Consider the following 58,328-nt stretch of genomic DNA (forward strand, 5'->3'; position numbering starts at 1 on the left):
ATCTGTTCCTAATAGCAGGCCTCAACCCCTGCTGGAACCTCCTAGCCTTTTCTCCTTCCTCACTGATCATTCCCAAAGCAAAACGAGACAACTCTGAGAAACGTGACTCATACTCCAGCACTGACATGGTTCCTTGGATGAGGTGCTCAAACTCCATCCTCTTGGCATGCTTAGCCACTTCCCCAAAATACTTGCCTAGGAAGATTCTCTCAAATTCCTCCCAGGTCATAACCTCAGTGTCATACACCCTTTTCATTGATTCCCACCAGAAATCAGCTTTGTCCACAAGCATATATGTTGCCAGACCTACCCTTCTTTCCTCAGGTATGTCCAATCCCACCAGAATTCTTCTCATCCTCCTCAACCAATGCTCAGCTGCTTCAGCACTGGGCTCTCCATTAAAAGATGGAGGTTGCATCACCATGAACCTCTTCATTGCTTCCATTTGGCTCATTACTGGCCTCTCAGTGCGGCTCCTCCTATGTGAGTGGCCTGAATCCTCATGGCCCTGGGTACCTCCTGCTCTCCTTGAACCCTGGCCTCTCATCAATTCAACAGTTTCTCTCAACTCTCTTCTTACTTCTCGGAGTTCTTCTCTAACTGTCTCCAACTCCTCATTCCTCTCTGATCTTCCTCCTCTGGTCCTTCCCGTCATTTCAAGTTTAACAAACCCTAATTCAATCACATTTCTAAGGTGAGCAAAAATAAATTTCACATATACACACTTAGCAACTTCAACAATTATCAAAACTTTCACTTTCATACACTCACAATACATAATTCAATTAATCATCAACTTGTTAATTAACACACACAAAAATCATAACATTACAACACACATAAACACCCACAAACATTGACTCCAAGGTATTATTGCAACCTTGGCTCTGATACCACGCTGTCACGACCCAAATTCTGGGCGACCCAAAATTTGACCCGTGACCCCAGGTCAAAGGTTTGACCCTAAGGGTTCCTCCTATTCCATGTTGGCAGTCAACCAAAACACTCTGGATTTTTTTTTTTTTTTTATACATCTCACTAGAATTCTCATGAATTACAATATCCCAAAACTACTCAAAACAACAAGATTAAATAAATATTCATTATAGTCCAAAATAAAAGTTCACAATTAACAACTTAATCAAATAAAGCTTCATAGCAAATCCATGAGTCATAATTGCTAAAACAAATCCCCAAAATCTAAAAAGGAACACAATAACAAATAAATGCCACGCTCTACTAGGCCGCTCCAGGAGCATCCTGAAGTCCTCCCTGTCCCACCTGTGGATCCTCAGGAGAGATATCTGCATCTAAAAAGGTGTAACAAGGAAGGGGTGAGCATTTCCACATTGCTCAGTAGGGTGCCTAACACCCAAGGGGTTAAAGGGATTACTAAGTTCAAAGAATACGAAAAGAACACTTCAACACCACAGGAACAATTCACACAGCGTCAATCAAACCACATAGTTTAATATATATAATTTTATACCCAATTTCACAATATTCAACAATTACATGAATGCACATGAACGTGTGACACACAGTCATACAATGCACTATTGTTCTCGGGTTTTCACCGAAGGATACGCGTCCGCACCCAAATACACTCCCCATTCGGAGTCTTCCCGGGGTAAACTTTTGGGTCTTTCACCCTAGGGATCTCTCTCCCTTCTTAATTCGCCTCACACGGGCTTCCACTTCTCATCTCTATTTCATTTTTTTCCATTTCATACACTTTTCACAATCTTCATGATTTTATTTATTTATTTATTTATTTCACATAACCATGATGCAATGAATGCCACAATTCCAATGTTCCTCAATAATTCAACAATCTCAACATTCCCCAATAATCCAATCAAACAATTTCACACATTACAATTTCTGATAATATCCCAAATAAATATTAAAAAAAAAATTGCATATCAACAATCTTGAGATTTTACCACACTTACAAAATTTTTCAACCATTATAATAATTTCTAATATCCAAAATTAACTAACTATTTACCCTAAAATTTTCAAAAATATTCGAACCAATGCCTAAAAATTCACAAATCATTATATTTAAAATTTAACCCAAATTTTGGAATTTTCCAACCCATCTAATAATTTTTAACCTTTCAAAACAATTCATTATCAATCAAAATCAATTTCCCGAAATTCCAAAAATTCCAAACAAATTCCAAATATTCTAGAAAAATTCACACAACATCCATAATTCCTAATTAACTCATAATGACAATATTTACAATTTTTTTTCAAGGGAAAAACATAAAAATTTGAGTTTTAGGGTTAGGGTCCCCTACCTCAGATCTGAAAATTTGGCCGTTAAAAACAAAATCAGCCACCGCAGGGTTGTTCGTCTAGTCGAATAGAGTACTTCCTCCAAATTTGGGCCGAAACGGAGATCGTTTGGCCGTCCAAACGTCCGATCAAAATTCCGGCGAGTGCCCTAATTTATGCACAGTGCCCTTTTCTGTTTCTCTCTCCTGCGTGCGTGCTACTGCCCCCTTTTTTTTTTACTAACCATCCAGCCACACAAGCCTAGCCCAAACTTCAAAAGCCCAACCCATTTTTTTCTTTCTTTTTATTAACAGCCCACTAGGCTTTTAAAAGCCACCAGCCACTTAAGCCCAACTCCATTAAATTTTTTTTCTTTTACAACCCATTACCTTAACAACCCATATTCAAAGCCCATTGAATATATTTATTTTATTTCTTTTGTTTATTCTAATTGTTTTATTTGATTTCCAATTTATTTTTTTTTTAACACATAAATTTTATTTATTAACACCAATTAAAAACTAATTTTCTCAATATTATTATTCATCAATTTAATTTAATTAATTAATTTATTTTTCTTAATTAATTCTAATTAATCTTAATTTATTTATTTTTCATTTTCGTTTTCGTTTTTCGTTCCCGGAAATTTCCAATTTCTAAAATCCTAAGAATTTTCTATCCTAAGGCTGACATGGCATAAAATTTCAACTCGTTTAATTGACCGACGCAATAAAACGAAATTCACCAATCCGAAATTGACACGTGTTCTTCAAACGCTTTTCTTTTTGACTTTTCAACCATCACATAAATTAAGACTTTTCAAACTAAAATTGCTAACGTGGCATAAAATACCCGGTCATTACAAAAGCTGAGGAAAAGAAGTATTACTAAGTAGTAACTTTTGGATAGTGATCATGAAAATTCTATGTAACTTAGTGATCTGAATGTGAACACGCACTTTTCTATCAGTGACAACAAATGAAGCCAAACATCCACAAGCATCCAACAACATATGAGATGGTGAAGGGTTCAAAAGATTTATTAAGAGGCAAGCAGCTTGTATCTTATTACAAACAAGAAGCTGAGGTGGTGCATGAGCACAAAGCAAAGAAGCAGAATTTGTAAGAGAAGCCTGACAACATATTTCATTCAGCTCGCTAGGCTACTTTCCTCACTCTTGCCAGGCAATTGTCCACAGGCCTTGGATGCGGTAGGTACATCAATTCGCACCCTGGATTAACCCTCTCAAGCCTGCAGATCAAGGAAAATCACTTGTATTAGTCATTAGAATGATCTAGCATATGCCCCTATTTTTCTACCAATTCTAGCAATTGGGAGTTGGAGATAACAATGTATGCTCACCGATAGTTGAGAAGAAAGTAGTGAAGGAAAATGGAAATTTCCAGCTTGGCAAGATCGTTTCCGGGGCAGAGCCTGCTGCCTGCTCCGAAGGGGAGGAAAGTTCCAGCCTTGGGTGTGAAATTCTGCACATGCAATTTGTAGACAACATTAGCATTCTAATCATTCATCCAAATGAGTTGCAGTGGAAAAAGCACATGGAAGGTTATTAAACTTACATCCCATCTTGAAGGATTGAACACCTCTGGATTGGGATATATTTCGGGATCATAGTGAACGGCCCTGAACCAAACCAGAACCTTCCATCCTTTGGGAAAAAGATAACCTGAAACCGATCAAGGATTTATTCTCAATTAGTGTACATAAGATTATGATTGTGATAGTGGTACTGCTCGTTAGTATCCTTCAAAATCTATGACATAGCTGACCTCCTATGTTGACATCTGCTTTCGCCTCTCGAAATACCATCAGTGAAAACGTTAGCCAACGAAGCGTTTCATCGATCACCTTCAAATTTTGAGAAGGAAATAACTACATCCTCAACATTGAGTTAAAGTAGTGGAAGCCAATTTGAATTTGAGATGTTCAAAGATCACGTACCTGGGAGAGATACTCCATTTTTCGAACTTCCCTAAGGGTCAAACCCTTCTGTGTAGGTGGCCTGTTCTTAACAATCTCCTCTTGCTCAGCCTGCAGTTTGGTCAAGTGCAATATTTTAGGAAGCCCATGGTGGAAAAATAGAAGGAACTAAACTCGAAACTCAGGCTTAATTAATATATAAGAACGATGTGATGATCTGAAATCAGGAACCTTGGCTCTTTGGAAGATTTCGGGGTGGCCTTGTAGCAAAAGAGTAGCCCACATGGTGACATGACCAGATGATTCATGGCCGGCGTTCAAATACATTATGAGAAGATCAATGATCTCCTCATCGGTCAATTTTCTACCGTTCTCATCTTCAACATGCAGCAGAGCATCCAACATGTCTTTCTCCCGTGCTGAAGAATTTTCTCTCTCCCTTTGCCTTCTCTCATCCACTGTTGCTTGGAGAGTAGCCACCAGATTTTTCCGAGCCTGAGAGCACCATACAAACCAACTAGTAATCATGCTAATAACCTGATTAATGATATGACAAGAAGAGAGAAGGAATGAGTATTATGACTGACCTTGAATGCTTTATGAAAAGCGAATCCGGGGATGTTGATAGCCAAAGCTCTAACTCCATAGTTCAGTATAGTATATTCCTTCTCCAAAGCTTCCATTACGTCCCCACTCTCGGCGCTAAGAAATATGTACATAATTATCTTAAAAGTAAGCTTTCGGACTCCGGTCAAGAACTCGATGTTTCCCATTTTAGACCATTTCTCCAAGTCAGATATTACGTTCTTTTCTATGTATGGGATATACAAGGACAATGCCTCATGACCATTCACAGGAGCTGATGTTAAGCGCCTGAGACGCTTGTGTTCTTCGTAGGAAATGCTAACGAACGACTTCTTCCCAATCAGCTCCTCAGTGGATGTAGGCCAGCCGGGTTTGAAGTTGTCGTCGTCTGTTAAGACTTTCCTGCATCCTTCGGGGCTTGTGACTAAGATACTGGGGTTTCCAAACATGAAGGTCTTGTAGATTCCGCCTTTTCCATATCTGGATCAGTGGTATTATGATCAATATCATAACTTCATGATAAGAGTATTGGAAATTTTCTCATCTTTTTGTCCATATATAATTTTCAAAAGAAAGAAAAGAGGGGGGACATGTCTAAATTAAATTATTATGCCCAATTATGAAGTCATTCTACGTGTGTATGTCAGCGAGAGGGAGAGATTTTCTGATTTTTGTTTTCCATAACTTTCAAAAGAACAAAGAACAGTGAGAGTATCAGCAAAGGAAAGAAATCAACCCTGGATAAGAGAGAGAGGGAGAGGGAGAGGGAGAGGGAGAGGGAGAGAGAGAGAGAGAACCTTTCAACAATGTTGGAGATAAAAGAATCAGGATTTTTTGTCTTAAAAGCTCTGAGAAAAGTCCACATATTCCCAATGAGAGGCCAACCAAGATCACCAGGAGGAAGATGATAACTCTTCCCCTTCAATCTCCCTTCATACACCCACTTATTTACTCTCAGCAAAACCCATCTCAAAGCCAAAGCACCAGCAAATATTGCTGTATACAGCACCCAACTGCTCGCCAACCCCATTGGAAACCTCCCCCTTTTTTTCCACACTCCTCACAAAAACCTTCACGCCCTTTATATAGGCTAATCCCAACACTCTGGGACAAAGAATTCAGCAGGGTATTTGTTAAGTTTTATGTCTCTGATATATTTCCTTGTATACAAACATACCAATAGAAGAAGCCAGAAAGTGTTTCTTTAATAATTTTGAATTATTTAATGAGATGAAAATAGAAAAATAGAAAAGATAAAAAGGATAATATCATTTAATTGAAATTCACATCAAATTTGGAATCTAAAACCCTCTATAAGGGAGGTGTAGTATTAATGGTAGGCTATTTGTTCATTCCAATTAAACTCCCATTTTTTCTAATTTTCATTAACTTTTCTGCCTGTTTTTTCCATATGTATGTACACTTACAAAAAAAACTTTTATGATCCACCATATAAAAGGAATACAAATTTAAGAAAAAAATATTAATATGGACCAAATATACCTCATATATTTAAAATCAAATATTATTAGTAGATTGTACAATTATTTTGTTTATTTAATAAAATATGAATTATTATAAATGGAAATATCTTATATTAAAATTTAATTCATTTTAGTAAATTAATTAATTAGATTATTATTAGAATCTTTTAGTAACCATTTTAGATACATGTATATATAGTAAAAAAATCAAAGCATAATGAACAAATGTAATGTAATAATGACACACACACATATATCTATTTTATGGGTGTTAGATACATTGATGAAAATGTCGTTTAAATTCAATCAAACATCCACGACATACCATTGATGGTAAGGGGGTGTTTGGTAAAACTTAATAATTATTATTTAATAATTTAATTTGACCTTAAGTTAAATTATACTTAACTTATTGACTTAAAACTCATCACTTAATTCTTATTTTTAAGTAAAGGTTGTTTGATAAAATTAATTTTAAATTTATTTTAAATCATCAAGACATATTTATCCTCATAAATTATAATTAAAGTAAAAGAGGTTGAGTAACAATAGAAGTTGTGGAATAGTAAAAGAAATCGTTGAGATAATTGGGGGGTAAATAGGATAAAAATGTAAAATGAATATATGAATTTAAAAATAAATTAATTATTTTTCTTTATTACTTAAAGTTGATTTTGACTTTAAGTTATATCATTAAATTATTTTACCAAATATACTTAATTTGCTTAATGACTTAAATTAAGTTATTAAGTCACTTTTAGTTATTAAGTTGATTTACCAAACACCTATTAAAGCTTGAACTTGCTTCTTCTAGTCTTCGAATGGAAAATAGAGCCTTGTCAACTTGGGCAACTATGATCTTAGTCTATATATGTGACTACATATTATATATACTATATTTACTCTTAAATCTTTAATATATTTATAAAAAGTAAAATTTTAAAGTAAAATTTTAATAATCTAGTTAATTTTCATTATATTATTTTCAAATTCCATTTAATTTGTTATTGAAAATACAAAAATCATGAGTCTTGCATCATAATTAAATACAAAAAAAGTAAAAATTTGTAAATGAAATTATGAATATTTTTTAAAAGAATAATTATACACATGTTGTCCTTCAATACACAACAAAGTAAGTAGATGATGATTTTAATTTTAAGTATATTTTCACATTCTACATATTATTGTCAAATATCACAAATTATATCATACATATATCATTTTCTTTAATAAAACAATTTCAATGTATGTGTAAAGAAAAAAAATTAGTGGATTAAATTACCATCAAAGTCTTTAAAATTGTGACTCCTTAACTAAGTAAAATGGGCTTAATAAGTGATGTGTCATACACATCGAATATATGACAAGTAATTCAAAAGGTGACATGTAACAAAATTTGAAAGGTTACAAAATTAAATCATATAAAATAAAATCAAGTAATTAAAGTCAAAAGATAATTAGAAATAAACATTTTTTTTGTTCACAACCTACTAAACAAAGGAAACAAAATTTTCAATTGAAGTCAAAAGAGAATTTATAAATAAATATTCTTTTATTTGCAAATTTTATTGTTGACAAGTTGTTAAAATTAAGAAAGTAAATTTGAATTAAGATTCCCTAATTTTATCTATAAATAATGGTAACTTGATAAGGATTAAAAAAAATAATTTTATATGAGAAAAGAGGCTTCACAAAATATCCCTATTAAGTCTGAGAAATCTCGTAAGTACTACACATAGATCATTTATCATTCAAGAACAGGCCATTCTAAGCCCTTAATTAATCTTCAAATCCAAATCTAAGAAAACACTTTCATTGTTATTTTTTATATTGTGATTAAAGTCACTTAATAAAAGAAAAAATATTCTTTTGTAAAGAATATCATTACAAATATTATACCTCACAATTATTTTAGTATAAAATTTTTGTCTGCATATCTTTCCTATAACTATGCTTATTTTGTAGGACTTTTTGAGTTTTAATCCATTTTCATCGCAATGATATTTCTTATCAAAACTTTTTATTTTCTCAATGTATGCGCAAAATCCACCAATTGAGAATAATCTACCAAATGAATTCTAGGTTTTAAATGTCTTAAAGGTTAAAACTTTTTATCAAATTATTTGTTGTATGACTATTAAAAAATGAATTTCAAGTTTTAAAATATGGTTATGGACTTTGATGGCCTATATTAGTGGTTCAATCTTGGAAGACCAAAAAAATTTTAATCAATATTTATTATCCCTCAATCCTAGGTTCTCTCCATATTATTTTATCGTTGTTTTCTCAATTTATCAATCAAATCACAATTTCAATCTAATCACCTTTTCATTTGATTTGTGGCAACTTTATCTTTGGTTTTTCTTGTCACCCTTATCACATATTAAGGGTTTAGTATTTTACTTGTGATATAAAGATTTTCGATTAATGTCACGTATACAACTTCACATTCTATTATTTGTACCTTAATTTCATTTATCGATACCCTTATTTGATGAATTAAATCTTTACCAACTACAATCCAAATTTGGAGTTTAACAGGTATATATCACCATGATACTTTAGCATTTAACAATCCAATTCAAACATTTTTCTTATAAGTACAGAAGTAAAAAATTTTCAAACTGAAATTTTTTATTATAGGTTGTTTTTCCAAATATAATTATTTTGTCCCTCGGCACAAATGTTTCTTCAAAAATATTGGACCCATCAAGGATGGTTTCCTATTACCTGTGTCAATCAGATCTCATGAAGCTTAATCCAAAACTACGATCTTCTACTGTATAAACCTTAAACCAGAGATTCCAATACTCCGATTTATAGAAGAAATACAAACACCATGAAAGATTGGATAATCCTCGATGATCATGCATACTGGTATTATGTCAAAATTGCTAAGTACTTTGCAGTTTCAACAAAGACATAAAAAGCAGAAAGAAGAGGGTATGCAAGGAAAGAAACTCACTTCCTCTCTGAAGTTTTTCCTTGTGTAACAAGCATGGTCACCCACATGTCTGAGGTTTATTTTTATTCTAACCAGTAATCGCAAGAAGTGTATATGGCATTGCACAAACTAGACAGTAGGTATGTACTAGTCTAGCTCTACACTGTCATTGACCATGAGATTTATGCTTATATCATAAGCAGATTGGCATGAAACAGCTGTCTAAGCTAACCCTTGGGTTGTCCCAGTGCAGCTGGTAAGATCTTCGTCTCTGGTGATTGCACGTTGGAAATCGAGATCAGTTGAGACCTATACTTTTCTGATCCATCATCACAGTTTGCCCCTTTAACCAGATTCTCAGTATTCAGAGTTTTTGGTTCTGAAGGGAGAGCCTGATCTGGTACTGAATCAGAGATGGCAATAAGTGACTCCCGAGTCACATCCTCTGAGGTCGGCTTTCCATGTGCGTTTTTATCCATAAAATGGCAAGCTGCTTGTCCTGCAGGTATCACAAACATATTTGAATGGGTCAGTTTGACATGAAAGTAAGATGAAATTACTAACAGAAGAATTTCTGGTTGTGTACAAGTTGGTACAATGGCACTTGATAGTTAGTCCATATCTCAGAGTGCTTAAATTTCATTAATGTACAATTTTGTCAAATTGTTCACCAGTTTGTGTAGGATACTGAAGATAAAACACAATACTTCATCACATCAACTGCAGCTTCTTCAACAGACTGCTCCATGGAAAAATCAATTTCTGAACACTTTTTTATCTGATCGCAACAAGTTGGATAGATTGTCTCTTTCAGCATGCCAAACATCTTTCAGATCTTTCCAGCACTGATATCTATACTAACTTGGCTTTATAAAAGGCTCCCAAGGGAAGTTTTAAGCTACCAATTTGAGTCAAAAGCTTTTATGCTGTTAGCTAATTGACCAACAATGAATGTCAAACTAATTTAGACTCAAACCTTAACACCCTGTCTCATAAGATGCTTTTGTTTGAGCTTATAAATGGGCTCAATGGATGGGGAAAATAATTTAGTGAAATTCAAACTAGTGACCTTTCAATGATCAAGGCTTTGATATCATATTAAACTACCAATTTATTCCAAAAGCTTATATTGACATATATCAAGCTAAGTTGCACTAAAGACCTAATAGGAAGAACCAAGTATATAGTAGGAAGGGTCCCCAATTTGCAGCCCAACATTGTAGCCAAAATATAGATATACATTTGACCAAACCCACCTCAGTAATCTCACTTTTTTTTTTCCATCTTTTAACCGTGAAACCACCTGAAGACTAAGAAGACTGCACTTGAGATATCTTAAATGGTTGACATCATCGCTGCAGAATTCAACAGTAACATCTGCATACAGCAAATGTGATGTAGTCTGCCCCTACCCTTTCCTTGACTTCACCTCAAAACACTCTAGAAAGCCTCCAGTTTATGCTCTAGTTACCAATCTACTGACCGCCTCCATCACAATAATGAAGAGGAACAAAAATAAAGAACCTCCTGCCATAGAAATTTAAAGCTCTCAATAAATCCAATAGGGCTCCTAGTGAGAAGAGTAGAAAATGTATCCGATGATACGCATGCTGTAATCCTTCCCACCCATTCTTCCTTAAATCCCATGCAAGATGAGTATATTAGGAACTTCCAATGAAAATGGCTGTGCACCTCCTCTCTATCTAATTTGCAGACAACCCTATCCTTTAGTCTTCACTCTCAAATCACGAAACAACCCTTAACAAAAGCATTCTGATACTCTGGCACCACTTTTGCTAACTCTGCATTGATGTTAAGCCAACACATCACTAAAGAGTTATAGGTCCCCTTAATAAGCTTATGGACCTGATCATTTAGATAATTCCCCACTCCTTTCAGCACCAACACTATGAAAATGAAATTCCAGCTCTTCTGAAAATCCAGTGGCATGAGGTATATCCATTGATCATATCCAATTCAACAACCTCTTGATTCTACTGCCAAAAAATAATCTTGTCAACACATCTGAACCCAGTCACTGTCCCCCTAAGCTCTTCTATGGCCACTAACACCTCCCTCTGGGATCCTGTATCCATCCAATCTATATTGACTGTCTATTTAGTGTGAAACACAACCCATCTTTCAAGCTCTACATCTGAATATGATTTCCAATAAAAATGAGTTATCCCAATTTTCATATCTTTCTCCCTAGTCCTCCAATTCCCAGCAACTATAGATCTCCTAATATCATTATCTCCACTTTGCATTGTGAGCCCATGAAACCGATTTGTCTCGTTGATCTCCTTCCTTTAACCATGAGGCCCTTGACTTCTACTTTCAACTTATTTCTTCTACCTTCAACTTATTTCTTCTACCTTCAACTTATTTCTTCCACCTCCACCAATCTTCTATATTCCTCAACTGACAATTTCCTCTTCTCGAAGTTCAAACTTATGAATTTTTCCAGAACTCTTGCTTTTCTAACTGTTACATTTCCCTGTTTTTCATCTTTTACCTCTTTAAGTCTTTCTTCAACACTTTCATCTGTTTAACCAGCTTAAAACTTGGAGAGGTATTGAAATTATTGTTTTTCCATGAATCTTTCATCCTACCCCTAAGACCCTCTACCTTCAACCACATGCTTTCAACATGAAAAGAGCATTTCCATTTCTCACTCTCCCACCATCTAACAAGCTGGTGGGCATAGTCCAATACAGGTCAAGGATGAACACATTGGGACATCAGGAAAATGTTCTCCATATCTTGAGACAAGAAAGAGGCCAATCCTGAACATTGCTTGAATTTCTTGACTCTGTGTCGGCATGTTTACCCCCCTCCAAAGGGTAAATCCATCATATTGGGGTTATATGTAAAATTTGAGCATCCTCTATTAGCAATGGATACCCTGATGCTGAAACTACTCATGTGGAAAGCAATCACATTGAAGTTTCCCAACAAGGCTACCATAAACCCCCTCTTGATGCAACGAGCTCCTCTACTTTCAATTTCTTTGATACCTTCTCATCCCACATTGTCATTGAGCCATCCATTGCTGATGTATCTGTTAAAAACTTCCAAGCCATAAACCAACACCACCAACCACTTATCATACCAACAAGATTGTTGTAGGTTTGAACTGTCAATTGTCTGGTTTATATTTTGTTCCTGGGCTTTGATATAGACCCTAAGCTCTAGTAACTGCTACCCCTACTATAATGCCAACACCTAATCAAGACATAGCCCTTCTATCACTATTTCAAGCACACAACCATTATTGCTACACTAAAACCATGACCACCACAGTACCCACTCTGCTACCATCAAAACCCAAATCATAACCTAAAACTATTATACAAAATGCAACAAAATCATTCAAACCAATGCTATCACAAAGTGCAAAGTACCTTAACGACTTGAGATCAGAGTTGGAAAAAACCCAAGGAGCCATACCTTTTAAAATTGAAAAGGTTAAAACATAGCGATATTGAACTCCATTAATTTATATCCTTTTTAATATAAGGCAAAGCATCATATATACATAGCACTGAAACCTTCAAGAATTGGGGAACTTTTGGCAAGAGACAGAAAACTAAGCACAATAGAAAACGTTAGGCACTGTTCTCTAAAATTCATTTATTGTTATCTATGCAGTTCAACTGGAATATTCAAACTTCTGCATTTGAAAGATAACATTTGTTTTAACTGTTTGACGTATTGGAAGGAGAAACTATGTCATTCTTATCTGTGTCCCATCTGAGCTATCTCAATGAGCATAAACACAGATAATGAGTTTTAGAGATACCATATGTTACAACACATAAAACCTTTTTATCAGGATTCGAGTTTTCTTACTCATATTTATTTTTACTTTCATTACATCAGGAGCTACTGGAAGAAGAGGAAAAGTTCACTCCTCACAGATCTTTTAGTACATCAAATGAATGATGCATACATATCCCATGATCACTGAGCTACATGGTAGACATGAATTTATAAGGGCACTAGATCAGGGCTCCACTAAGCCAGTGATGATTCCAAAGTGTAATTTCCCTCCTTTTTGCATTTGAATTACAAGTGCCTGGAATCAAGGGCTTGGGTCGAAACCCAGTACTTTGTAATGAAATTGAATTTGGCAGGTCACACATATAATTTATGCCCTTTCAATCCATGTAAACCACAAGGTAAGATAATCATGAACTGAATCCCACTATGTAATTCTTGTCATACATCTGAAAAACAAAACAAAAAAATCCATATTCGATTATGTATACAGCATTCTAGTCAGAGAAATTCAACATGCTGAGGCAAAGCATTTAATACCAATAGCAAATCAAACTTGGCCAAGCCTAAACTTAAACTACTCTTCTGAAATTCAAACTCCAAAAATCCCTCATTCTCACTCACTTTGACAATATAAAGATTAAAATCTTGAACTTTTAACTACAAAAATGAAAATATGATAACAGTTTGCATAAAAAAAAATGACTGTTTTCGAAACCAGAAAATCAAACTTGATGCAAGCTTAATTTACAAATCATCATTAAAATAAAATTTCAGTTGTGAAATTTAAACATTCAAAAACCCTTGAATTTCCATTAAAAAAAAAAAAAGAAGGTAAAAGTAAAAATCTCTGTGATAAGAAAATGGAACCTGCACAACTTGCCCAAGCATCTAAAACATTCAATTCCTTCCACTCATTTCTAGAAAACTTCAAGACCCAGATCCTTCTTAACCACTAAAATTTAATCCAAACACCCAATACACTCAAATTAAAACACAACCCATCAAGACAACACAATCGTCAAGAAACATCCAAACAAAAATACATACTTCTATATTAAACAAAACCCAGAAGAGAGAAAAGCCAAGATGTGTACCTTATGGCCTGAAACTCCAAAAACAAAAGAGAAAAGCTTCGAAGATCCAGAGAGAAAGAAGGTTGAGGGAAGTGTTTTGGTGGGTTGACCTCGATATTTGGATATTCGTTGCTTGGATTTTTTTGCAAGTTGCAACTGCCTATCCGTTGCATCCTCCAATGCTGATTGGTGGAGATTGGGCCTTGTTTAAATTTTGAATATATTGGGCTCCACCCACTCCGAGAGAGATCCTTGTGTATGGTTTGCCCAGACCGAGGTTTTGGTGCATCGAGCCAAAATTTAGATACGTGGCAGCCTCTCATGGCCTCAGCTACTTTTCCTTGCGAGAATAGAGTTGGGGGAGACTTAGAAGCTTCTGGTCGCGGATGACTATCTTGAAGATCATGTATGTTTTCCTTCTTTAGGAAAAAGGACAAAAGGCTATTAATGAGTGCGAATATGAATCCACCTCGCATCTAGAAGGTAAAAGTAGGTCTTGGATAAGACACTATACCAACTCTTAAACTCATCATAGATTTTAAAGGAAATTCTCAAATTCCTATCTAATCCGTTTATATTTTTCCTAAACCCATTTATATTCTTCCTAAACTCGACCGATCAAGATGAATGTCCGAAAAATAAACCCATGTATTATTGTCATACCTAAATCCACCAAGTCAGATTATCCCAAAAACTTCAGCAAATAAAGAGGAATATATTTGGGAAGCTCATCATCAAGAAGCATTCAACTAGTTGAAATTATTTCTGTACAATTCTTCAGTTTTGATACCTCCAGACTAGTAAAAGATATCTATTGTAGAACGTTCCCATGATGATATAGAAAAAGGAAGAGCAAATGGTTTACCATCAGAGTCAGCTTCTTACAACAGTAGAAAGGAAATAACCTCCCATGGAAAAACTTTGCTTGGCCCTTGCCTTTTTAGTCATAAAACTCAAGCAGTATATGTTGCCCATTACTATTTTCAGTAGTAGCTAAAAAAATAAAACACAAAAATATGATATCTAATATTGTCCAAAGCTAAGTTAGGAAATAAGAATCGGATTTACAAAAATATATAATATAAAATTGAGAGTTTGTTTGGTAATGATTTTTAAAAATAATTTTTTATTTTTTAAAATAAAAAAAAATGGAAAAACATAATTAGCAACTAGATAGTAGTGGCTATGCGCAAATTCAATTTTTTCCTTAATTATAGAGATGGTAGGCAGCTAATCATTTAGGTCTCTAGCTTGGTCAGGTCCTTGATCACATGGAAAACCATGGTGATCCTTCATGTTTGAACTCTAGTTAGTTCTTTCTCACATGATTTGACCTACTTTTGAGCCTTAGTAATGGAGGATAGGAGTTGAAACCTCCTTGCTACCATAGAAGACTTTTGTTATTCAAAGTTCCTATATTCTCCTTTGAGAGTCTAAAGTCTTTGGCTTGCCTGATTCACCCATCTTGGAATTCCAATCCTTTCTTGACCATTTTTTGAGCTTCCAAGAATGATTAGATAAACGAAGGAAAGATGATAGTAGTAATATGAATTTAACGTTATTCTGAGGGGATGCCAATTTGTGTCGAATAAATATACCCAATAAAGAAATGAAATCCTTGTCCTAAGTGTCTAAGAGCTCTCAAGGAGACGGCACAGACCATTCAAAACATTAGACTTATGGGTGAGGAATTTCTTCTGAAGTCCAAGTCGGTTCACTAAGGGGAACAAAAAAGATAAGGGCTGGAAATTAAAGATGAGTGACCCAAGTACTTGGAGAGCTAGATCTCTAAAGAGGTCATCAAAACTTGGAGAGCAAATTATATGTTAGTAAACATAGATAGAATTCATAAAAAGTACTAATTGGATAGTCTTTAAGCCATGAAGCTCTTAGAAAGGGGTTTCTTAAGAGTTGGAGACAGGGAAGAAGTTTTGGTTGCCAACTAGCCTCTAGGTAGGGAAGGGAAGCAGATATTTAATAATGGGACTTGAGAAATTAGGTAATCCTAGAGGGGTGGGTATACCTGCCTGATCTGGATGGTACTCTCTAACCATTTTTTAATCTTCAACCAATAGGTTTTAGCTTCATCTTTTTGGCCTAAGGAAAGGTTCAAAGTTAGGGTAGACACAGCATCCTACAGTATACTGATAATGTAAGGCATGGTTAGTAAGGGCAAGAGAAAGAAAAGATGATGTGAATGGCATCTAAGCATACTGGTAATCTCTTAGGAAAAAGGCATGCCTTCCACTATAATTGATATTGTCTTCATTAATTTGACAAGGTGGATTGAGTGTGTCGACCACAACCAAAAAAAAGGGTGGTAGGAAAGGAGGGATTCATTTTTGAAGTGGGTTTGGAATAGCTCTGGCTTATATGGGGTTTTATCCATATAAATTGGCTATCCTCTGGAAATGGAAGAGTTAGACCTATGAAGGGGAAGGCAAAGGGTAAAGAGAGGTGAATCTGTGCAAAGAAGTGTGGTCCTAAAGCAAACCCACCTTTGGAAATTATGTGATGCAAGAGGGGCTAGCTAGCATGGGGCCAAAATTAGGAGACATGTTTCAAGGAGCATAAATTGGGAAATTACCCACATGGGGTTGTGGGAGAAATTAAATTTAAAATTTATTAGGGTGGGTTACTTGCCCTTATTCTTTGTAATTTCATATACTATATCTAAAAGAACAAATGTCTTTTTCCCATGATAAATTCACTTTAATTATATTAAATTAGGCTAAATATAGTATAAGAAATATAGTACATGATATGGGGTTGTGAGAGAAATTAAATTTAAAATTTATTAAGGTGGGTTATCTTGTAATTTCATTTGTTTTTTTAGGATTGTTTTAAGAAATACTTATATAAAAATATAGAATGATTAAAAATAAAATGTTAGATATAAAAATTACTTTTAAAATTTTAAAAATATTTAAAGTTTTCAAACATACGTTTATTCTACAAAATTCAAAGAACAGTTTTCAAAAACCATTTCTCATAATTGTTTTTGAAAACCATTACCAAACAAATCCTCAGCTTGCTGGAAATTCAAAAATAAAAATAGGAAAAGAAAAAGAAAAAGAGAAACTGCAGAGTTGAGGTGGGCTTTGGGCTCACAAGTTTGGAGAAGTGGAAGTGGAATAGGAGAAAACTTATTTTGGGCTGGCCCAAGCTCAAGTCTCCATTGAAAGCCCAAATCAAGCCACTGACTATGATAGTATGAGGTCTAATTTTGAAAAATTAAATCATTAATTTTTATTTTTTTATTTTTTTTGTCCTCTTGAAAATTATAAATTTAAGAAATCAATTATAAAAGTCTTTTGGGATAATATTTTTATTTTTAAAACCTAAAATAAGAGGGAATAGTCACTCAAACATTGGACCCCATCACATGCCAATGAAAGTAAATGTCATGAAGAAAATAATTAATCAATTTTCAATATAAATTATTTAACTATTTAATTTTGAACATAAGGAAACAAATTCTTATCAGAATACCAAGATTTGAGGTATTGGACACATGCTGTTTATGAATATTTCATATTTATTTGTGTAATGGGTCCCCATATATCTTTTTTTTTTTTTTTTTTTTGGGCTTAATGTTGGGTTCATGCATATGCCCATTTTTTCCAATTATTTTTTTATTGTCATTATATGTTTAAAATTCCTTCTCTTTTTCTCCCATTTCTACATGTGCCTAATTTATAAATCTATATTTAAATCCCAGCTGCAAGCCTGCAAGAAGGTGGGAAACAGCCCTACCTTCCCCATATATCATTAGAAGTTGCATTCCAACCAAACAAAATAAATAAATAAATAATCACATCCAAAGAAAATAAAAGATTTTATTTTAAAAAAAATTATTTTTATTGAAGAAATTTTTTACTTCTAAAACTTGTTTGGGATAAATTTTTAGTATAAGCACTTTACTCATGGGATAATTTTGGGATGATTATGATAAAAGAGCTTTTTAGTTTATAATACTTTTATTAATTAAAAATATTTTTATGAATAATTAATTAATATTTAGATATAATTAAAAATGGGTCTTAAATAATGTTTTTTTTTAATTTATTACCTAATAAAGTAATCATTTTTCAGACAGATTACCTACCGATAGTTGGTCCCATAATCAACTTAAATAATCAATGATCGATTTTTGGTTGTCAGGAAATATTAAAGAAAGAAAAAAAACACTAAAGCTATGTTTGATTTTCAAATATATTTGAAAGAAAATACGAAAGAAAGAAAATAGAGAAAAAAAAATAAAAATAAAAAGAAAAAATAGATTTAAAGTAAATAAATTATTTTATATTATTTTAAATATATATAAATTTATTATTAATTTTAATTATATTTAACTTTATTTCATATTCTTCGTAATAAAACCAAATATAGAAAAATCATTTACTTAATTTGTTTTTATTTCCTTAAAACCAAATATAATATAAGGAAAATAACCTTCTCAGATTCGATTTTACTATAAAAAATAAAAAAGAAAATGAAATACAATTAAAATTAATAAAAAAAATTAATTATTGAATCTTTATATAGAAAAGTTAAATAAGTGATAAATTAGGATATAAAAATAATTTATTAATTTTAAATATATTTTTAGTTTTTCTCACTTTTTTTTTTGGGAAAATTATGTTTTGGGGTAGATGGAGGCCCAAATTAACAAAAGGTCCATATAACTCTTCAAATTGAGTTGAAGGATATAAAATAGTAATGGACAAATATACCCTTCAAAAACATATATAAAATATTTTATAAAATTAAGTTAAATAATTTTTTTTCAATAATTTTTTTTTCAAAAATACTAAATTAAATAAAAGTAGTTTTCAAAAATATAAAATTAAATAATTTTTTTTTTCAAAAATATTAAATTAAATAAAAGCATTTAAAAAAAATATTTTTTTAAAATATTAAATTAAATAAAATTATTTTTCAAAAATATTAAATTAAATAAAAGTATTTTAAAAAAATATTAAATTAAATATTTTTAAAAAAAATGTTAAATTAAATATTTAAAAAAAATAAATTAAATAAAATTATTTTTCAAAAATATTAAATTAAATAAAAGTATTTTTAAAAAATATTAAATTACATAAAAGTATTTATAAAAAATATTAAATTAAATAAAAAATATTTTTTAAATATTTTTTTCCTCAAAATCAGCAAAGGGCATTTTTGGAAATACTGAAGGATAATATCCTTCAACTCAATTCCCATACTTTCATTAGGTCTTGGGCTCAATTTAAAGGGTTATATGGACCTTTTGTTAATTTGGGGCTCATCTAACCCCAAAACATAATTCTCCCTTTTTTTTTCTTTTCGTTTTCTTTCCCTTGTATATTTTATTAAAAAAATTCTTGATATTTGCCATTTTTAATTTAAATTTTTTTTGAATGATAATAAAAAATGTTATAAAGTTTTTAAATTCAAGAAAAAACTTTAAAATATAAAAATATTATTAATAAAAAATTAAAATAAAAGTTATAGTGGCCAAAGTTTGGCTGCTCAAGAAAAGCCTAAAGATTTGCATGAAAGTGCTTTAACTTATTTAATTATTTATTTTTGTTTTCAATCTCCGAAAGGGAAAAAGGTACTAAAAAAAGACCCAAAAAGAAAAGAGGGTAAAAAACAAATGGAGAAGAAAATGAGATACAGCTAAGCAGCAGAAGCGAGTATGAAAGCTGATGGGAATTGATAATGACATCTTAGAAGATATTTAAATGAATGGATTGATATGTTGGAAATAATAAATAAATAAATAAATAAAAGGGTTGCTTTCAGATGTACAACCTTTGCAAAAATACAATTTTGATACTACTTTGAAAGTTCAGAAACTAAAGTTTGGAAAACACAGCAAGACTGTCTTCAAGTCTTTCATCACCCACATTTCAATCTCAGATGCTCCACTTTTTTTCAACTTGCACTTTGACATTAAAGCTTTATCCTACTTTTTTTCTAAGAAAATTAAAACTTATGTTTGGTTCCCAAAAAAAAATGCTAAGAAAATTATTTTTTTATATTTAGTTTTAGTGTAATTAAAAAATTATATATTTTTAAATGATTTAACCTATATATAGAACAATTAAATTCGTAAAAAAAGTTTAAAGTAATATATAAAAATAATTTATTAATTTTAAAATAATTATTTGTTTTCCTTCACTTTTTATTTCCTTCTACGTTTCCTTTTTATTTTATTTCTCTCATATTTTTTTTCAAACTTTTCGAGAACCAAACAGAACTTATAAAAAATTAATTTTAGATTTTTTTTAGGCTATGTTTGGTTATAGAAAATTTAAGAGAAAATATAAAGTGAAGAAAAATAATAATTTAAAATTAATAAATTATTTTTATATATTAGTTTAAAATCATTTGACTTATTTTAACTCTTTAAAATAATAATTAAACCATTTAAAGTTTTATAAGTTTCTGATTAATTTTAATTATATTTTATTTTCTTTAATATTTTTTTATAGTATGATCAAATTGAAGAAAATTGTTTTCCTTAATATTATTTTTCTTTTTTCAGTAGTTTGAGAAAAAAATGTTTTGAAATGAAAATTAACTTGTAAAGACAGTAAGAGATTGATAGATATATAAGAAAGAATAAAAAACATTCAATAAAATAAAAAAGTTGAATGTGAACATAAGAAGTAGGATGTTTCGAAAACTAAGAATTGTATCTAATTTCTATCTTTTATAACTTTCTATAGTATTTATTCTATATAATAATGATTTTCTTGCATCCGTAAATATATTGATAAAACCTTAGTACGTGTCTAATCATCCTTTTTATTTCTCGATTTAGACCAATGGAACAAACAAATTTAAATAAAACAATAACTTAAAACACATCAAATTTGATAACCACAAATTCAATCAAAATGAATTTCAATCTCTTCAAAGCTTCGTAACTCAAATCACTTAATATAATCAGACAATAGAGGAAGGCGACCCATTCACTTAATGCCACTAATACAAGCATAATTTGAAACTCCATGTCCCCAAATTCAATCAAAGCTTATCAATAAAAATCTAAAAATAGTGGCGGCTGTCATGTAGAGGGGACATGGGGCTGACAAATTTGAAAATGAGATAATCAACAGTACTTATTTCCATACAACATTAAAAAAAAATAAAAAATAAATAAATAGGGAGTAAAATAAAGAGAGTGATAAGTGATACACATGTGAAGCGTGAATTAAATGAATAAGAGCAATGGCTTTTCAAGTTGGACTCAAAGTCTAACCTACCGATTTGAAAAAAGAAGTGGTTTGGTGGTTAAAAGACAAAAGCAACCACATCAACTTTCACACGATGTCCATTGCAGTCCACCACTTTTGAATGCGACTTCTACCTTTAGCTTTATATGGTGTTAAAAAAGAAAAAATCCAATGAGATTCTCAGTTTTTCCTTCATGTAAAGTTAGTGGCTCTTATTTGAGACTCCCAATTAGCTCTAGTGTTTTTCAATGACAATGACTCACAACCACCTCACACTCACACTTGTTTTGTTATTCCATTAGGCTCCGAGTTGTTAATTACCAACTCCTTTCACTCGACAAATTTTGAGACTCATATCACACCGACTTTCTCCGACCTATATTTCCTAACCTATATCAGTCCTAGAGTATGTTTAACAGGAAGTGTTTTTAGTTTAAAAAACGTTTTTTTTTAAAAAAAATAAATTAAATATTTAAGGGAATTTAGAAAATATTTTTAAAAATCTAAAAAATCACTAATAAGATTAAAAAAATTCAAATGTATTGGTGATTTTCCTAAAAGTACTGTCAAATGTACTCTTAATCGTTAGTATTTTTATTAAAAACATTTTATAAAACAATACGGTAGAAAATAAAAGAAGAATTACCTTTAGGCTCTGAGTTGTTAATTACCAACTCCTTTCACTCTTACAAACTTCGAGACTCATATCACACCGACTCTCCCCTACCTACATTTCCTAACCTATACCAGTCTTAGAGTATGTTTAACAAGTGCTTTTAGTTTAAAAAATATTTTTTAAAAAATAAATAAATATTTAAGGGAATTTAGAAAATATTTTTAAAAATCTAAAAAATGGCTAATAAAATTAAAAAAAAACACTTATTATGTAGAGATGATTTTCTTAAAAACACTTTTAAAAAAATATTTCAATTAAAAATACTTCAAATAAAATAACTGTAAAATGTACTATTAATCGCTAGTATTTTTATTAAAAACATTTTATAAAACAATACTAAAAAAAATAGAAGAAGAATTACCTTTAGGTAACTTTTTTTAAAATATTTTTTAATTATTTTCATTTGTTTTCTAAAAACTATTTTAAAAAACAATTATACTAATATGGAGTAATTATACATAGATTGATGAGTTTGATAAGGCATGTAAAAATAATATATTAACTTTAATATTATGTTTGGTTCCTATAAAATTTAAGAGAAAATATGAGACAAAGAAAATGGAGATATAAAATTTTAAAAAATAAACAATAAAAATAAAAAGTGAAGAAAATATATTATAAGATTTAATATTAATAAATTATTTTTATATGCTCTAATCTTATTGTATTTATTTTTTATTCTCTATCAAAATAAATAATCTGTATAAATTTTTAATTAATTTTATGTGATTTATTTTTTCACATTTTTCATGATAAACAAACATGAGAAATTTTTTTTTTCTATTTTTTCTTTTTAATTTTTTTTCCCTCATATTTTGCATGAAGTAAACATAGGGCAAGTAATTTTTAAAAATTTTAAAACCTCTCAAAAGCCCTAAATTTAGTAAGAAAAATATTTCTAAATATTGAGAAGCATTCCTCATCTTTGCAAATCACTCCAAATATGCATGAAAGTACTAATTTGAGCATAGAAGATTGAAGCTGAAGGACTAATTTTTCAAGTCATTCAACATCATGATTTTGGTGAATTTATATTTTAAGGCTGGTGTGAAAGAGAGGTTATGATTGGATGACATTTATAGCTATAATTTTTTTTCATCTTTAGATAATCACCAAACTTTATCTGAATTAATATTTCAAAAATGATAATAAATGAGGTGGAAATGAGGTGGATATTTTTTATAAAAAAAATATATGAATAATATAAAAAATTTACATAAAATGATTAAAAAAAAATTAGAATACTTCCCACTTGATAAAATTTTAATATAATAATGAACAAGATATGATAGTCATCATTTTAGATTTGGAAGCCACACAATATCTGCCACAAATTTTGAATAAGTTGTACAAGTTTGGGAACCAAATAATAATAATAATAATAATTGTCAAAGAATGATCAGAAATCTAGGGCTAAGCTAACACATGAAGAAGCAAGCTTATAAATTGTAATAAGTCAAAGCCAAAGGTTATCTAGATTCTTTTCTAGTCAAGACACCCAAATTTAAGGGTAAGAGAAATCATCATTGCTCCATTTGGATATCTTTCAAATCAAGTCATTTTCATTCCAACAAAAAAAATTTATCTAGGGATGGAGCCATCTAGGCTGTGCCCTCTTGAAAATTCTAAGGAAAAAAAACAAGAAAAAAAAAACCGAAAGAGGCCTCTCCATCGATCATGTCTAGTCTTGGACCTTGAAATATATATATATATATATATATATATATATATATATATATATATATATATATATTTTATCTCAAAATGGATTCTTACCTTACCAATGTTTTTATTTCTTTTTTATTTTATTTATAATCAATTAACCATTATTATAATTGAGTTTGAATAAAATATTGAGTATCAAATTAATACCTATTAAACTTCTTATCTTAATAATAATTGAATATATATTGATAAATAGGATTAAAACATAAAAAAATATAAATAAATAAAACTATGATATAAAGTCGTAAGATTCAAAGGTATATATAAAATACCACTTAATTTATTATACTTTTTTTTAAATAAAGAAAAAATTATCCTTTGGTTACAGCAATATGACACTAAGAATTTTAAAAAATAATTTTTTTTTAAAGAATGAAATATATCTAAACAACCAACTCAAATGAAATGTCTCTCCACCATGAGTAGGAAGCAATTGACACCAAGATTTTAAAACGACTAGGGTAGGCTTTTATTCCACTCTAAGGCTTATCAAGAATCATTTTTTTTTTTTAACTATTTGGTTAGACTTTTATGACATGTTTGGAAGTCCTTTTCCTTTCAAAATATTTTTCATTATTTCAACCATTATCCGATTCTTGCACTCTGTTACGCCATTTTGTTAACTGGTGTCATTAATATTTGAAAAATAAAAAATAAATTTGATGCGACTCACCAATGACTACTTTAGACTATAATTGGTTTAAATGACTTTTTTTTTATGAATTCTAAATTTCTTCTTAAAGTCCGAAGATAATGAAGAATTTGTGTATGTTGAAAATAGACTTGAGCTTGAAAAAGAAACGATGAGAAATTTTTACTTTAGAATTTCGTCTCATCATAAGGGAAATAATCAAATCATATGCTTCATTCTATTTCAATCCCACCTTCTTCATCTACGTGGAGTGGTCTTATTATTCCTAAAGGCACTAATGTAATCTTGAACTGAAATTCAAATTCAAATTTCTAATAATGGAGATTGATACAATTTCCCCATGATTTCAATGTGATTGAATATAAAAGTAATTAAGAGTATGTTTGAAAGTAATCTTGAAGAAAATTAAAAGCATTTTCTAATGTTTGGAAGTAATTCTTTACAAAAATTAGGTGTTAATTTATGAAGACATCCAATAAAATAAAGTCAGAATTATACAGAGAAGATTAACATGCCTCCTACACAAAAATGATAATCACAAATAAAAAAATAGCATTAAAGTATATCCACACCCCAAGTATGAGAGTTTATTTGACCTAATAAGAGATATTTGTTTATTTGGTTATACAATTTTATAGAATATTGTGTCTGCATGAGGGAGGTTAATTGAGATATCTTAAATTCGGATGGAAAAAAAAGTTCGTGATACTATACATCTGTATGGACTATTTTCAATTTTGCAAAAATGTTTTAAATTTAATGAAGTTTAGAGGTAAAACTGATAATATTTACACAGTTTGAAGTGATTCTTTCGAAAATTACCAAAAATATTATGAAAACATTTTTTTTTAGTTTATATTCAAATAGATGATTTTTAAAAAAAATATTTCTAGTAAAAATAAGATTTAAAAATAAAAATATTTTTTTAATCAAATTCACTTCCAAACTATTATAAATATTAAAAAATAAAAATAAATTAAATTGAAAAATATTTGTCATTAATCATCACCTATGATCTAGCAAATTAGTTAAAAAAAAGTGGGTGTTTCATAGGCTCTAAATTTAATAAGAATTAAATATCTTATTGAGGAAGAAGACTGAAAAATCTGTACCTTCAACACCTTATCAAAAACCTAACCCTAACAACTACCACAATAGAAGCAATAATAATAATAATAATAATAATAATAATAATAATAAATAAATAAATAAATAAATTAGAAATTCAAGTTTTGTGTACTATAACTATGACTGTGAGTACTATTGAAAAATGGTAGCATGTATATATTCAGTGAACCCTTAGTATAATTAAATAATTCTGAATGGAGAGGTATATATTCAGTGAACACTTGGTATAAATAATTAAATAATTAAATAATTAAATAATTAAATAATTCTGACACCAGCGAGGAGCCATGGTGGACCATGTGGCTGTGTGGGGGTTTGGGGTTATGGCAAGGTCTATATTTGTACACATCATAATTGGAGTATTAGTGGGACCCTGTCATGAGTGGTGAAGAGAAGATGAAAATATCTCATCCAACCCCCAATTTTTCAATACCCTTTCTGATTTAGTCTACCATTTTCTTTTTTCAAATTTTTGTTCAATAAACTCCGTTATTAAATTACTATAAATGTATACCTTAATTTTTTAAAAAAAATTAAGGCATTAAAATTTTTTTTATTATCTCCATTTTTGAAAATTTTAAATATTATTTTTAAGGATATATACGAGGTAAGTTTATATTTTTTTTATATAAAATTTATTATATTTTATATACAAATTGCTACTATTTACTATTTTTATATATATTTATAATAAATAAAAGAAGATATGAATTTTAAGTGACAAGGTATTAAAATAGAAGAGAATGGTTAAAAAAATGTGTAGAACATGTTTGATTTCTAGAAAGTTCTAAAGAAAGAAAAAAAATGATTTTCTTATATTTGATTTTAATATGAAAAATATATATATAAAAAAAGTCAAATGTAATTATAATTATTTAAAAATTTATGTATTTTAAAATTATTTAATTTTTACATATAAGAGAAAAAATAAGTGAGTTTGAAATAACATATAAAATAATTTATAGATTTTAATGGAAAAGTTGAATATTGAAGGTCCATGTTATTATAAAGTTAATTTCATTTCAAATTAAACAAACAAAAAGTTAATAAGGCTTGTAAGTGAAATGTAATTAAAGTGGTAATAGTTTGTTTCTCTTTGTGAGGCAAAAAATAATATTTAACTTAATGGTTGATTTGTTTCTCTTTGTAATTGAGGTCATGGTATCAAAACTTTATATTACTTTGTCAATGGAGTTGCCTTACGTATAGAACACAATTCAAATTCAATACGATTTTGTTAAACATGTCGTATTAAGAGGTTAATTATATTGAATTAAATAAGACTTAAATAGAACTTGATTTTTAAATGGGTGATCATATGTTGCTTGTTTGATAATTAAATCACATTTCATGAAATGATAATTCTTTATGTTATATTTGAATTAACTTATTCAATCATAGTGTCTTAATTTTGATACAAAACATGCACAACCTATGAATAATAATGAGAGGTCTTTTCGGATACTAATTTCGTCTCAATCTTAATGAGACATATTTGAAATTTAAATAAATGGATTAGGTGTAAACTTGAGATTTTTTTTTAAAAACCTAAGACGGGTTTAGGATTACCTTGCCTCACTTTGCCTGCAATAATAAGAGAATGAATAATAAATTCTCCAAAATGCTTATCATTGCAATAAATCAAGACAAAAGACAAATTGTGACATGAAAAATAATAACACGGCTTAGAATAAGTCATTGCAATAATATCTCCAGTGAGACATGTGCCACAATTCCCCTCCAAGGAGAAGAGCCTCGTTTCTTGAATAAATAGAATATTTTCCAGCAAATACGTACGAATTATGAAATTAATTTATAGATATATAGATATACATAGTCATAGATCTAGAGAGAGAGAGAGAGAGAGAGAGAGAGAGAGAGAGAGAGAGAGAGATGTACAAAAAGAGGAGGAAGTGAAAGAGAAAGAGCCAAATATATTATTCAAAAAACAATGCGTGTAAAGGTGAGGATGAGGGAAAAGAATACTAAGAGAGCAACGAAAGAAAAAGAGTCCCACAAAAGAAAAGTGAATAATTAAAAAAAAAGGAGTCCAATGTGAAGGAAGAGCATGCATGTTTCCAACATGTCAGTGTCAATACAGCCAAATCACAGCCATCATTGCTGTGTAATAGTTGAGTCATGACTCATTGATCTCTGTATCCAACAATTCCACGATTCTCTTTGCTTCCCCCTCTCCCCTCTCTCCTTTCATTTGTATTTTCCTCTCCATCCTTTTCCCGTGTGTGCCTGCGTCACCTTCCTTTTCTCTTTCTCTCTCTCTCTTGTCTCAGCCCTTCCTTCTTCCTTTGCCTCTTCTCTATATATACGCCTCCACTCCTCCCTCTCCTTGCATGCCTCCCTCTCTCTTTCTCTCTCCCTCTTCCTCCTCTCTTCACTCCTCTCCCTCTTCTTGCTCTTTGGTCACTAGCCAGCTATATAGTCTAATTCTTCAGAGAATATGGCATCAATGGCCTGCCTCAATATCTTTCAAAAGGTCAGTGAAATTCCTCCTTCCATAACTCTAGTCTGCTTCATGTTGCATATATATATATATCATATCAGGTCATTAAACCACGTAGAATTACTTAGAACAAGCAGCCCTCATGTAATTCTATGATGAATTAATTTGTTATTAGTATTTTTACATGTGGTTTTTTTGTTATATGAATTTATGAAGCAATTATTTAGTAGTGGGAAGCTATTGTTAATGAATAACAATACTATTACAGTGATGGGATTGGTGATAACATGGGTCCTATCCATGTCTTGAGACCGATCCAACGTTTCTGCAGTGGGACTTCATGATGTTTCCTTTGCCTTTTTGGTGGGTGGCGCATGTCCCCATATCATGTTTTCTCACATGATATCTCTGCATTTTGCTGAAAAATGGTCTTATATATGTATTTGAATCCACTTTCAGTCTTTATTTTATCTAATATGTTGAATCCTCTCTCTCTCTCTCTCTCTCTCTCTCTCTGAATAATTCCTGAAATATGTGACACTAGAAATATAATTTATTGTGATGATCTTTCGTCCGAACTTCATGACCTGTTAGAGGAAAAATGAAATGACAAGTATGAAAAGACATATATAAGATAAGACGTCCCCTCCACTTTGAGCAAAAGGGACGGCTTATCCGAAAAGCTAAATATGAGGACAGGCTCCATCATCGTTTTCTATCTTTTACTTGTCCATATCATAGGTAAAACCTACCCAAAAATAGACTAACTATTTTTATTTTTTTTGAATGGCTCCTATTGAGTTTCATAATCCCAATCAACATGGACTTATGGAAAAGAACTTTATTTTTAAATATGCCATGGTTTTGGATACACAACTTCAATTCTTTTTGGACTATTTTTGCAATTCTTTTTTTTTAATGGTGATTTTTTTAAAAATAGAAAGAAATATTTCAGTGCCGTACGATTTACCAGCTTATGAATTTTTGGGATCAATATTTTACTTCCATGTAGTAATAAAGTTGTACAACAGTTCAGAGAGGAAGGAATCATTCCTCATTTCTTACCCACAAAAAAAAAAAAAGAAAAAAAAAGGTAAAGATCCCTGAAATCTCAGTAATTTAAAGCAACTTGGGCTCCTTGATTCAGTGAGAATATGCCAAAAGTAACTCAGAGGCACCATGTGGTGTTTGCTTGGATTTGTAGCAGGTTCCATTCCTTTGTCCCACCTTTTTCTTTAAAGAATTCCCACAAATTCTGGATTTCATCTCCTTTTTTAATGGTCAGAAAATCAGAATTGCAGGCATGATCTTTGTCCCCTGTCCAGACCAAAAGGTTTGGGCTTGGATCCCACTTTGGATACCCAATTATTATTATTTTTTTAAAAGAATAAATATAAAATCCACCCAATAATTCTAATTATATAATTATCTTTAATTTCATTAAAGTTATACATAAGCCCGTATGACAGTGATCATAAAGTGCTTTTAACCTAAAATGTGTTTTTTTTTATAAAAAAAATAGATGTTTGACAAAATTTAAGAAATACTTTTAAAAATATAAAAAATAATTTATAGCATTTTTTTTGAAAAAACACTTGATAGAAGATTCCTCTAAAAATATTTTTGAAGAAAACACTTTCACTTAAAAACATTTCAAGTAAAATCTCTACTAAATCGGTTCTAAAAAGTGATTTTTGAGTTGAAACTAGATAAATATATGATATGTTACTAAGAATTTGTTTCACAGTGATTATAAAAAACTCTTTTAATTTTTTTAATATTTAAAATTTTTTATCATTAAAGGTTAAAAATATTTTTAAAAATCATCCCAAAATACACTCTAGTAATTTACTAGGAAGATTATTTTTTATACATTCAGGTAATATAAATGTTTGCTTTTATTAAAGTTCCTTCCATGGGGCCCTTAATTATTAAAAGCCATCACAAAAACATACTGCCTCTCCTTTTACAAGGGATGGCCTGCAAAAAATGTTTAAAAATTAGAAAGCATGGCATGCCATATTCTCTTGTCTTCTGAGTAGAAGGAAATATTGTGGATGTACAAATATTCCAAGGGTGGATTATAGTAAACCAAGTTGGATAAAAAATAGATATGCCATTATTTTAAGTCAATGTTTGAGTCATTCCTGACAAATCTTAAAATTTTCAGGGTAGGGGAAAGACAAGAAATGAACAAGAGGAATGTACCTTTGATGGTTCAGTTGATCGCCATGGCCATCCTGCTGTTCGAGCAAGAACTGGAAATTGGGTTACAGCAATTCTCATACTTGGTATGCACCTTCAAAAACTGTTTCTTAATTCTGATATATAATTTTAATCTAACGCTCTTCTGTAATTCTATGGTTGGTGTTATGTGAACATGCATTCCTCTCATTGTGCCCAACTTTTCTAATTGATTTTGTTTGATTGGAACAAAAAAATAATAATAATAGTGAATCAAGGGCTAGCAACACTGGCATTCTTTGGAGTTGGGGTGAACTTGGTGTTGTTCTTGACAAGGGTATTAGGCCAAGATAACGCAACTGCCGCGAATAATGTCAGCAAATGGACTGGAACTGTCTACATTTTCTCTCTTCTGGGTGCCTTTCTTAGCGACTCTTACTGGGGGAGGTACAAGACCTGTGCCATCTTTCAGGTCATCTTTGTCATTGTAAGTTTCTAAGTATAAAGACCATCAAGGAAAATGTATCGAGGATTGATTTATATAGTCTGTCTTCCTAGTTCTAACAAAGTATGTTGGATTGCAGGGCCTGGTGTTATTATCATTATCATCATACATTTTCTTGCTAAAGCCTAATGGTTGTGGGGATAAAGAATTTCCATGTGGATCTCATTCCACCTTTGAGATATCATTTTTCTATCTTTCCATCTACCTGATCGCGCTCGGGAATGGAGGATACCAACCTAACATTGCTACATTTGGGGCAGACCAGTTTGATGAAGATAACCCAAAGGAGAGTCACTCAAAGGTGGCCTTCTTCAGCTACTTCTACTTGGCCTTAAACTTGGGGTCTCTCTTTTCAAACACAATTTTGGGGTACTTTGAGGATGGAGGCAGGTGGGTGCTGGGCTTTTGGGCATCTTCTGCCTCGGCCATTCTTGCTTTGATCTTATTCCTTTTTGGGATCCCCCGGTATAGGCATTTCAAACCCAGTGGCAACCCCCTTTCAAGGTTTTGCCGTGTTGTAGTCGCAGCAACAAGGAAATGGAAAGTTGAAATGCCACCAGAAGGAGAGGATTTATACGAAGTGGATGGCGATGACTGTTCGGGAAATTGTCGCAGAAAGATGCTCCACACCCAGGGATTCAAGTAAGCTCATGTTATATGTCCTTCTATATATAGATCAAATTAGAAGTCCAACTTTTATATACAGCATTTCTCTTTTAAGTAGAGCACCATTTTCTCTAGCTATGTATTGTCTTAAGTTTAGAGAAACTCACTCTTTGTACTGGTGATGAAGTTCTAATCTAGACTATCTGAAGTTATATGATCACAACGGCTTGTGAATGGTAATGCGATCAGTCTGAACTTGTCCTACGCTTCAGAACATAACCCGATTTTTGGACCAATTTTCCAAATATTTGATTGTGATTGTCTCTAGCGACTAATAGAATAGTACTTCATGTGTTATCCTTCAATCTGAAAGTAAATTGGCATGAGGCAGACTACTAATGGGAATTTGTATTGGTCATGCCAGATTCTTAGATAAAGCAGCAGTTCTAACGGCAAAGGAGCGTGAACAGGAAGACAAGGAGAGTCGCAGTCCATGGCGTATCTGCACAGTGACACAAGTTGAAGAAGTGAAATGCATACTGAGACTCCTTCCAATTTGGCTATGCACCATTCTGTACTCTGTAGTTTTCACTCAAATGGCCTCTCTCTTTGTGGAGCAAGGCGCTGCCATGAAAACTACCCTCTTGGGCTTCCATATCCCTCCTGCAAGCATGTCTAGTTTTGACATTGTCAGCGTAGCAGCTTTCATTTTTATCTACAGGCGAGTTCTTGACCCCCTTGTAGCAAGGCTGAAAGGAACAAAGGCAAGAGGACTCACTGAGCTTCAGAGGATGGGAATAGGCCTCATTATTGCAATCATAGCCATGGTTGCAGCAGGAATTGTGGAGTGGTTTAGGCTAAAGTATGCGAAAAAAGACTGTCGTCAGTGTGAAAGTGAGAGTTCTTTGAGTATCTTCTGGCAGATTCCTCAGTATGTACTAATTGGAGCCTCAGAAGTTTTCATGTACGTCGGACAATTAGAATTCTTCAATGATCAGGCCCCAGATGGACTAAAGAGCTTTGGCAGTGCGCTTTGCATGACGTCCATATCGCTAGGAAACTATGTGAGCAGCTTGTTGGTGACAATTGTAATGAAATTCTCAACTAGAGATCAAATGCCTGGATGGATCCCTTCAAACCTTAACAAAGGCCATCTCGATCGATTTTACTTCCTCTTAGCAGCATTGACAATGGCTGATTTTGGGGTCTACATTATATGTGCTAAGTGGTACAAGTCCATCAAGTTAGAGGGGAAGTATGAAGACTCCAATAGCAAAGGCAGTGATGATGTTATGGTCTAAGGAGATAAAAGGAATTGAAGAGGAGGTAGACCATGAAGTATAAGAGATTAGTTGATAACTTGAGCGATGAAACTAGAGAATTGCTGTTTTCACTTCTCTGAGTTGAGCACAATGTACCTCTGAAGAATATCTAAGCTAGCTAAGCTTTGGATGTGGTTTGTGTATAAGGCTAGCTATGAATTGGAGCTACTCTAGTGAAATTTGCAGTCATTTATTTCTTTCAATTCTTCTTTTGATATGTAGTATTTATGTATATAAGATGGAAAGTACACTATCTATGTTTGAAGCATTACCGAATCATGAAGTAATTAAGGCCTATTAACCACATAAATGAGAATTGTTGTCTTGAGGTTTCAACTTTGGTGTGTATGCAGTATTTTGCTTAGCGTTAAAGAGTAACTAAGTCAACTTTTAATGATTGACAATGATTGGATTCTACACTTTTAGAGTTTAAAACATCAACAATATGAGATGCAACAATATTTAAATATTCACTTTGTACTTTCGGAGATATCTTCATAAAGTAGGCACATCATGTTGTATCGAGGCGATCTACACCTACCATGTACTTCTCAATCAGAGACTTTAGTGGTGAAGGATACTCCAATCTTCACAATAGCATTGAAAAACTCATCAATTTTTTCTTTTAATAATGGGAGACACTCATTGGAAGTTTTGAGAATCATTTCTTTAATGTTTTCTCCTATCATATGTGTTGTTTGACGATGTGTTCTAAATGATGTTTGGCGCTATGTATTAAGGATGATTTGTTTCATATCAAATGTATGAGTGAAATCAAGATGAGCCACACGAAATGTAATAGGGTATGGAGATTGTTGTTTGAAAATTAAACCTACAATGGCTAAAAGTGTCAATTCATCATATGTTGTATTTCTAATTGTGGTTTCTTGATCACGAGATTCAATCAAAACACCACTTGAGATGTTAGTAATACTTTCATCACCCAAATGGTAATGAGACAAAGGTAGTAGGATGACAAAGTGATCATTTTGTCATATAGTCTAGTTAAAGGGCATCAACTTCATAGTAGCAACAACATTTTCAAATCGATCCTTAGGAGAAGTCTCATCCCCTTCATTAACAAGTTGGTTGTCACCCTCCACTTAAGGCAAAATATTTGTTTTTATTAGTATCAATGAAAAAAAAATGGTTACCTCTCCACTACCAAGTTCCATTGGTTAAGTTGAGGTTGGAACATTGGTAAAAAAGACACCTGCATCAAGAGGATGAGAGTTAGCCTCATCATAGTACACAATGTTGGGTTTAGTCTTTCGGTGTTTAAAGTAACATTCACTTGTATATTCAAAATTGTCATCTGATATGTTGAGAGCCTTTGCATTGTCATTTTGCTTAAAAGCTTGAAAGTGATGACCATTACCATCATAAAAAATAGTTCCCTCATGCTCCAAGTGTGTGGAGGAATTAGCTTGATGGCCACCCACTGAACACTTAGAAGAAGCTCTTCAGTTATCAGGTATATCATCAAAGTTTCCCTCAACATTGTCCCTAACTTTCCTCTTAGTAGAAATATTTTAGTTGATCTTGCATGTTCTAGTCTCTAGAGACTGTGAGGGTATTTGTCGAGAAAAATCAAGAAGATGTTCTACATAAGCAATAGTGAGAGTCTCTTTCTCAGAATTGCACACTTTAATCCACTAATTTACATAAGCCTCAGTGATTAAGAACTTTTTAAGGTTATGACAACTTGGTATAATGACTCTAGAATGGGTACCAAACCTAGTGCATTACTCCCAATATCAATACACCTCCTTCAAAGTTCCAAAGTGAAAAACCTTTGGAAAACCCCCAAGACGTCTTGAGGATATCCAAACTGCTTGCAAAATTGGTGAAGATAATACAGTTGGATTGCCCAATAGTTGCAATGTCGCGAAGATAAATAGCCAGAGCGAAGACTTATGAGATAAGAAATTCTTATATCAATAATTAATACAATCATCATCATCAATCAAGTCCATGCGATCTTTTTGCCATGGTGCTTGATGGTTTAAGTTTACGCCCTTGCTATACATTATCAAATCTCACGCTTATGAGTTTTAACACCTAGTAGAAAACTCGTTGGACTAATGAGTCATTTGTGGGGGATGGTCTCAAGAAGGAGAAATGAATTGGGTATCAAAATATTCACTTAACCATCCATATAAATAGTGAATGGGGAAGATAGATGCATTAATCACAAGCTTTGAAGAACAAACGATTTCATTCAGGCCATTGTAAATGCTTGCTAATACCAGAACAATAAGGCTAAACATCTAACTTTGAGCCATTCTACTAGCTACTTTGAAAACTCTAGGGCAAATCAAAGTAACACCCTTCCTAAGGAGAATGAACTTACATAACCAACATGCAAAGAAAGCAACCAAATAAGTTTTCCCTACATCTTCCTCAGCCACACCAAGGTCAGCAAACACCTTCATTTCCAATTGAGTATGAGGTTATATGGGGTCAATATTACCAGAAGGATTATGAGTTTCCTTGGGCCTCTGCATCTTATTCCTTGCACTATTCTTCGAGGGTTTCACATACTTTATGAAACCCTTGTACCAAAGTTACACACAGGAGGCTATTTTGATTGAAGACTCTCTTTATCTAGGAGCAAATTTGATGATATGCAAGGAATAAGTGTTGACAACTTGATGAGAGTGAGGACTTCATTATATCATAAGATAGCTCTTTTATAACTCAATACCATTTCATCATAAAAAGACCCGATAATGGGTAGCCCAACAATATGATATAGATCCCAAAGAGAAATGGAGACATCTCCAATGGAAGTATGCAAGGTGTGAAAGGTAGGACACCAACGCTCACAAAAGACTTTGATAACAAAAGCATGACGATCATAACCCAATAGAGATGCAAAAATAGCTTCATAAAGCTTGTATCTCTTAAGAAACTTTCTATGTCGACCTAACACATCCTCCACCTATTCACAATAACCTTCGATAAAGAAAGATTCCCTAAGCACCTTGAAGGAAACTCCCTATTCAACCTCTCCATCATGTACACGAGAGCTTAACAATTTGAATTCATTTTGAACTTCAATGGTAGTTGGGTGAGAAGAATTCAACAACAAGACATTGGAAACAAGTTTCACCTTGTTGAATTTTGAATTATTGATATTCGTAAGCTCGCAAGATCCTACTAGAGACCAAGAAGAGATGTGTAACAGATCCTTTGTCACTGGCATTGACAGGGTTTGAAGGTCGATAAGAGATTTTTGTACTAGCTGGGTAGTTTCCTCCTTAAAGTCTTCACTATCCTTCTCAAGAATAGTCACGGTTTTCTTCTTGAAGCACTTGAAGAATACCTTTGTAAAAAGAAAAAAAAAATGATGAATAGGAGAAGAAAAATGTGGGTCTAATTTTAATTAAAAAGTTGGACACCACTATACATCCAATTCATACCAATTTGCATGAGTGAGGACCTTACCACTTAAGCCACATTAAGTGTCGAAAGTATAACACTGTAAAGCATCAAAGTCATGACTTATTTGCACAAGTGTTAAATATAATTTCAATTTTAATTAAATATTAAAGTTTGAATACCACTATACATTCAAGTCAAGTTAATTGACATGAATAAGAACCTTAACACTTAAACCGCATTAAGTGTCGAAAGTACAACAGTGCGCAACATCAAAGTCATGACTTGTTTACATAAGTGTTAAATATAATTCTAATTTTAATTAGGGTTAATTGGTGAAAGGGGTCAAAATAACCCCCATATTTGAAAATATAACCCACCAGTCAAAAATCAAAAAAAGTTGATCCGATTGAGACAAAAATGTTTTTCTTCTTTTTTCTCTCCAACACATACAACTTCTCTTCTTCTGTTTCATTTACAGAACGACTCCTCATATTTTCTAAAAAATTTCTCTCATCATTTTCTTCTGTTTCATTATCTTCATTTGGTGCACAAAACGGAAAGGTCATCTCCTCTTTCGCTTCATTTACAGAACGGGTCCTCATCTTTCATCATCTTCTTCTATTCCATTATTTTCCTTTGATGCACAAAACAAAAATATCATATTTTCTTCAAAAACCCTAGAAAATTTCTCATCTATTCTCTCATCCTCTGTTTCATTCCGAATCCTTGGAAAAATTGTTATTCTATTTTTTTTCAAGTTATCTCATATTATATCTTCAAGCACGAAAGAAACAATGAGTTCATTGAAGAGTGATAGGAGAAAAAGATTTTAAAAAATGGTGAAAAAGCAAAAATGCAAATTGCGAACAGAAGAAAAAGTGAAGCAAAGGAAAACGAAGCTATTGAGCAAAAATCTCAATTACCAACAGAAGATGCAGGTGATTTGATTACTACTCAAAACATGCTATTTTGTAGCTTGTAATTAGCTCTTTTAAGCACCCTTGAGTAGTAATTATTACCTTTTAACTCAATTAGCATGTTAGGGACCCTTGCAATCGTTTCTAATCAAATTGTGTTAAGTTTTGGTGCTTTTTGATAGCTTTATGCTCACCAAAGCAATTTAAGAATGAGGGAGAGCTATATATAATTCATGGCAAAGCTTTTGGAAGCTCAAATTTATGAAGAAACCAAGCTTTGGAGCCTCATAATCCTTTGCCTTAGTCGTTCAAAGTATGCAAGGAAAGAACAGTGGAGAAGAGGAAAACAGGGTAAGGAAAATAGGGGACACAGATGCAGTCTTCCTTCGCACTTTTGGAGCACTTCCCGAAGTTCATTTTCTACATTCTATATACCATTTCAAAGCTCAGGAAGTCAAGAATCAAACGATTCAAACCATGTACGATTTGGAGCTGAAATGAAGAAGATATGGCCTTCGGAAGACAACTGCATCGAGCTGAGGGAAAATTTCGCACAGTGCGAAATTGGAACTCCAACGTGCGAAATGTAAAATTGGATAGCAGCTGTGTAGTCGTGGTGAAGCCAGCATACGAAGTTGATTTTTCAACTTGTGAACTTAGATTTCAATGTGCGAAAATTGGATATTTTTGCCGACTTTTTTTCTTCTGATATTTTTGTGTCTAAATTTCCATTTTCTCCTTGTATTCAGCCACTCATGTAATTCCTTAGCTAGGAAGTATCTAAGGAAGGGGTAAAATTACCTTCCTATAAAAGAAACTCTCTTGTAAACACAAAAGACACTCTCGGGGAATTTTCTCCAGGAGACCAACTTATGTAAATTTGACACTTAGTGAAATACAGAGATCTCTTTTTTGCTTTCTTTTTCTCTCTACTATTTTCTATTTTCTTGGAAGCCAAACAGCCTCTGAGGATGTTTTCCCAGAGGATGAGAGGCTAAACTTATAGTTTCTTGGAGTAAAGGAAGCTAGGTGAAAAGTCCAGATAAAAAGGTGGAAAGCTTCCGTGCATTAAATTCAGGTAGTTAGAGTTCATAAATGGCTTCTAAATCCAAAGTGTTGCTTTAAATCCCTTAGAATCACTTTGAATGGCCAATACATGGTAAGCTTCAGGTCTTTGTGGATGCTTATTGCTAGATCCATATCAGTCCATTAGTTATCATGTACGAGCCATTGGAAAGTGATTCAAGGTGAAAACTCATAGTGTCTTAAGCCATTAATGGACCTTGACTACCATTTCTATTGACTTTTTATGGATTAAATCTTCATTGTTAAATCTATACCGGTTCGGGAAATAACTATAGGTTAAATCCCCAATGCGAGGAGAAAAATCCGGAATTTTCCACTTTGCATTCTGAACTTGATCCTAGCAACCCTTAACTCCGGGAAACTTTCTTTCTTCCATTCTTACTTAGTTCTATGTTAGTTTAGTTGTAATCACCATTTTCAAAACAAATTTTATTTTCTTTTAAATTTCAAGTTTATGATAAAGGAAATCATCAGACTCAATTTTTAATCTAGAGTCTGTCACTGATAGAGTGAAAACCCATCCCTGAGTTCGACCCTAGAGCTGCTATACTATAGTAGCTTTGCTACGCCAGTATAAGGTCATAGGAGTTATAAATATTTTTGATTAAAAGACCCGGCTGGGCATGAATCATGATTCTACTAAACCAGTGAGTGTAGTCTTCACAATACCATAATATTTGAGTATGGTTAAGTTTATTAGTTAAATGCACGAAGAAAAATTTAGGATTTATTGAATTGTATTCAAAGTATAAAATTGTTATATTTATAAAAAAAAAAAAATTAGTTCTCCATTGTTATTAGTTATGTATTTTGAGTGAATAAATTTGGGTTTGTTAGCTGATGTTTGAAAATATTTGGGAACTATTACAGTGTGTTGAAAAATAATAAATTGCATATTAATATTGTTTTAGTTTTCTGTATTATTATCAATCATGTGTTTAGAGTGAATTAAATATATTCAATGTAATAGTATCTAATTAGGGATAAGTTTGTAGATAATGAAATTTTAGGGATTTTTAGAAATTTTAGGGGTATTATACAATGGTGTTTGAGTAAGTCTATGTTCTTTACTTGATACTTTTAAAATTTGGGAACTATTGAATTGATTTCAAAATAACATATGGTATATTTATAATTTTTGTAGTTATATATTGTTGTCAATTATGTATGTAGAGTGAATAAAAAATATATAATGATTTCATGCAATGACATGTGATTAAGGATAAATTTTTGAAGAATTATGAAATTTTAGGATTTTTGAACTTTTTGGGGATGTTATGTGATGACATTTGAGTAGTGTTAAATTTGTTAGTTAATAATGTTTTTAAAATTTTGGGAACTATTGGAGTGTGTTAATAAGTTATTTTATAATATTTATAATTTTGTATTAAATCTTTACTAACTTAATTTTATTTAATTTATAGACTACTACTCCATCAACATGTTTTAAAGTTAAAATACCTATAGAAGAGCACTTCCAATCAAAGGCTGGATGTCTATCACACCTGAGTGTAATAGAAAATATTAAAAAGAAGCTCAATAAGGAACAATTTCAGAGGTTCAAGGATTCTTGCTTTGGACATTTTTTGCTTATGCCAGAACTTAAATTTTTAGCTCAAATTGTGCATCACATGTTATTATGTCAATGTCTTATAAAGAAGGATGATGAAATGTGGTTTTTAGTAAATTCAAAGGGATTAAGATTTGGTGAAGATGAGTTTGGATTAATCACTAGTTTAAGTTTTGATCCTATTCCTCAGCATAATGAAACATCAATGAGAATAAGGGATGTTTACTTTAATAGTGAAAACAAAGTGTGTAATGATCATTTGGAGAAAGTTTTTCTTTCTTTTGGTGAAGTGAAAAAAAAAACAAAATAAAAATGTTGATAATCTTAAAGATGAAGACATGGTGAAATTAGCCTTGTTGTACTTTCTTAAGCATGTTCTACTTGGGAAAGAAGGAAAAAAATTAATAGACATGCAATGGGTTGGTCTTGTTGATTGTTTGGAAGTTTTTAATAAGTATCCATAGGGTAGGATTTTTTATGAAAGAACCATTTCTGGGCTGCAATGAGCCTTGGAGAACATGGTGTCAAAATACCAAGGTAAAAAGGAACAAAAATGTAATATAACACATGAGGCATATAGTCTAGTTGGATTTCCATATGTCTTCCAAGTTTGGGTGTATGAGACTATTTCGATTATCGGAATGAAATCTGCTAATCATGTTGCTAAGAGTTGCCCACGGATTTTAAATTGGAGTGTTACTTCCATACCGAGGTTCACCGAGCTCCAACAAATCTTTTTGGACTACAATGTGAGTAATTTTTTTTATCATATGTTTTGATAGTGTTGTCACTTACATATTTGTATATGTCTATGTTTGTTAATGAAATTGCTTAACTTGAATTCAATAGTTATCTTTGTGTTCGCCGCTTAAACCTACTCTGGAGGAATGTCAACAAGATTATTACAAGTATTTGAATAAGTTAGGGTCAGTGAATGGTGTTCTTCTAGAAATTTTAAGTCAATCAACAACCCTAGAACATGATACTATGGGTGACCTAAAAGATGAAGATCACCCAGTTGAAGCTACTGCATATGCTGTTGTTGCTACTACAATGGAAAACAAGAACAAAAAGGATTATTCTATTCCACCTTCAATTGAAGTAACTCCAGTATAATACATTCATCTATAAATGTCATTTTTAATGTTTCAATTGTAATACAGAGTTCAAACAAAAATTCAAATTGCAAACTTAACCTTGATTAAGTCAACCATCAATTAAACTTAACCATAGTCAAGTGAAGGTTACTTTGATAAACATAACATAACTATCATAATTACACATCAATTTTTTTTTTTAAATTATGACTATAACTTTGGTGTACAATGATGTATGAAGAATTAATGTTTCATTTGTTTATAACATGTGCAGAATCTATGGATATAGTTCATGAAGCATATAGAAAAGTCTGAATCAAATTTCAATTATTGGAAGAAAGAACTAACGGAAGTGACCAGAAAGATTGACAACTTAAGACAACTTTTATTGGATGTTAGTGATATATTTATTGAATTTTATATTTTATTCAATCAAATTATGTATTTTATTTCTATATTTTTGCTATCTTATTGTATGATGCATATCTTATTTTAGGTGAAAGGGCAAAATGAGTCATGTGCTACAGATAATACAAAATTTTCAAAATCTAGTGCAAAAGAAAAAAATATTGGTATGAATTTTAATTCATTGGATGACAAGTTTGAGATTGTGATGGAAGATAAGGAGGATGAGAACCATGGCCATATAGATGTGAAGACAAATATATAAGAAATAACAGATATTGTAGTGATTCGACTCATGGTAGCTTAGCTTTAAAGGCGTATCAACAAAATTTATACCTTAAATACTATTACTAAAATAGCCAAGCTACTATAGCATAGTGGTTCTAGGATCGTTCACTGGGAAGGGTTTTCGCAAACACTAGTGATATTCAAATTAGGAAAATAGGTGATTTTCTTATGGATGTTAGCTTTAAAAGAAGATGTAAATGTTTTAGAAAGATTTAAACTAATCTAAGCTAACATTAAAGACTAAAATGAAAGGGTGTAAAAACAAGTTTCTCAAAGATAGGATAGCTATGCTCTGGCTCTTATGCAAATTGGAAATCTTAGGATAGGCTCCTCGCGTTGGGGTTGCAACTATGGTGATGCTTGCTTCCCGAACCGGTATGGATTTAGCAAATCAAGTTTTAATCCTTTAAAATGACAAAACAGATGGTAGTGAATTTCATCAATGGTTATTCACCTTAGACTTCCTTTGAATGGCTCGTAAGAGATAACTAATGGTCTAAAGCCAAAAGCTTACCAAATATTGGCAACTCAAAGTCATTCCAGGTGATAAACTCACCTTTCAATGGCCATTGAAATTGGTTCTAACGGATTAATGCAAAACTTGGAATTGAAAACCTCACCTTCCAATAGCTCGTAGGAGATAACTAATGGATAGAAATCCAAAAGCTTATCAAGTATTGGCCGTTGGAAGTTGTCCAAAGGAAATAAAAACCAAACTTTGCATTAATGAACCTTTAATGAAAAACGGCTACCTTACCTTTCGGGTGCGAGAGATTTCCATGGGATTGCATCCAAGTCATCACATAACATCCATACTTTGAGAAACTAAAAGTTTTAGCCAATCATCCTCTGAGGAAAAGCCCTTAGAGGCTGTTTGGCTACTAAGAAAATAGAAACGGGAGAGCTCTGTAAAAATTCTAAGTGTTAAACGTAATATGTATTCTATTCTATATTCTATATATTATTTTCCAAGAGGTGATTTCCACCCCTTATATAGTCTTTACAAAAGCAAAAGCTTGTGATTGGTTAGTTACAAGGATAAGAAAGGAAATTACATCACAAAATACAAAGGAAAATATCTAAAGTGGAGTCGGCAAAAACAGAGCAAAATTCGCAACACGCATGGGTTATGCGAATGTTATGCGAATTTCGCATAACACCTTGTGGAATGCGAAATTTTCGCATAACCTGGAGCAGTTGGTTTCCGAAGGCCATATCTTCCTCATTTCAGCTCCAAATCGTGCACGGTTTGAAGCGTTGGATTCTTGACTTCTAGAGCTTTGAAATGGTATATAGCATGTAAAAAATGGACTTCGGGAAGTGCTCCAAAAGTGCGAAAGAAGACTGCAGCTGCTGTCCTCTTTGCTTCTCTTCACTTTGCTTGCTTTTCCTCTTTGCTTCTCTTTGCTTGTGCTCGTGTTTCCACTTGAAATTCAAGCCTGTAAATGTCCAAAATCCTTGCTTTAACTTGTCCAAGTAGCTCCTCCATCATTTGGCATGCTTGAATCGATTCATAAGCTGATAAAAACGTGTAAACTTGCCACAAAATGGTTAAAACCAATTACTAAGGACCTTAATGAATTAATTGGGTTAAATGAATATGATTGCTACTTAAAGGTGCTTAAAACCATTATAATTAGGTCTACAAAATAGCACTTTTTGGTAGTAATCATGTAGTTGTAGAAAAACACATAATAGGGATGGAGAAAGATGATGATGTGATTTTTGATCCAATTGTTGATATTGCCAAATTATTTGATACCTCTACCGTATCAGACAACTTTTCGGTTTATGTATTTCCAAAGCAACTGTCCCCCACTATATTTAAGCGAAGACGTGAGCTGAAAAAGTCCTATTTTTTACAACCTCCTTTCACAGACCTTACAAAGAGAAGGAAAATTAGAAAGGAAGGGGAAACAACATCTGACTTTAATCATTTGCAATCTATTTATGAGGAAGCAAGAGAAGTCTTTCATAAGTAGTTGAGTCTTCAACAAGGGTAATTATCTTTACTTTAAACTTGTAATAGTTTCTTTTTGGCAACTTCTTTGCTTGACCATGGTTTTTTGATATATTATTATAATAAAGTTTAAGGTTGACATTGATTACTTGCATGCGGACAAAGAATGGTTTGAGTCACTAGTTCATCATGGTTCATGGCTCAAAGACACGGTTTGTAAAAGTTCTTATTGTGTTTGCTTTTACTTATTAGTATATTGTTATTATAATGAAATAGTATAACTAATGTTTTTTTTTAATATGTTGTCTAGCATATTGATGTTGCTTTCTACTTTTTCCGAAAGCGGAGAATGGAAAAGGTCTATGCATTTTCTCAAAATTTTACCACCACAGATACAATGTTTTGAGTATGTATAGTTTCTTTTTACTATTGACCCTCATAATACTAGTTAAATTATGGTAGTTTAACTATTCTTTTTTACCTTTTCTTATATAGAAAAATATGAAAACAAGGTGGGAGAAGCATGCTAAAAAGTGGAATCAATTTCAAATGCAAGCATATGATATTCTTGTTGACTATGTTAATGGGTTTCACCCAATTCCTTCCATGAAATGGTCTGAGGTGGACATCGTCTATGTTCCTATTAATGTCCAAAGTATGCATTGGGTATTGGGAGTAGTTCACCTTGCTCAGAGGAGAATATTTGTGTATGACTCATTGATAGGCATTAATAGTGATAATCGACTAAAATGTGCCATAATACCTTTAGCTAAAATGTTACCACGTATTTTTCATGCTACATCATATTATGGGAAGAACGGTGATCCTAAGAGTGAAGAATAGTGGGACATTGAACAGTTGCATGATGTTCCTCAATAAGAGTAGTAAGTAAACAATGCTTTCAAACTTCATCTTATCATTTCACCTTTATGCCTTATACAGTAAATTTCTTTTAGTCATCTTAATTTTGATTACTTGTGTTTCATGCAGTGGTGATTGTGGGATATTCCTTATTAAATATGCAGAATACTTAATGCATGATCATCCATTCACTGTGCCGACATTGATTGGTTTAGAGAGAAAATGGCAACTAAATTGTTCTACTTCAAAAATTTACCCATGTAGTGGGTTTCATTTTGATTATGTAAAAGGTTTATATGTTGTTAAGTGTTGACTGTTATTTTGGATGAATTTGACTTGATGCTCAAAGTTACAATTTTTGTAATGTAACTATAACTGTCAACTTAACTATAGTTAAGTTATTTGTTAATGCAACTCAACAATTGTTAAGTTTAAGTAAATATTTTGAGAGTGAATTTAACCACAATTAAGTTATTAATTAATGCAACTCAACCATTGTTAAGTTCAAGTGAAAATTCTAACTGTGAACTTAACTATGGTTAAGTTATTTGTTAATGCAACTCAACTACTGTTAAGTTCAGGTGAAATTTCTGACTATGAACTTAACTGTGGTTAAGTTCTTTGTTAATGGAACTCAAGTACTATTAAGTTTAGGTGAAATTTCTGACTGTGAACTTAACTATGGTCAAGTTCTTTGTTAATGAAACTCAACTACTGTTAAGTTTAGGTGAAATTTATAATTGTGAACTTAACTGTGGTTAAGTTCTTTGTTAATGGAACTCAAGTACTGTTAAGTTTAGGTGAAATTTCTGACTGTGAACTTAACTGTGGTTAAGTTCTTTGCTAATGAAACTCAACTACTGTTAAGTTCATGTGAAATATCTAACTGTGAACTTAACTGTGGCTAAGTTCTTTGTTAATGGAACTCAACTACTGTTAAGTTTAGGTGAAATTCTAACTATGAACTTAACTATGGTTAAGTTCTTTGTTAATGCAACTCAACTATTATTAAGTTCAGGTGAAAATTCTAACTATGAACTTAACCACAGTTAAGTTCTTTATTAATGCAACTCAACCATTATTAAGTTCAGGTGAAATATATGATTGTGAATGTGGTTAAGTTCTTTGTTAATTCAACTCAACCATAGTTAAGTTCTTTGTTAATGAAATGATCATCAACTTAACCAAGTAATTTATATGATAAAACTAAAACATTAACTTAAAATTCCAATCCATCATTCAAAATAATTGCTTTGAGCATATATAAAAAAATAGGCTCACAAATTCCTTCATGACCCTATACAACAAAAAGTGTAGATACATAATTAAATCATCCCCAAAAAACAAATTCTATGGTAACATTATTAAAGTGACTGATGAACTAGTTGTAAGGAGAATTATTGGATGTTGATCTTGTTTTCAACAATATTGACAATCTTGTTTTCAACAATATTGACACAACTATGTTCATCTCTAGGATGCAATGGGATTGGTCGTTTGCATGTTTTTCTATTATGCCCATAATCACCACATCTACCACAGCATCGTGTGCGCTTAGCCTCTCCACTTGAACAATTTCTCTCATTTCTTGGTCTTCTTGTCGGTCGTCGACTTTTTGGTGCTAGCACAACTCTACAACGGATGTTTTCCGGAATGACCCAATCTTTGTTATTTCCAGTAGGATATATAGATTTTGAGTATGAAGATATAAGCGAGTTCTTCATATGGTATTGAGAACATAGAGTATAGCATGACATGTTTCCATATTTACATGTAGCAATAGCATGTGCACATGGAATATGGTCAAGATCAAACATCCTACATGTGTATGAACGGGTTTACAAATTAACTTGATTACTTACCCTAGCATATTTGACATTGAACTCTCAAGAGTTGAAAGGCTCAACCTCATAACCTGATGACTTATTAAACCTTAAGTGCAACTCCATGTCAGCCCATGTAGTAAGCTCAGTTTACATTGACAATGCTTGTTGTTAGCGATTTGAAAACCATCTCTGAAGTAAGTTTCTCAACTCTTCAACCATTCGCACAACTGGAAGATCTCTTGCATTTTTTAGTACAACATTCATGCACTCAACGATCCCTGTAGTCATTATATTATATCTTTTTCCATTACTGTGTGACTAAGCCCATCACTCTACTCCTACATCCACTAAATATTTGGCTGCTCTTAGAGAAATCATCTTTAACTGACCAAATATAGTATCAAAATCTGACATTCGATATGCATGGGTAACATCATGAAACAGCTTATGTACAATAACATTCTTGAACTTTGTTTTCAAGTTTTGCCCTAAATGATAAGTGCATACGCAATGGCTTGCATGAGGAAACAACTTTTGTATTGTTTTTTCAATGCTACCATGACGATTTGAAACCACCACTAAATCATCTACATGTCCAATCACATCATATAATTTTGTAAGAAACCACTCCCAAGAAGCATCATTTTCTGAATCACCAATTCTGAAAGCCAATAGGTAAACTTGATTGTTACCATCTTTACTCGTTGCAACAAATAAAGTCCCTAAATATTTTGACTTCAAGAATGTTCCATCAACTGCAATTATTGGCCTTATTGATGTATGAAACCCAGAAATACATGCACCAAATGCCATAAATAGATACTTGAATTGATTGTCAACATTAGTAACAATATCAGTTATTGTCCCAGGATTCTTTTGCTTTAGCATATAACAATAAGATGGTAAAACACCATAAGACTCTTCAGGTGATCCCCTAATGGAGTTAAGGGCAAATTCTCTTGCTCTCCATGCCTTATCATAACTAATCTGAACACCGTACTTGTTTTGAATATCTCCTATAATGTCTTTGGGACAGTATTGACGACCAACTTGATAAGTTTGTCTCATGCTTTCACCAACCAACCAACTACTTGCATGACGATTATCCCGTGACATCATGTCCAACCTACAAGTGTGCGTAGGATGGTATTTCATTACTTGAAAGAAATTAGAACTTCCCAACTTAGTTGCACAAAATCTCCATTTGCATTCGTTATCAACACATTGAAGATCCAATAACTTGGTAGTAGATTTTATCGTTTTAAACTCAAACTTCTCTTTCAAGGCAATAATGTACAATTTCTTCTACAGTTCTTTCTTACTATAATAAATTTACTTCTCTTCAATATGATCATCATTAGTGCCACAATCACTAGTACCTATCTGACTCATGTCTTGATCATTATTGCTTACTTCCTCAATCATGGTTAGAGCATAATTCATGAGACCATCTTTTATATTCATGATGCTATGAAGTTCCATTATTTGAGATGGTTTGTTGCTTGAATCCCTATTTTCAATCACTTGGACATTGCTGGTTAGGTTGGTATCCAACACATGATAGTCATCATCAATCGCATACCCATTCATGTTCCATTCAACAACATTAGATATCTCAAGTGGCTCATAGTTGAATTTTTTTTATGCTTTCATCACCAATGACATTAAGAGATTCTATTGATCCATCTTTTACATGTCCATTTCCATGCATAAACATTGACTCTGCATTATTTTTAGATCTTCTATCCACAATGATGCATAATGGAGCTGGTAACTTGCTAGTGCAATTTAAACGAATGAAAAACTTAACATCTCCATCATCTCTTAGTTGAATTGGTGATGTCGGTATGTTACCACTGAATGCATACTTCATTGAAATTGAACACTTAACTGGATCTAGTTGAAGAATGCGATACACAACTTTCATTAATTCATGATATGATGTATTCTTCTTCACTGTAATGCCTTTACCGTCACTTCCTTTAAAGTGGTATGTGTTTTCATCTTGTACCCAATTCCCTTTATACAAAAGCATTATTCCTACTTCATCAATAACTGCAAAAATAAATATTTCAAACTATCATGTTAATAATAAAATAGGACGACATAGGATATACTTTTATTAAGTTTCAACTATAGACTATGCAATGAATCTTAAAACATATATTTTTATTTTTATTAAATAACTCACTACATAATAATATGTTAACAATTCAATCTCAGTTTTTCAATATAGTTATATAAAAACAGAGTTTTGCTTTGAATAGAAACACATAAACTCAACTTATGTTAAGTTAAACCTGACAAATAGTAAAATTTGATGTTCAATGCAGCAATGCAACACATCCCATAAATCAAAGATCCAAACGAACAATATATAACTACAATGGGTATTAATCATACGAGAAATACTAAAATTGTAATAATTCTCTATGCAAATGATTTATTGCTTACCATCATTTGATCTTGCCATATGGATAAATCTTTTCAACTTCTTTTGAACAAACTTTTCACTTTTGAATGAACTAACAATGGAGTCTCTATTTTTTACCTACAATGTTGAAGTGAGATTTTGAATTTTCAAGAAACAGAAAGAAATAAAATGATAATATAAAAAAGAATTTGTAAGCTACTTACATTTTTTTTTCTTCATATTTTCGTGACCAAGAATGAAGAATAAATGAAACAATGGTAAGAAGTTAAACTTGTTCTCTACAGGAAAAGAGAGAGAATGAGCAACCAATGACCGAATAAAAAAATTAGAACCTAATTTGCTATAAAACAAAGGGAAAGGAAAAGTTGTCATGGAGGGAAAAATGAGGGGGGAAAGGGAAAGGGAAAGTTGTCTTGGAAGGAAAAATGAGGGGAGAAAGGGAAATGAGAAGTTGTATGTGTTGGAGAGAAAAAAGAAGAAGGACATTTTTGTCTCAATTAGGTCAATTTTTTTGTTTTTTTACTGGTGGGTTATATTTGTAAATATGGGGATTATTTTGACCCATTTAACCAATTAACCCTTTTAATTAAGTATTGAAACTTTGACATCACTATGCATTTAAGTCAAACTAGTTCACATAAGTGAAGACTTTAACACATAAGTGTCAAAAATACGACATCACTTCGCATCAGGGCTACAACTTGATTACATGAGGGTCAAATTTTAAATATTCATTTTTTTTATAAATATTTAAATTTATTAAAAAAATAGAAAAAAAAAAGAATTAAATAAGGAAATCAATATATATATATATATATATATATATATATATATATATATATATATATATTAGATGAAGAAAAGTGGATGAGGACTTATGTATTTATATATATGTTGACACGTGATCTCTTTATTTAATTCTTTTTTTTTTTCCCTAATTTTGCCTTTTCTTCATCTAATTTATATATATATTAAAGAAAAAAAATCTCCACCACTTTTCAGGAAACATTTATTGTTGGCCTGATACATTTTTTAGTTATCGAGAAAACTCAAGTACTCTATTTCAAATTTAGGAAATAGATCTCAAAGATCTTTTTTCCTTTTGGAAGATATAGGAGCAAAACAATCAATCTATTTATGTTTGAAAACCCAAAAGATTATTCCAATGTATCATTTCTGTATCCAATGGAATTCATAGTTATAGGAAGAAGCCCTGTCAAATAAAGATTTTTTCTTTCGACTATATTTCGATTGTTAATATGATATATAAGTACTGTTACTACAAATAGTACTATACCTTTGATCGTGAAATATCGATTGTTTGTTGAATCTTGTGAATTGCGTGAAAATAGAATACTCTAAATTTTAGGTCATAAAGTTTTATAAAACATTATAAAACCCAATTTGATAAACCCGACTTGAATTCTCTATGAGAAATATATATTATAAAATATGAGATTTTGTACCACTATGGTAACTTGTGGATGATCATCCATATATATCTTTTGTAACTCTCTATAAAATGAAGAGACCTTTAATGAAAATTTATTCCATTTTCTTTCTACATTCTATTATACTTTTCTTTGAAGATTTCTGTTTATTTTTTATTTATTTATTTTTCTGATTCTTTTATTTTATAACACATTATCAACATGAATAATCTTTGCAAAAGAAATAGAAAGACTTTTTTTTTCTTCAAAAAAAGGTATGTTATAAACTTATACTATGATTTTCTATTTTATTTATGTGTGTGATAAAATTACCTTTGATTTTATATTTTGTATATTTTATTTGAATACATAAATATGTACAAATATTACTTAGAGAATAGGCTTTTCTTTCTAATAAAAAATCATGAAAAAAAATCATAACCAAAAGTTATGAAAAATATGAGCAATTCTTATAACCAAAAGTTACAGGGTAAATTACAAAATTACAGATACATAGTCAAAATCTATGTATATGATTCCTAATTATTTGTTTTCAATTATACAGTATAACTGGAAGTTATACAAATCAACATTATATAGGTAGAAGCTATAAAATGAATAGTTCATAGTCTGAAACTATGTACAAATACATATAATAAATAGTTCATAACTTGAAGTTATTTACAAATTTGCACATTTTCTTATTCTAACAAAATAATCATAGTTCGAAGCTATGAACGATATTAACTTTTAAATTTGTTTTAATTTCTTTTAATTTATTTTAATTATATTATGTAATCGGAAGTTATACAAAACAAAATTTTATAGCCAGAAGTTATACAATGAATATTTAATAACTTGAAGTTATGTATAAAAATTTATACATTTATGATATAATAAAATAGAATGTATAGTAAAAACTATATAGAAAATGTTTTCATAGCTAGAAGCTATATAAGCCATATTTTTTGTACTTAAGGCAAAAACATGAAAATATTGATATTTTAATTTGTATAGTTAAAAACTATATAGAGATTTTCTAACTATGGTATAACCAGAACTTATACAAACTAAATTGTCAATTAATAATTTTATGGAATTTTATAGCTAGAAACTATATAGAGAATATTTTATAGTTTGATGTTATGCAAAATTTTCATTTTATTGTAATAAAATTATGGTTAGAAGTTTTGGCAAATTTATTCTTTAATTAATATTGTCTTGTAAGTTTCTTGAGTTCATAATAATTATTTTACTTTATGATAAATGTAGAGAAGGAAAGTATATATTCTTATAATTAAAAGTTATATAATAATTTGTATTTGGTGGCCTTGATGGGGGAAAGCCTTTTAAAGTTTATTCAAGGAAGAAAGGGAAGACCTAAGTAAACTTTAAGTAGGATTAATATTAATTAGAATTGAATAGGGATTGGTATTTGTTGGAGTCTAATTAGGATTAGCTAGTTGAGTTATAATATAATTAGAATTTGAGTCATGATAGGTTATTAGAGTCCTAGTAGACTTTGGATTTCTTATAGAAGCCTATAAATAGGCTAATCAATGTAAATCAAAGGAATGAATTTTGATGAATAATATTATATTTTCTTTCATTGCAAGGTTGCAACCCTCAATGGTGAGACTCTATTGATTTTCTTCTAGGTGAGACTCTTAGAAGGCCTTAGTGAGACTCTAAGGTTTTCCATCTTTTCTTCATTGTTTCTTCTTTCTCTCTATTTCTTATCTTATAATTTTCTCTACCATAAAGTTTATTCCTTGTTCCTCTCCTTACACCCTAAAAATAAAACCCTAGCCCACCTACCTTTGAGTGTAGGCAACCATCCTAGAGTTGTCCTACATCAATTTTGGTATCAGAGCCAAAATTCTTGGCTTGAAGGCATATGCAATTAAGGAGCGGAGCAACTTATGTAAGCATGAGTTCCAAAAAAACTTCTAGCAATCAAGATGCCGCTACAATATGCTTGGAGGAAATTTCAGCCACACAACAATCCCATCAAGATGCTATAATACAACTTAATAGCAAACTTGATGAGATCATGAAGTTATTAGAAAAGAACCAAGAAAAACGACCAATTGAAGAGGAGATTGCAAGTCATCAATTTAGACAATCGCCAAGTCGATCACGCGAAGAACAAGACAATTTTATGATGGGGAATCAAAGAAGGGCCAAACTTTTTGAGCTAGATGATGATGTGACAAAAAAGGTACGTCTTGAAGTTGCTGAATTTTATGGAAAACTAAATCCAACAGCTTTTCTTGATTGGATTATGTCAATGGAAGATTACTTTGATTGGTATGCAATGCCCGAAAATAGAAAAGTTCGTTTTGTGAAGGCAAAGTTGAAAGGAGCAGCACGTCTATGGTGGCATAATATTGAGAATCAAGCTCATAGAACTGGCCAGCCGCCTATTGACACATGAGACGAGATGAAGTTGAAGATGAAGGAGCACTTTCTCCCAACTGATTATGAACAACTTATGTATACAAAATTGTTTTCCCTTAAACAAGGTACCAAGTCCGTTGAAGAATATACAGAAGAATTCCATGAATTGAGCATTCGAAATCAAGTGCAGGAAAGTGATGCTCAACTTGTAGCCCGCTACAAAGCTGGACTTCGAATGGAGATTCAACTTGAGATGATAGCTGCACACACTTATACCGTAGATGACGTTTATCAACTAGCCCTCAAAATAGAAGAAGGTCTCAAATTCCGGGTTTCCAGGCGTCCAAGTTCACAAATTGGGAGCACTTTCTCCAACAGGACAGCAAGCAAACCTTTAAGCACATCAAACTTCAGAACTCCTAATCATGTGAATGGTGGGGGCAACACTCAACAAACTTCGAATGTGGCTTATAAGAATGGTAATAAGGGTAAAAATTCAATGAGTAATGGAGATAGAAAAGTAGACGTGACTCCTTTATGCTTTAAGTGTGGTGGGCATGGTCATTATGCTGTTGTATGCCCAACCAAAAGTTTACACTTTTGTGTTGAAGAACCAGAATCTGAATTGGAAAGTTACCCAAAGGAAGAAGAGACCTACAATGAAGATGAAGTTAGTGAAGAATGTGACTACTATGATGGTATGACGGAAGGACATAGTCTTGTAGTACGACCTTTATTAACTGTTCCAAAAGTAAAAGGAAAAGAAGATTGGCGACATACTAGCATTTTCCAAACACGTATTTCTTGCCAAGGGAGATTATGCACCATGATCATTGATGGAGGTAGCAGTTTGAACATAGCTTCACAAGAACTTGTTGAGAAGCTAAACCTTAAAATAGAGAGACATCCAAATCCATTCAGAGTAGCATGGGTTAATGACACCTCTATCCCGGTAAGTTTTCGTTGTTTAGTAACATTCCTTTTTGGTAAGGACTTTGAAGAGTCTATATGGTGTGAGGTCTTACCCATTAAAGTAAGTCATATTTTACTTGGAAGACCTTGGCTCTTTGATAGAAGAGTTCAACATGATGGCTATGAAAATACATATGCTCTCATACACAACGGACGTAAGAAGATCCTTCGTCCAATGAAAGAAGTCCCTCCAATTAAGAAGTCAGATGAGAATGCACAACCAAAAAAGATACTTACTATGTGTCAATTTGAAAATGAGAGCAAGGAAACTAAAGTTATTTTTTTTTTTAATGGCTCGGAAAGTGGAAGAATTTAAAGAACAAGATAAGGAATATCCAACAAACGCACGTAAAATCCTTGATGACTTTTCTGACTTGTGGCCTGCAGAGTTACCTAATGAACTCCCTCCTATGCGTGACGTACAACATACCATTGATTTGATTCCCGGTGCATCATTACCAAATTTACCAGCCTACAAAATGAATCCAACAGAGCATGCTGAATTGAAAAGGCAAGTTGATGAATTACTTAATAAAGGCTTTATTCGTGAAAGCCTAAGTCCTTGTGGAGTTCCTACCCTACTAACACCAAAGAAGGATGGATCATGGCGGATGTGTGTGGATAGTCGTGCAATCAACAAAATCACAATCAAGTATCGATTTCCAATTCCAAGACTTGATGACATGCTAGATATGATGGTTGGATCAGTAATCTTCTCAAAAATTGATCTAAGAAGTGGATATCATCAAATACGTGTTAGACCAGGGGATGAATGGAAGACATCTTTCAAAACTAAGGATGGATTGTATGAGTGGTTAGTCATGCCGTTTGGACTAACCAATCCTCCAAGTACCTTCATACGGATTATGACGCAGGTATTAAAACCTTTTATTAGACAATTTGTTGTTGTCTATTTTGATGATATTCTTATCTATAGTCGATCTTGTGAAGATCATGAGGAACACTTGAAGCAAGTAATGCGCACTCTTAGGGCTGAAAAGTTTTACATTAATTTGAAAAAATGTACTTTCATGAGTCCTAGTGTTGTATTTCTTGGCTTTGTTGTGTCTTCTAAGGGTGTTGAAACAGATCCGGAGAAGATCAAAGCTATTGTTGATTGGCCAGTACCAACAAATATCCATGAGGTGCGAAGCTTCCATGGAATGGCTACATTCTATCGACAATTTATTCGAAATTTCAGCTCTATTATGACCCCAATTATTGAAGGCATGAAACCTGGTTTATTTATTTGGACCAAGGCGGCCAACAAGGCATTTGAAGAAATCAAATCCAAGATGGTGAACCCTCCTATCCTACGCCTACCAGACTTTGAGAAAGTATTTGAGGTGGCCTATGATGCTTCCCATGTGGGAATTGGAGCAGTCCTTAGCCAAAAGGGACATCCTGTGGCTTTCTTTAGTGAGAATCTCAATGGGGCAAAGAAAAAATACTCCACATATGATCTTGAATTCTATGCAGTGGTGCAAGCAATTAGGCATTGGCAACATTATCTCAGTTACAAGGAATTTGTTTTGTATTCAGATCATGAAGCCTTGCGATATCTTAATTCTCAAAAGAAGCTTAACTCTCGACATGCAAAATGGAGTAGTTTTCTTCAACTGTTTACCTTTAATTTAAGGCATTGTGCAGGAATTGAAAATAAAGTAGCTGATGCCCTTAGTAGGAAGACCCTTTTCTTAGTAAACATGTCAACCACTACAATTGGATTTGAAGAATTAAAGCATTGCTATGACAATGATGCTGATTTTGGAGATGTTTATTCCTCTCTTTTGAGTGGTTCAAAAGCAACATGTATTGATTTCCAGATTTTAGAAGGGTACTTGTTTTATAAAAATCGTTTATGCTTACCAAGGACTTCTCTACGTGATCATGTCATATGGGAACTTCATGGAGGCGGAATGGGCGGACATTTTGGACGAGATAATACCATTGCTTTGGTGGAAGATCGCTTCTTTTGGCCTAGTTTAAAGAAGGATGTTTGGAAGGTTATCAAACAATGTCGAGCATGTCAAGTAGGAAAAGGTTCAAAGCAAAATACGGGGTTATATACGCCATTACCAGTTCCTTCCAAACCTTGGGAAGACTTGAGCATGGATTTTGTACTTGGATTACCAAGGACACAACGGGGCTTTGATTCTATATTTGTTGTGGTTGATAGATTTTCCAAAATGGCACATTTTATCCCATGTAAGAAGGCTTTGGATGCTTCTTATGTTGCTGTCTTATTCTTTAAAGAAGTAGTTCGATTGCATGGATTACCACAATCCATTGTTTCTGATCGCGATGTCAAGTTTATGAGCTATTTTTGGAAAACCTTGTGGGCCAAGCTAGGTACTCAATTAAAATTTTCAAGTTCTTTTCATCCTCAAACTGATGGACAAACAGAAGTTGTCAATCGCAGTCTTGGTAATCTTTTGAGATGCATTGTGAGAGATTAGTTGAGAAAGTGGGATAATATCTTACCACAAGCCGAATTTGCTTTCAATAGCTTCACTAATTGTACTACTAGGTACTCACCTTTTGAAGTGGCATATGGGCTGAAACCTAAGCAACCTGTTAATCTTATACCATTACCTACTTCTGTCCGCACCAGCCAAGATGGTGATGCATTTGCATGTCATATACGAGATATACATGAAAAGGTACGAGAAAAAATCAAAATCAGCAATGAGAACTATAAAGAGGCAGCAGATGCACATCGAAGATATATTCAGTTTCAAAAAGGTGACCTAGTGATGGTTCGTTTACGACCAGAAAGATTTCATCCGAGCACATATCAAAAGCTTCAAGCTAAGAAAGCGGGTCCATTTCGGGTACTAAAGTGGTAGGGTGAGAATGCTTATTTGTTAGAGCTCCCTTCAAACTTGCATTTTAGTCCAATATTTAATGTGGAAGATTTGTATATCTACCATGGCCATCACAACGATGTAAGTGAAGAGTTGGATCTTCAATTACCACCTACTCTTAGCCCACGTCCTGAGATCGAGTATGTTCTTGATGATCAACTTGTGTCTACTCGACAAGGTGGATACCGAAAATTTTTGGTGAAATGGTGAGGCAAACCACATTCTGAGAATACATGGATTACGACAAAGGATTTTCAGAAGATTAACCCCGATCTCTATGAATTGTATCAAGCATCTAACTCGTCGGAGCCGAGTTCTTTCAAGCCGAGGAGAATTGATGGGGGAAAGCCTTTTAAAGTTTATTCAAGGAAGAAAGGGAAGACCTAAGTAAACTTTAAGTAGGATTAATATTAATTAGAATTGAATAGGGATTGGTATTTGTTGGAGTCTAATTAGGATTAGCTAGTTGAGTTATAATATAATTAGAATTTGAGTCATGATAGGTTATTAGAGTCCTAGTAGAATAAGTTATTAGAGTCCTAGTAGACTTTGGATTTCTTAGAGAAGCCTATAAATAGGCTAATCAATATAAATCAAAGGAATGAATTTTGATGAATAATATTATACTTTATTTCATTGCAAGGTTGCAACCCTCAATGGTGAGACTCCATTGATTTTCTTCTAGGTGAGACTCCTAGAAGGCCTTAGTGAGACTCTAAGGTTTTCCATCTTTTCTTCATTGTTTCTTCTTTTTCTCTATTTCTTATCTTATAATTTTCTCTATCATAAAGTTTATTCCTTGTTCCTCTCCTTACACCCTAAAAATAAAACCCTAGCCCACCTACCCTTGAGTGTAGGCAACCATCCTAGGGTTGTCCTACATCAGGCCTGAAGCTACATGAAAAATAATTTGTATATTATTATAAATATTTAATTTGAATATTCTTATAGTTTGAAGCTATATGAAAAACTTGTATATATTCTTGTAGCCCAAAGCTTGAAGCTAAATAGAGATTTTTTTAATATATTTTTATATCTTGAAAAAATATGTAAAATATTTTCATAACTTGAAGTTTTATGAAATAAATTATGTATTTCCTATGACTGAAAACTATAGAGATTAATATTTTATATGTTATTATAGATAAAAGATATACAAAAAAGAAAAAAGAAAAAAGAAAGGGTTAATATTATATAATTTCTTATAACCAAGACCTATATGGAATAATTAATTTTATAATCTTTAATAGTTAGAAACTATATAAAAAATTTATGACTTGAAGTCATATATGTGAAACAAAATATATGTTATATATAAATAGAGATTATTGTAAGTATTATGATATAAACATTATTGTTTCACTTATAGCCTAGAGCTACAAGAATTTTATATGTTTTTATAGCTTGAAGTTATGAAATATGATTTTTTTTTAAGAGTTCAATTATTGAAATCCTTAATTTTCTATGATTTGGATTTGAATGTATTATTTGTATTTTTATTAATGCAATAATTTCATTATCCAAGAATAATTTTGAAATTACAATAGGTTCAACTATTGTTTTTAATATATTCTGTTATATCTTTACATATATATTTAGATAGATTTGTAGTGTTTTAATTAAAGTTTTAAGACATGGAAAAATTGCAAGATGCTTCAAATCATGATGTGTTCTCTTGAAATTTTGATCTATGAGTTAATTTTTACACATTGATTTAGATCATGATAATATTTGAATAAAATTATTGATCTATCACTACAATTAGTTTAATTATTGAAATACTTCCTAGTTATTTCATGTATAATTTGCTCCACACTTATAAAATCAAATGTATGAAATATTTAAAAAATATATTACTTTAAATTATCTTTTTCATATTTGTTTTGTTGTGTTATATATGCTCTCATTGCTTTTATACAACTTATTAAGTTAAGTCATCATCAATAACTAATTTTTTTTTATTTGTTGATTTTAACTCTTCTTCTATGATAATATTTCTTCAACTCTATAAGGGCAATGTCTTTATGACATGTTTTATGACATGTTTTATGACTTGTTATTTTGATGTAACTCGTCTCATTAATTGCATAACATTGATGACAAACAATGTTAATATTATATTAGATGATATAAACCTAATTAAAGGCTTCAGAACAATTTATGCTATACTGCTAGTAGTATTTGATTCCATGTGAATGACACTTTATGGTATGATAGATCCAGAAGAATCTTATAAGACTAACT

General features: G+C 31.9%; 3 protein-coding genes and 1 long non-coding RNA gene across 4 annotated transcripts in view; 1 reads left to right on the top strand and 3 right to left on the bottom strand.

The window, feature by feature from the left end:
• LOC132255174 (uncharacterized) overlaps positions 1-655 on the bottom strand; it is a 954-nt gene extending 299 nt beyond the window's left edge. The window contains exon 1 of the mRNA XM_059743031.1: positions 1-655. This exon is cut by the window's left edge and continues 299 nt beyond it. Within this exon, the coding sequence (XP_059599014.1) occupies positions 1-655 (655 nt within the window).
• A 2,649-nt stretch (positions 656-3,304) lies between these two features.
• On the bottom strand, positions 3,305-5,867 carry LOC100246155 (ent-kaurenoic acid oxidase 1). The gene is made up of 8 exons (XM_002264179.4): positions 5,607-5,867; positions 4,812-5,289; positions 4,456-4,719; positions 4,246-4,335; positions 4,074-4,152; positions 3,864-3,970; positions 3,649-3,770; positions 3,305-3,537 (listed from the first exon to the last, which is right to left on the bottom strand). The coding sequence occupies exons 1-8, from the start codon at positions 5,837-5,839 to the stop codon at positions 3,444-3,446; spliced, it is 1,467 nt and encodes a 488-aa protein (XP_002264215.1). The 5' UTR covers positions 5,840-5,867; the 3' UTR covers positions 3,305-3,443.
• A 3,276-nt stretch (positions 5,868-9,143) lies between these two features.
• Positions 9,144-14,450, bottom strand: LOC100854237 (uncharacterized). The gene is made up of 2 exons (XR_139854.4): positions 14,118-14,450; positions 9,144-9,739 (listed from the first exon to the last, which is right to left on the bottom strand). It is a non-coding gene; the product is annotated as an uncharacterized LOC100854237 (long non-coding RNA).
• Positions 14,451-27,667: 13,217 nt separating this feature from the next.
• LOC100263313 (protein NRT1/ PTR FAMILY 7.3) lies at positions 27,668-32,894 on the top strand. Its single transcript, XM_002265689.5, has 5 exons — positions 27,668-28,000; positions 30,138-30,258; positions 30,421-30,638; positions 30,736-31,298; positions 31,687-32,894. Exons 1-5 carry the CDS (start codon positions 27,965-27,967, stop codon positions 32,561-32,563), a joined length of 1,815 nt encoding a protein of 604 aa, XP_002265725.3. The 5' UTR covers positions 27,668-27,964; the 3' UTR covers positions 32,564-32,894.
• Positions 32,895-58,328: the final 25,434 nt, after the last annotated feature.

The sequence above is a fragment of the Vitis vinifera genome, chromosome 15, assembly GCF_030704535.1.
Source record: "Vitis vinifera cultivar Pinot Noir 40024 chromosome 15, ASM3070453v1".
Lineage (NCBI taxonomy): Eukaryota > Viridiplantae > Streptophyta > Magnoliopsida > Vitales > Vitaceae > Vitis > Vitis vinifera.

Excerpts from the sequence above, each read along its gene's own strand:
- LOC100263313 (XM_002265689.5), top strand. The coding sequence starts at position 27,965 with ATGGCATCAATGGCCTGCCTCAATATCTTTCAAAAG. Across the intron at positions 30,259-30,420 it reads TACAGCAATTCTCATACTTG|TGAATCAAGGGCTAGCAACA; the intron begins GTATGCACCTTC and ends TAATAATAATAG. Across the intron at positions 31,299-31,686 it reads CTCCACACCCAGGGATTCAA|ATTCTTAGATAAAGCAGCAG; the intron begins GTAAGCTCATGT and ends TGGTCATGCCAG.
- LOC100246155 (XM_002264179.4), bottom strand. The coding sequence starts at position 5,839 with ATGGGGTTGGCGAGCAGTTGGGTGCTGTATACAGCAATATTTGCTGGT. Across the intron at positions 3,971-4,073 it reads AGCAGATGTCAACATAGGAG|GTTATCTTTTTCCCAAAGGA; the intron begins GTCAGCTATGTC and ends GATCGGTTTCAG. Across the intron at positions 3,771-3,863 it reads TCAATCCTTCAAGATGGGAT|AATTTCACACCCAAGGCTGG; the intron begins GTAAGTTTAATA and ends TTGCATGTGCAG.